The sequence below is a fragment of the Oncorhynchus keta genome, chromosome 13 (assembly GCF_023373465.1).
Source record: "Oncorhynchus keta strain PuntledgeMale-10-30-2019 chromosome 13, Oket_V2, whole genome shotgun sequence".
Taxonomy (NCBI): Eukaryota; Metazoa; Chordata; class Actinopteri; order Salmoniformes; family Salmonidae; genus Oncorhynchus; species Oncorhynchus keta.
Window position 1 is genome coordinate 29,104,974 of NC_068433.1, and position 72,089 is coordinate 29,177,062.

Genomic DNA, 72,089 nt, shown 5'->3' on the forward strand with positions numbered 1-72,089 from the left:
GACCTTCTCCAGATCCTTCAGGTTTCGGAGCTGTCGCTGGGCAATACGGACTTTCAGCTCCCTCCAAAGATTTTGGGTTCAGGTCTGGAGACTGGTTAGAAGGAGGTTGTTGGCCAAGATCTCGTGATACATGGCCCCATCCATCCTCCCCTCAATACGGTGCAGTCATCCTGTCCCCTTTGCAGAAAAGCATCCCCAAAGAATGATGTTTCCAACTCCATGCTTCACAGTTGGGATGGTGTTATTGGGGTTGAACTCATCCTTCTTCTTCCTCCAAACATAGCGAGTGGAGTTTAGACCAAAAAGCTCTATCTTTGTCTCATCAGACCACATGACCTTCTCCCATTCCTCCTCTGGATCATCCAGATGGTCATTGGCAAACTTCAGACGGGCCTGGACATGCGCTGGCTTGAGCAGGGGGACCTTGCATGCGCTGCAGAATTTTAATCCATGACTGCGCAGTGTTACTAATGGTTACTAATGGTTTTCTTTGAGACTGTGGTCCCAGCTCTCGTCAGGTCATTGACCAGGTCCTGCCGTGTAGTTCTGGGCTGATCCCTCACCTTCCTCATGATCATTGATGCCCCATGAGGTAAGATCTTGCATGGAGCCCCAGACCGGGTGGTTGACCGTCATCTTGAACTTCTTCCATTTTCTAATAATTGCGCCAACAGTTGTTGCCTTCTCACCAAGCTGCTTGCCTATTGTCCTGTAGCCCATCTCAGCCTTGTGCAGGTCTACAATTTTATCCCTGATGTCCTTACACCCTCTCTGGTCTTGGCCATTGTGGAGAGGTTGGAGTCTGTTTGATTGAGTGTGTGGACAGGTGTCTTTTATACAGGTAATGAGTTCAAACAGGTGCAGTTAATACAGGTAATGAGTGGAGAACAGGAGGACTTCTTAAAGGAAAACTAACAGGTCTGTTAGAGCCGGAATTCTTACTGGTTGGTAGGTGATCAAATACTTATGTCATGCAATAAAATGCTAATTAATTACTTAAAAATCATACAATGTGAAGTGTACCTAACAAGTTCAAACAGGTGCCATTAATACAGTTAACGAGTGGAGGACAGAGGAGCCTCTTAAAGAAGTTACAGGTCTGTGAGAGCCAGAAATATTGCTTGTTTGTAGGTGACCAAATACTTATTTTCCACCATAATTTGCAAATAAATAAATAAAAAATCCTACAATGTGATTTTCTGGATTTTATTTCTAATTTTGTCTGTCACAGTTGAAGTGTACCTATTATGAAAATTACAGGCCGCTCTCATCTTTTTAAGTGGGAGAACTTGCACAATTGGTGGCTGACTAAATACTTTTTCCCCCGACTGTATATACAGTACTAGAAATTATCAAACAGTCTTAAACTTTCCCTTGGTGATAGAAATACCCTTGAAATCTTTTGAAGTACTGTATGTAATCTGCTCCTAGTTGTAAATTGTTTGCTGTTTTAACCATTAGAGAGAGAGAAATTACTATTTTGACCTGTTAGGCCAGAGGGTAGAGACACAATCAAATCAAACTGTATTTGTCACATGCGCCGAATACAACAATTGTAGACCTTACCGTGAAATGCTTACTTACAAGCCCTTAACCAACAGTGCAGTTCAAGAAAGAGTTAAGAAAATATTTACCAAATAAACTAAAGTAAAAAAATATTCAAAGTAACACAATAAAATAACAATAATGAGGCTATATACAGGGGGTACCGGTACCGAATCTATGTGCGGGGTACAGGTTAGTTGAGGTAATTTGTACATGTAGGATGGGGTGAAGTGACTATGCATAGATAATAAACAGCGAGTAGCAGCGGTGTACAAAACAAATGGAGGATGGGGGGAGTGTCAATGTATATAGTCTGGTGACCATTATATTAATTGTTCAGCAGTCTTATGGCTTAGGGGTAGAAGCTGTAAAGGAACCTTTTGGTCCTAGACTTGGTGCTCCGGGTACCGCTTGCCATGCAGTAGCAGAGAAAACAGTCTATGACTTGGGTCACTGGAGTCTCTAACAATTCCTCTGACACCGCCTAGGATATACTTCATGGATGGCAGGAAGCTTGGCCCCAGTGATGTACTGGGTCGTATGCACTACCCTCTGTAGTGCCTTAAGGTCAGAAGCTGAGCAGTTGACTGTCTTTGTGTGTTTGGACCATAATAGTTTGTTGGTGATTTGGACACCAAGGAACTTGAAACTCTCGACCCGCTCCACTACAGCCCCATCAATGTTAATGGGGGCCTGCTCTGCCCGCCTTTCACTGTAGTCCACGATCAGCTCCTTTGTCTTGCTCACATTGAGGGAGAGGTTGTTCTTCTGGCACCACACTGCCAGGTCTCTGACCTCCTCCCTATAGGCTGTCTCATCGTTGTCATTGATCAGGCCTATCACCGTTATGTCGTCAGCAAACTTAATGATGGTGTTGAAGTCGTGTTTGGTCACGCAGTCGTGGGTGAACAGGGAGTACAGGAGGGGAGTAAGTAGACACCCCTGAGGGGCCCAGTGTTGACAATCAGCGTGGCAGACATGTTGTTGCGAACCCTTACCACCTGGGGGCGGCCCGTCAGGAAGTCCAGGATCGAGTTGCCGAGGGAGGTGTTTAGTCCCAGGATCCTTAGCTTAGTGATGAGCTTCGTGGGCACTACAGTGTTGAACGCTGAGCTGTTGTCAATGAACAGCATTCTCACATAGGTGTTGCTTTTGTCCAGGTAGGAAAGGGCAGCGTGGACTGCGATTGATCTGTGGATCCGTTGGGGTAGTATGCGAATTGGAGTGGGTCTAGTGTATCCGGGAGGATGCTGTTGATGTGAGCCATGACCAGCCTTTCAAAGCACTTCATGGCTACCAACGTGAGTTCCACGGGGCGGTAATCATTTAGGTAGGTTACCTTCGCTTTCTTGGGCACAGGGACTACAGTGGCCTGCTTGAAACATGTTGGTATTATAGACTCTGTCAGAGGTTGAAAATGTCAGTGAAGACACTTGCCAGTTGGTCCGCGCATGCCTAGTGTACACGTCCTGGTAATCCGTCTATCCCCGCTGCTTTGTGAATGTTGACCTGTTTAAAAAGGTCTTGCTCACATCGGCTACCAAGATCAATATCACACAGTCGTCCAGAACAGTTGGTACTCTCATGCATGCTTCAGTGTCGCTTGCCTCAAAGCGAGCATAAAAGGCATTTAGCTTATCTGGTTCGTGTCACTGTGCAGCTCGCGTCTGGGTTTCCCTTTGTAGTCCATAATAGTTTCCAAGCCCTGCCACATCCAACGAGCGTCCAAGCCTGTGTAGTAGGATTCAATCTTACTCATTGTATTGACGCTTTGCTTGTTTGATGTTTCGTCTGAGGGCATAGCGGGATTTCTTATAAGCGTCTGGATTATTGTCCTGCTTCTTGAAAGCGGCAGCTCTAGCCCTTAGCTCGATGCTGCCTGTAATCCCTGGCTTCTGGTTGGGATATGTACAGTGCCTTGCGAAAGTATTCGGCCCCCTTGAACTTTGCGACCTTTTTGCCACATTTCAGGCTTCAAACATAAAGATATAAAACTGTATTTTTTTGTGAAGAATCAACAACAAGAATCATGAAGTGGAACGACATTTATTGGATATTTCAAACTTTTTTAACAAATCAAAAACTGAAAAATTGGGTGTGCAAAATTATTCAGCCCCCTTAAGTTAATACTTTGTAGCGCCACCTTTTGCTGCGATTACAGCTGTAAGTCGCTTGGGGTATGTCTCTATCAGTTTTGCACATCGAGAGACTGAAATTTTTACCCATTCCTCCTTGCAAAACAGCTCGAGCTCAGTGAGGTTGGACGGAGAGCATTTGTGAACAGCAGTTTTTCAGTTCTTTCTGGACTTTGACAGATTCTTCCATTGTAGATTTTGGTTTTGGATCATTGTCTTGTTGGTCTGGACTTTTGCAGACTCCATCAGGTTTTCTTCCAGAATGGTCCTGTATTTGGCTCCATCCATCTTCCCATCAATTTTAATAATCTTCCCTGTCCCTGCTGAAGAAAAGCAGGCCCAAACCATGATGCTGCCACCACCATGTTTGACAGTGGGGATGGTGAGTTCAGGGTGATGAGCTGTGTTGCTTTTACGCCAAACATAACGTCTTGCATTGTTGCCAAAAAGTTCAATTTTGGTTTCATCTGACCAGAGCACCTTCTTCCACATGTTTGGTGTGTCTCCCAGGTGGCTTGTGTCAAACTTTAAACGACACTTTTTATGGATATCTTTAAGAAATGGCTTTCTTCTTGCCACCCTTCCATAAAGGCCAGATTTGTGCAATATACGACTGATTGTTGTCCTATGGACAGAGTCTCCCACCTCAGCTGTAGATCTCTGCAGTTCATCCAGAGTTATCATGGGCCCCTTGGCTGTATCTCTGATCAGTCTTCTCCTTGTATGAGCTGAAAGTTTAGAGGGACGGCCAGGTCTTATTAGATTTGCAGTGGTCTGATACTCCTTCCATTTCAATATTATCGCTTGCACAGTGCTCCTTGGGATGTTTGAAGCTTGGGAAATCTTTTTATATCCAAATCTGGCTTTAAACTTCTTCACAACAGTATCTCGGACCTGCCTGGTATGTTCCTTGTTCTTCATGATGCTCTCTGCGCTTTTAACGGACCTCTGAGACTATCACAGTGCAGGTGCATTTATATGGAGACTTGATTACACACAGGTGGATTGTATTTATCATCATTAGTCATTTAGGTCAACATTGGATCATTCAGAGATCCTCACTGAACTTCTGGAGAGAGTTTGCTGCACTGAAAGTAAAGGGGCTGAATAATTTTGCGCGCCCAATTTTTCAGTTTTTGATTTGTTTAAAAAAGTTTGAAATATCCAATAAATGTCGTTCCACTTCATGATTGTGTCCCACTTGTTGTTGATTCTTCACAAAAAATACAGTTTTATAAATTTATGTTTGAAGCCTGAAATGTGGCAAAAGGTCGCAAAGTTCAAGGGGGCCGAATACTTTCGCAAGGCACTGTATGTACGGTCACTGTAGGGGAGACGTCGATGATGCACTTATTGATAAAGTCGATGACTGGGGTGGTATACTCCTCAATACCATTGAATGAATCCAAGAACATATTCCAGTCTGTGCTAGCAAAACAGTCCTGTAGCATAGCATCTGCGTCATCTGACCACTTCTGAATTGAGGGAGTCACGGGCACTTCCTGCTTTAGTTTTTGCTTGTAAGCAGGAATCAGGAGGATATAATTATGTTCAGATTTGCCAAATGGAGGGCGAGGGAGAGCTTTGTATGCATCTCTGTGTGTGGAGTAAATGTGGTCTTGAGTTTGTTTCTCCACTGGTTTCACATGTGACATGCTGGTAGAAAGGAGGTAAAACAGATTTAAGTTCACGTGCATTAAAGTCCCCGGCCACAAGGAGCACCGCTTTTGGATGAGCATTTTCTTGTTTGCTTATGGCCTTATAGAGTTGTTTGAGTGTGGTCTTCGTGCCAGCATCAGTTTGTGGTGGTAATTAGACGGCTCCGAATAATATAGATGCTACATGTATTCTATTCACCACCGATAGACAGACAGCGCTCCACTCTCAACGTCCCTCCCTGTTTTTTTTTGTCTCAAATAGCACACACTTCTAAATACTTAGGATATGACAATGAGAGAGACGGGGAAGAATGCAGCCAAACTCCCCCTCCTCTGAGGGATGAGTGCACGTGGGTGTGTTTGTGTGTAAGGGTGTGTGTTTGTGTATATGTGTGTTTATTTATTTTGTGTGTGTTTCTGGTTGTACATTTGAAGTTCTGAGAGTGAGAGCTCACAGTAGGTTTCATAATGTTGATGGTGATTCTAAACCTCATGGGTCTTGGTGTTATTGGAAGATTACACTGTCAAAACCTAATATAACTGTGATAGTCTCCGAGATGAATAACCAAATCAACAGTAATGATTAGGTTTGATCCACTATTTCAGTCATAAGAGGTAGATGTGAGATTAATCATTTCATCCATTTACTTTTCCACAAGAACAAATGCAGTGCCTTAGACTGCTGCGCCACTCAGGAGCCCTAAAGACAACTAAGACAACACTAGTGTACTTAAAACTTCTTATGGAGGAGTGTTCCTGTGGCGGAACCAAATCAGCGGAAATTTTAGAGCGCCACCTATAGTTTTTGATAAAACTCAAACTTTCATTAAAACACACATGCAAGGTACTGAATTAAAGCTACACTCGTTGTGAATCTAGCCACCAAGTCAGATTTGTAAAATGCTTTTCGGCGAAAGCATGAGAAGCTATTATCTGATAGCATGCACCCCCCTAAATACCGCAACGTCACCGAAACAACAGATTTTGCGGTAGCCGGCGCTACCCAAAAAGCAGAAATAAAATATAAAACATTCATTACCTTTGACGAGCTTCTTTGTTGGCACTCCTATATATCCCATAAACATCACAATTGGGTCTTTTTCCCGATTAAATCCGTCATTGTATAGCCAAAATGTAATTTGCTGGAAGCCGGTCTAATCCAGGAAAATGCCCCTTTCCAAGACGCAACGTCACTTTTTAAAATGACAAAAGTTGCCTATAAACTTTTACAAATCACTTCAAACTACTTTTCTAAACGAACTTTATGTATTAATAAACGTTAATAATCTATAAAATTGATCACAGGGCGATCTGTATTCGATAGCAGCAAGTCTTGAAATCATCGTCCATGTTTTCAATTTCACAACATCCTGTGGTGAGCCTAAAACAGGAAGGGCCTACACGTCATCCAACCAAGGATAAAGCAGACTTGAAATGCCAGTACTGGCGTCATCGTGTGGAAGCTGTAGGCGTTTACATGGGATCCTCATTTATTTTCTTTCGCCTTAGACAATACATTGAATGGCGGATGAATATTTTGTTTTTGTTTTTGTTGATCAGTTTTACCAGGGATCTTTACTCCTAAACACGTTCTGTTATAGCCACAGACACGAATTAACCAGTTTTAGAGACTTCAGAGTGTTTTCTATACACACATACTTATCATATGCATATACTATATTCCTGGCATGAGTAGCAGGACTTTGAAATGTTGCACGATTTTTAACAAAAAGCTGCGAGAGGCTGCGAAAATTCGCATCATCCCTAACAAGTTCACAATGTACAGTAGGGGAGAGTAGGGTAAGCCAAAGGGATAAGATGAGCCACCCTTGTTTCTAGGAAACAATATGTATAATTTGACTAAATATTTAGGAAAGAAGAAACCACATGGGAAAATAGGTAGTTTTATTTTATTATTTAACTCGGCAAGTCAATTAACAAATAATTTTTTTACAATAAAGGCCTACCCTGGCAATCCCTCCCCGAACCCGGACGATGCTGGGCCAATTGTCCACAGCCATATGGGACTCCCGATCACAGCCAGTTGTTATACAGCCATTGAACCATGGCCTGTAGTGACACCTCTGGCACTGAGATGCAGTGCCTTAGACCTCTGTGCCACTCAGGAGCAAAGTTAGGGTGTCAGGGTAGCAGGTAACCTAGCAGTTAGAGTGTTGGTCCAGTAACTGAAAGGTTGCTGGTTTGAATACCTGAGCTGACAAAGTAAAATATGTTGATGTATCCTTGAGCAAGGCACTTAACCCTAATTTGCTCCAGGGCTGTACTATTATGGCTGACACTGTAAAAAAAACATTTCACTGCATCTTTCTGACAATATATATATTTTTTTAAGTACAATGTGTTTGTTAGCCTGTATTAAAATATGCTTACATTTATTCAAGAACAAAAAAGTGATTGTGATTGTGTTGAATTGTGTTTGGGAAATAAAGATAGACATGGTTTTAAAAAGCTTGTGGTCCTTTTTCATTCAACACAGATATTTTTTTGGCAGCTTAACTTGTCCCGCAACTCAATTTACTCCATGCCCAGGGTACTGCAAGTTGTGCCAAGAGACCACTTTTTTTTGGACAAGCTGTGTTTTCAAAACTGTAAAGTTTACATGAATTCTGAGTATTTCCAGGGATACTCAACATCCTGAAATATATGTAGATATATTTGTTAGAAATAATAGTATATTTCCCTTTAAGGAGTGATGCTGAATGTAAGATATTACTCAACTTACCCCACATGTACATGCATGTCTCTTTCCAAGCTACTCTTGGTAATTTCATTCAAGCAAAGCATTATGTTCTATAAGCTTGAATAATGAACGTTATAGTAATTGTCTGTTGCATGCAACGTTATTGAATTATTCTCTTCTAGCCAAAGAACACTGTAAAATAACACATTTTCTTCACATATCCACGGCCCGACAATTACAGAGAAAATCAATATGATGGCAATGTCTATATTTGTTACTTGATGTGGAACATTCCCTGTCAAAGTTTCGGAAGCCTCAAATTAACTTTAATTCAACTTTGTAGTTGAATAGTTATTTACATTTACATTTAAGTCATTTAGCAGACGCTCTTATCCAGAGCGACTTACAAATTGGTGCATTCACCTTATGACATCCAGTGGAACAGCCACTTTACAATAGTGCATCTAAATCTTTTGACAGATGAAGGGACATATACAGTCTTAGAAAAATGTGTTCCAAAAGGGTTTCTGGTTTTTGGTTCCATGTAGAACCCTCTATTGAAAGGAACCCAAGAGGTTTGGAACCAAAAAGGATCTTCAAAGGGTTATCCAATAGCAATAGGCAAAGAACCATTTTAGGTTCGAGATACCTTTTTTTCTAAAACTGTAGATAGTTCAAATAGAATGCAGTAAAGAGAGAGAGAGTTAAAATAGAATGCAGAGAGAGAGAGATAGTTAAAATAGAATGCAGAGAGAGAGAGATAGTTAAAATAGAATGCAGAGAGAGAGAGAGAGAGAGAGAGAGAGAGAGAGAGAGAGAGAGAGAGAGAGATCACGGAGGCTTAATAAGGAGTGAAGTGGATTGTTTCAGATCGCTTTCTGGTTGGGTGACTTTTTAAAAACCTGCACAGTGTCTGGGAAAAGAGAAGAGGGAGGAGAAGGATTGTGCGTGCTTGTGTGTGCATGTAAATATAGCTGGGAATGTTTCATTTGCTATGTCAGATAACACACACACACATGTTTGTTCCCATTCAAACGAGAAAAAGTCTTACAGTCACATACAGATATAGAGGGAATGTGAATCCTTTAAACTAGCCTACATCAAGTACTTTAAGAAAGAAAGAAAGGAAGAAAGGAAGAAAGGAAGGAAGGAAGAAAGGAAGGAAGGAACAGGTCAACATAGAGAAGCTATAGAAGCTTCTCCCAGGTTAAAGTAGGTTCTGATACACAGCCTGTTTTAATGACAGTTAAACGAAGATAGAAGACGGGTGAGAAGAGAGGCACAGAGTGTGAGGAAGAGAGAGAGAGAGAAGGGGATAAAGAGAGAGAGAGAGAGAGAGAGAGAGAGAGAGAGAGAGAGAGAGAGAAGAGAGAGAGAGAGAGAGAGAGAAAAGGAGAGCGAGAGGAGAGAAGAGAAGAGAAAGAGAGAACTGACAGAGTGAATCTATTAGGAGTGGATGTTCTGACACATCATTTGTGGAAAAACTGCCAAGACACTTCCAGCGAAGAGTGATGATAGTCTGCTTTTGACTAGATTTATAAAAGACTAATTGCACACCCAAACTGTGGGCATGCTGAGATTAAAAGTGATGCCCATCTTCATTATCGCTCCATCCAAAGCTTCAGATGAATGGAAAATGGTTGTGATTATACATGACAGGCTTTGACAAGCCGTTGCATATGGAGAAACTAAAACAAAATCTGTCCTCCCAGTCTTATGTGAAAGAATACATGCCTGATCGAGTGGTTTAGGTTGTTTGAAGGTAGAAGTTCATACGTTTCGAAGATGCTCTTCAGAAAGCCTGCCATGCCATTGGTCGATCTATATCTGAGAGGCTTTGGAACTGATTGGAGGAAACAGAGCAGATTTAGCCAATCATAAAGAGGGGTGACCTGGAGCCAGGGTTTTGTTTCTTGATTGGCAATTGGGATTTGTGTCTTTCTCTGGTCCACCTGTTAAGATTTGTGGCCCGTTCCTCCACACTGGGCTTATCTGTGCACACACACACACACACACACACACACACACACACACACACACACACACACACACACACACACACACACACACACACACACACACACACACACACACACACACACACACACACACACACACACACACACACACACACACACACACACACACACACACACACTTGAATAGAGACTTCAAGGGCTTGCTCAAGGAATGCCAAATCTGGCATCTGTATCATTACAGGGCAGAGGGAGCAATGTCAAGTCTTTGAAGGACATAAGAATAGCATTGTTGTCTCCCTCTAGCTGTACAAACTTGTATGACTAATATTTGCATAGAAATCATTTGATGTAACTTCGACCCTGGACTTCCCTTAGACACTGAGTATACTGTTGTATCTTATTCTTTTATAAAGCAGTAGCCTACATTTTGAACTTAAACTGAGTGTACAAAACATTAATAACACCTTCCTAATATTGAGTTGCACCCCCTGTTGCCCTCAGAGCAGCCTCAATTCATTGAGGGATGGACTGTGCAAGGTTTCAAAAGCAGTCCACAGGGATGCTAGCCAATGTTGACTCCTATGCTTCCTACAGTTGTGTCAAGTTGGATGGATGCCCTTTGGGTGGTAGACCATTCTTGATACACACGGGAAACTGTTGAGCGTGAAAAACATAGTAGAGCTGCATTTCTTGACGCAAACTGGTGTGCCTGGCACCTACTACCATATCCCGTTCAAAGGCACTTAAATATTGTGTCTTGCCCATTCACCCTCTGAATGGCACACATACACAATACAGGTCTCATTTGTCTCAAGGCTTACAAATCCTTCTTTAATCTGTCTCCTCCCTTTCATCTATACTGACTGAAGTGGATTTAAGAAGTGGCAATAAGGGATCACCTGGATTCACCTGGTCAGTCTATTTCAAGGAAAGAGCAGATGTCCTTAATGTATTGTACACTGTGTAGTTTCTTTTGTTTTTCTCTTAATAACATGTTTTCCTATTTCTCCTCTCTCTCATCCTGTTCCTCCCAGGTGTCAGATCGTTGTGACTATGTGTTTGTTAATGGGAAGGAGACGAGGGGGAGGATGAGGATGGTGCTCAACTTCACCTACAGCTACCTGAGTGCCCAACTGGAGATGAGTGTGTGGATGCCCCGCCTCCCCCTGCTTATCGACATAGCCAACCCCGAACTCAGCCAGATCAAGGGCTGGAGAGTCCCTGTGGCCACCGACAACAAGAGGTCAGTAGTTTTACCAGATAGTGAGATGTGTTACCTGGTTCAACCTGCTTGGGAAATTGACTCAAACAGTAATTGCGATGCAAAGTAAAACACTAACTTTCAAGAATCATCTTCAAGCATCTTGTTAATTTTGATGGTTGTATCACCACCTTCCACATATTTACCACTTATTTTTGAAGTTGTAACGGCGTTCTTCGTTTGTCGAAAGAGAGTCGGACCGAAATGCAGCGTGGTGGTTACTCATGTCTTTAATGAAACAAATTGACGATACATGAAATAACTTATAAATACAAAAAAAACAAACGGAACGTGAAAACCTAATACAGCCTATCTGGTGAACACTACACAGAGACAGGAACAATCACCCACGAAATACACAGTGAAACCCCGGCTACCTAAATATGGTTCCCAATCAGAGACAACGAGAATCACCTGACTCTGATTGAGAACCGCCTCAGGCAGCCAACCTGAGCTACACCCCTACTCAGCCGCAATCCCAATGCCTACAAAACCCCAATACGAAACACAACATATATACCCATGTCACACCCTGGCCTGACCAAATATATAACGAAACACAAAACACTATGACCAAGGCGTGACAGAAGTAGTATCTTCATCTGGCAGTTTAGAATAACTGTGAGGATGCTAATGTCTTAATCATTACACCTACACCTTACCTCTTCCCATCACTCCCCTGTCTATGGCCACTGCTGTGATCAGGATACCCAGGTGACGTCGGTTGTCTCTGAGGGAAAAATGTGACTTTCAATTACTGCCATGACTCTGTCTCTCATTTCTGTCGCTGACTCACTTTCTGTCAGCCAGACGCGAGACTAACATATCTGTTATCACCTCCACAACATTCTGGAAATGTCCTGACACAGCCAGTCTTGTTTCTGTTTGTTGTGAAAGTGAGATTTATTGGTTGCAAAGGCATGTCTGAACAATGAAGAAAGAGAGAGAAGAATAGAGTTTGAGTCTGTCTTTTATTTTCTCTCATTGTTATAGTACGGGCAATTAAATTTGGGCAATTAAGCTTGAGTTCTTTAGCGTGAGGCATATGTTCTGTAGATTGTTCAGTTACCTTGCGCAATGCATGCTCGAATCCACTTCAACATACATCATTATCCCCAATGCACTGTGCAACCCTTTAACCCTGGGGCCACCAGGTGGCGTTCTAACACATATGCCCCTGCTTTCATGGCCCTCTCTGAGCCCATGATCACTCTCGTCCAGTGGGTAGGAGAGGTGAAAAGGCCAGTCGAGTCGTGGGTCTGAAAGCGAGCTCATTATACGCCCAGACCTTATCTGACCTGACGGTCATCAGTGAGAACACGGCTTGCATGCTTTTGTCTGCGCCCTGCCGCAAATGTCACCTCGATTAGGCTGACGTGTGTGTCATCCCTCCGGTGAAGAGGTGGAGGGGGGAGGAATGGGGGTCCCAGTCAGCTCCAGCATGTTAACCTGTCAGCCTGTTTTTCTGCCTGGATGGCCACGCATCATTAAACCTAATGGAAGTTGTCAGTGTCGCACTTCGCCCAACCACCTGGCCTGGCCCAGAGAACAGAGAGGGGATGGGGAGGGGGTTGTTTTTAAAGAAAATGAATTCAGTGGAGAAAGAACGAGAGAGAGAGAGGGTGTGAACTGAGTGGAGAGAGAGAAAGAGAGGGATTTGAATGAGAAAACATGTAAGGTAGAGGGAACGAGAGAATGGAGATTGGAGTGGTATCAGTGTAATGGCTGTGGCCTCCATGTTTACGGCTTTTCACAGTGCTACACTGTTTACAGGAGTTTAGAGTCTCTGGCCCACTTTCTGTCTATCATTGGGCTGAAGACAGGTGCCTCTCCCTGGTCTGTACTTGACCTAATCAGCCCTACTGCTGCTGTATGGGGTTCATCACAGAAGATGAAAAAGACTCAACCTGGTCTCAGAGAATTTCATATTATTCTGTATGTAACTCCGGGACACTCCATTTAGTATGAAACCGTATGTTACCTTTGGTATGGTTACTTAAAACCTTACCCCCTTTTTTCCCCCAATTTTGCCTAAAATTACATACCCAAATCTAACTGCCTGTAGCTCAAGCCCTGAAGCAAGGATATGCATATTCTTGGTACCATTTAAAAGGAAACACTTTGAAGTGTATGGAAATGTGAAAGGAATGTAGTAGAATATAACACAATCAATCTGTTAAAATATAATACAAAGAGAAAACCAACAGTTCTTTAGTATTTTTTTGTACCATCATCTTTGAAATGCATGAGAAAAGCCATAATGTATTATTCCAGCCCAAGTGCAATTTAGATTTTGGCCACTAGATGGCACCAGTGTATGTACCCAAATCTAACTGCGTGTAGCTCAGGCCCTGAAGCAAGGATATGCATTTTCTTTTGTACCATTTGAAAGGAAACACTTTGAAGTTTGTGGAAATGTGAATTGAATGTTGGAGAATATAACACAACAGAAGACCACAATCTGGTAGAAGAAAATACAAAGAAAAAACCAACCAGTGTTTTTTTTACCACCATATTTGAAATGCAAGAGAAAGGTCAATACTTTGGGATCGGTGTCCCTTCCACGGGACGGTTGAGCTAAGGTAAGCTAATGCGATTAACACGAGGTTGTAAGTAACAAGAACATTTCCCAGGACATAGATATATCTGATATTGGCAGAAAGCTTAAATTATTGTCAATCTAACTGCACTGTCCAATTTACAGTAGCTATTACAGAGAAAGAATAACATCCTATTGTTGAGGAGAGAGGACAATTTTGAACATGAAAACGTATTAATGCAAAAACGAAAGGAGGGTGGTTTGTCGGGGTGGATGGATAGATGGGTGGGTGCATAACAGAAACGGCTAGCAACCGAAAGGCTGCAAGTTTGAATCTCATCACGGACAACTCTAGCATTTTAGCTAATTTGCAATTTTTTAACTACTTACTACTTTTTAGCTACTTTGCACCATAACCCTTTAACCTAACTCCTAAACTTAATCCCAACCTTAACACTAGCCCCTAACATTAGCCACCTAGCCACCTAGCTAGAATTCGTAACCAGCTAAATTTAACTAAATGTAATCGAAGATTTAATCTATGTAATCCCCAAAAGTAGTTATTCATCATGAGAGGGCCATAAACATTATTAACTAGTAATGCTGCATACTCAAAGAAAGGTTCAAATCTCACCTTTCTGGTAAAAATAGTTATAAATTGCTGGGGTGTAGTCATTTTTGAGGATTCAATATAAAATATAAAATATTAATATATATTACATTTTTATATGATATATTTCCTATTCAACAAAACTGTATGAATTTGGCTTGAAATGACTTATATGCTTTCTAAATATAGCATAATAAAATTATAAAATGGCTAACTATAAGATTTTACCTTCCTTTTATCTGTAAAATACATATTTGTATGTTTAGTGCTAGAGACCTTTTACATATGTTCCAATATGTGAATGTCCCAAAGAGCTCTAGCTTGGCTTCCTGAACTCATTAGGAACTCACCTTTCATCTCATATCCATCTTGTCTATCTATGACAAACATAACGTTTTTTGGGGGTTAAAATGTATGAATTATTTTAGATTAATGTCTATAAATTGTTAGCCACCTAGCCACCTAGCTAAAATTCGTAACATATCATATGTTTTGCAAATATGTAACATATTGTACATTTGCAAATTCGGAACACATAATACAAATTCTAATTCGTAAAATATCATACAAATTCATACATACCATAGGAAATGTAACATGTCATACTAAATGGAGTGTTCAGATTTACATACAGAATAATACAAAATACTCTGAGACCAAGTTGGAAGACTCGGTCCCTATAGGCCAGCCTTTCAATCTCTCTTTCAATTCAAACAATGGAAAATATAGAGATAGAGACAGAGAAGTCAGAGTAATGGAGGAATAGAGTAGATCATTTTTTATAAAAACTAAAAACACGTTGCAAGTAAACATATTTTTAGTAGCATTGTATTTATTTGATATTTTGCTCCGGAGTAAACAAATACCCACATTCAAATGTGTCTGTGGTAACTGCAGTAAACTGTGTAAACTTTAATGCTCCTTTTATTCTGCTTCTTAACATGCGCTTTTCTTTTTCTTTTCTCCAGGTATGAGAGGGTGAGTGAGGATGATGGTGATGAAGTGGACAGTGAGAGGACAGAGAGTGGCTGTGTCCCTCAGTACCAGAGCACCACGGTGCGGGTCCTCACACACTTTATGGCCCTAGGAGCTGATGGGCTGGGCCAACAGGACTTCCTGCTGGGCAGTGATTGGCAGGTGGACGTGACTGACCTGGTCCAGGATTCGCTGAGGGTGGAGGACCAACGTGTTGCCCGCCTACTGAAGGGACAGGTCCTGATGGGCCTCAGCACCGGCACAGCCAAACTACAGGTGAGAGAGAGAGAGCGAGAGAGAGAGAGAGAGAGGGAGATAGGGAGGGTGTGATCGAAAGGGGGAGAGAGAGATAGTGGGGGAAAGAGTGATAACGAGAGTATTCGTTTGTGAGAGAGAGCAAGGGAGAGAAAGAAACAACATGATTAAGAGAGAGTGAGAGAAAGAAAGAAAGAGAGCACCTGCTTGGACAAAATAATAGAGGATGGGGAGTGGAGGAGGAACGATTGGAAAATACAAAGTAAACCGAGGCTCATTGCAAGGGAGACTTTAAAAAGGCAACAGAATCGATCTCGGCACAACATAAACACTTAGCCAATGAGGGCCTGACAAAGCAACGTGAGACTGCGGCACGGCCAATAAAGGCTGCTGAGTCGCTGAGGGCATGTAGGCTCACACACCACACTCACATGCCCCATCCCATTTAGATCATTACTGTGTCCACTTACGGTGTAAAACACAATCGATCAAGCTTTTCCCCAACAGCACAACAGCTTTGCCAAGGCCTGAGCCATGGACCTGCATCTCTTCTCCTTATTGATGAGTTTCAGTTGTGTGTGTCGGTGTACAATGCCCTATTACCTTTATGTTATCCCAGGTGGTCAGTTGAGAACCTTTTCTCATTTCCAATGGCGACCTTGGCCCAGAGGCAGAAACAGAAGTGAAATTGATAGAAATCATATCAATGGTTGACCCTCTATTTGTTTGCGTCCTTTTGGATGGTTTGAGAACGTCTATGACTCAATAAGAGTGGAGAGGCACATTATGAATGTTAACGGCAACCTTGATAACCCTGTAATTATTCACTCTGCTACAAAGCCATCATGTCACTGTCCCTCCCCTACTGTGCTATTATAGAGGGCTTATTTTTTATTTTTTATTTTATTTAACCTTTATTTAACCAGGTAGGCCAGTTGAGAACAAGTTCTCATTTACAACTGCGACCTGGCTAAGATAAAGCAAAGCACTGCGACAAAAACAACAACACAGAGTTACACATAAACAAACGCACAGTCAATAACACAAAAGAAAATAAAAATAGAAAAATCTATGTACAGTGTGTGCAAATGTAGAAGAGTAGGGAGGTAGGCAATAAATAGGCCCTAGAGGCGAAAACTAATTCAAATTTAGCTGTAACGGCTCTTATCGTTGGAAGGAAGAGTGGACCAAAGCGCAGTGTTCATGATATTTATTTTCAAGAAACACTCAAACAAAAATAACCAATCAAAAAAAATGAAAGCGAACAGTTCCGTCAGGCACAGACACTAAACAGAAAATAACACCCCACAAAACTCAAACGGAAAATCACAATTTATATATGATCCCCAATCAGAGACAACAATAGACCTCTGATTGGGAACCACACTCGGCAAAACAACAAAGAAATAGAAAACATAGATTTTCCCACCCGAGTCACACCCTGACCTAACCAAACATAGAGAATAAATAAGGATCTCTAAGGTCAGGGCGTGACATTAGCATTAATATTGGAGTGAAAGATGTGCAGATGATGATGCGCAAGTAGAGATACTGGGATGAAAAAGAGCAAGAGGGTAAGTAATAATATGGGGATGAGAAAGTCGGGTGTGCTATTTACAGATTGGCTGTGTACAGGTACAGTGATCAGTAAGCTACTCTGACAGCTGATGCTTAAAGTTAGAGAGGGCGGTATAAGACTCCAGCTTCAGAGATTTTTGGTCGGCGTAGGGGTAGCCAGGTGGAAAGCATGGCCAGCCGTGTTAAATGCTTAATAAATGATCAATTATAATAGATTTATCGGGGGTGACAGTGTTTCCTATACTCAGTGCATTGGGCAACTGGGAGGAGGTGCTCTTATTCTCCATGAACTTTACAGTGTCACAAAACTTTTTGGAATTAGTGCTACAGGAAGCAAATTTCTGTTTGAAAATGATAGCCTTAGCTTTCCTAATTGACTGAGTATATTGGTTCCTGACTTCCCTGAAAAGTTGCATATCGAGGGGGCTATTCGATGCTAATGCAGAATGCCACAGGATGTTTTTGTGCTGGTCAAGGGCAGTCAAGTCTGGGGTGAACCAAGGGCTATATTTGTTCTTAGTTCTACATTTTTTTGAACGGGGCATGCTTATTTAAGATGGAAAGGAAAGCACTTTTGAAGAGCAACCAGGCATCCTCTACTGACGGGATGAGGTCAATATCCTTCCAGGATACCAGGGCCAGGTCAATTAGAAAGGCCTGCTCGCTGAAGTGTTTTAGGGAGCGTTTGACAGTGATGTGGGGTGGTCATTTGACTGTGGACCAATTATGCATGCAGGCAATGAGGTGATCGCTGAGATCCTGGTTGAAGACAGCAGAGGTGTATTTGGAGGGCAAGTTGGTCAGGATGATATCTAAGAGGGTGCTCATGGTTACGGATTTAGGGTTGTACCTGGTAGGTTCCTTGATCATTTGTGTGATATTGAGGGCATCTAGCTTAGATTTTAGGACGGCCGGGGTGTTAAGCATGTCCCAGTTTATGTCACCTAACAGTACGAACTCTGAAGATAGATGGGGGGACGATAAATTCACATATGGTGTCCAGGGCACAGCTGGGGGATGAGGGGGGTCTATAACAAGAAGCAACAGTGAGAGACTTGTTTCTGGAATGGTGGATTTTTAAAAGTAGAAGCACAAATTATTTGGCTGGTTCTAGCTTGTCGGAAAATTTATATTTAGGGATGGAAATTTCAGGATTTTTGGTGGCCTTCCTAAGCCAGGATTCAGACACGGCTAGGACAATGCGGAGTGTGCTGAAGCAGTGAAAAAAAAACTTAGGGAGGAGGCTCCTAATGTTAACATGCATCAAACCAATGCTTTTACGGTTACATTTGTCAACAAATGAAAGCGCCTGGGGAATTGGAGTGATGCTGTGGGCTGCAGGGCCTGGGTTAACCTCTACATCACCAGAGGAACAGAGGGAGGATTAGGATAAGAACACGGCTAAAGGTTAACTCTTGGAACTACTGTTACATTAAATTCCTATATGTTTTAATACCCAATTAAAATTAAACACTCTGTCAATTCCTAAGAATTTGTAAGACTCTTATTTGCATAAAAAGGACAGAGACCAGTCTCAAAATCAATCAGCAGTGTTTATTCTCGAGAGTACTGAACATGATACAGTTTACCACAGGTTATAAACTGAAAATGACGTCATTAGTTTTCGTACCATCCCGTCTCATCTCCACTCCAGTACAATGGCTGTATAGTTCTCAAACCTTCCCACATCGTCTCTCCCTACTTAGATAATTTATGACCGAGCCAAGGTCTGCCTGTGTAGATAAGCATTCTAGCCAGTCTGACTTTAAGTTCATTAATTTCTACCAAGGAACAGACAGTCATTGTTCTTATTCTTGATTATATTTACACACATTATATTCAGTACTAGGATTAAAAGAAAATGCATACATCTATACAGTAACATAATAGTATTCTGATTAGTCAGTCCTGATTGAAATGTATACATAATTAGTCATTATTGATAAAAAATCCCTGAACAACTACCCATCCCGGATCCGGGAGAATTGTCATCAACTGACATTAAGTAGCATAACACAACGGACAAAAAATCTTACTAGAAAATATTCATATTCATGAAATCACAAGTGAAATATATTCAAACACAGCTTAGCCTTTTGTTAATCACCCTGTCATTTTGAAAATATGCTTTACAGCCAAAGCAAGACAAGCATTTGTGTAAGTTTATCGATAGCCTAGCATAGCATTGTGCCTCGCTAGCAGCAGGCAATCTGGTCACGAAAATCAGAAAAGCAATCAAATTAAATAGTTTACCTTTAATGAGATTCTGATGTTGTCACTCACAAAACTCCCAGTTCGATAGCAAATGTTCCTTTTTTCCCCAAAAATTATTTTTGTAGCCAAAAATTCACGTTTGGCTGAGAAAATGACCGGAAATTGCTGTCACGACAACGCCGAAAAATATTCAAAATTAGCTCCATAATATTGACAGAAACATGGCAAACGTTGTTTATAATCAAACCTCAAGGTGTTTTTCAAATATCTATTTGATAATATATCCGTCGAGGCAATTGGTTTCTCATAAGAAGCGATTGGAAAAATGGCTACCTCAGTATTTTACGCAAGATTTTCTGCGGGAGACACCATGTGACCACTTGCTAAATATGGTCCCTTACGGCTATTCTTCAACGGAAATGCGTAAAAAGACGTCACAATGTTGTAGACACCTTGGGGAATACGTGGAAACGTAAGCTCATGCGTAGCTCATTCACAGACATATAAGGAGTCATTGGCATGAGGCGGTTTCAAAAAATGCTGCACTTCCTGGTTGGATTTTTATCTGGGTTTCGCCTGTAACATCAGTTCTGTAGCACTCACAGACAATATCTTTGCAGATTTGGAAACGACAGAGAGTTTTGTATCCAAAGCTATCAATTATATGCATAGTCGAGCATCTATTTGTGACAAAATATCTTGTTTAAAACGTTTTTCATCCCAAAATTTAAATAGCGCCCTCTAACACGCCCCCTAACACTTGTACATAACGATATGTACAAGGGACAATCAAAACAGACATCCCATTGCTACGCCAACACACACACACACACACACACACACACACACACACACACACACACACACACACACACACACACACACACACACACACACACACACACACACACACACACACACACACACACACACAGTAAACAAATCTATAGTTCTGATGCTGATCGCTCACATGCAAAGAAACACACAAACGAAAAAAACAGAACACACTATGCTCTCCTCTCTCTTCATTTCTTTTTTCCACTCCTTCCTGAAGCGCACACACACACACTGGCACTCAGAGAACCCCACATGCAGCAACCTCAAATGAGTATTGACAGTGTTGTTAGAGAGCCTTTGAAGTTTTATTTGATAGCAAAATTGCCTCTCGCTTCACTGGAGTGATTTTAGATCCAGCTACAAACAAGAGCTTCCTCAATCGTCTGGAATTAAAATCTGATAAAAAGAGCAATCACTGCGATTGTCAAGGAGGGTCTTGTAATCAAACTATCAAAAAGAAGTCTGCTGAAAAGGGAGTAGATGGTCCTGGGTCTCCAAGGTTACCAATAATAAAACCCATTTCATGTGTCAGATGCATCTCTCCCTGCCCTGTTGTTTTAGCTGCTGCTAAATTGATTAATCACTTTACCTCATAAAACCGGTTATTAGCTTTTAAAGGCACAATCACTGCTTTTCCCAAGCTTCAAATACAGCTTCGAATGGTTCATTGTTTTGACAATAATAATAATAATAATAATAATATATGCCATTTAGCAGACGCTTTTATCCAAAGCGACTTACAGTCATGTGTGCATACATTCTACGTATGGGTGGTCCCGGGAATCGAACCCGTGGTAGGTGTGCTGCTGGGTTTTAGGATAAAGCTTTGGCTTAATCTGACCAGTGACGCAATGTACCCACTTAGATAATAAAATAGTCCTAAATAGACCTAATGCATCAAGTTAAAAACAAGGTATCTCTACATATATGCTCATGGTAACACATGTGGGGAAGTCATATCACTTCAAACCACAGACTGCAAATGTGACACCTCTTCTCTTTCCGACGAATCCAAAATGTTGTTTTTGACATTTGACAGAAGTACAGACTCAAAATGGTCTGTCATACACTGCATTCGGAATAACAATGGCAAAGTAATGCTGCTTTGAACGTTTATAAACTTGTAACCCCACTTAAAAAGAGAAATGGTCCTTGAAAAGTGTTGGTTCAGTTTTTATACCTCTTTGTTCACACCCATTCAGCATCGTTCCCACCCTCTTAATAAGCCTTAGACCCACCCATCTCTTTAAGGATTCACTTGTGAGGCCATGTCCTCAACAGAGTGAGTAAGGTAGTGTAGTAAACAACCAAAGATTTCAAGACTAAAAGTGGTAAAAGTAGTAGCCTTTTTTGATAATGTCGCCATTTATACTTTTTTGTTCATTTTTTTCACATAGTTTGTAACTCATTCTGTACATAAAGTTGCTGCTACAATCTCTTATGACCGAAAAGAGCTTCTGGACATCAAAACAGCAATTACTCACCTCGAACTGGACAAAGATTTTTTTTCTTTAATGAGTTCAACACGAAGGATATACATTCTTTATCAAGACAAACCCCAAATCCTTGTCATTCGCGAAAAGAAAATACAGAGAAAAGGGGGGAGGAGGGCAGAGTGCCTTGTAAGAATTCACCAACGAGTAGGTACACCACCACTACCCGCAGTATTATTGGCCAAACTGGACAATCTACAATTCAGACTATCCTACCAACGGGATATTAAAAACTGTAATATCTTATGTTTCACCGGGACGTGGCTATACGACGATACAGATAATATAGAGCTGGCTGGCTTCTCTGTGCATCGGCAGGACAGAGCAGCTACGTCTGGTAAGACGAGGGGCGGGGATTTGTGTATATTTGTCAATAATTGCTGGTGCGTGATGTCTAATATTAAAGAGATCTCGAGGTATTGCTCACCTGAGGTAGAGTACATCATGATAAGCTGTAGACCACACTATCTGCCAAGAGAGTTCTCATCTACAGTACCAGTCAAAAGCTTTGACACACCTACTCGTTCAAGGTTTTTTTGTTTGTTGCTATTTTCTACCATGTAGAATAATAGTGGAGACATCAAAATATTGGAGACATCAAAACTATAAACATTCCAGGTGAAGCTGGTTGAGAGAATGCCAAGAGAATGCCAAGAGTTTGCAAAACTGTCATCAAAGGAAAGGGTGTCTACTTTGAAGAATCTCAAATACAAAATATATTTTGATTTGTTTAACACTTTCTTGGTTACTACTGAAGTGTGTTATATGTGTTATTTAATAGTTTTCATAGTTTTGTTATCTCCACTATTATTCTCCAGTGTAGAAAATAGTAAAAATATAAGACTGCACTCAACTAAGACTGCACTCAATGACCTGTATAAGGCCACCTTTACTCCACACACAGTGACGCAAAGCTCTCCGTCGCCCTCCATTTGGCTTACAAGCAGGAAGTACCAGTGACTCGCTTTTGCAGGTTTTACTACTTACAAAGCATGTAGAGGTCTGTAATTTTAATCATAGGGCGGCAGGGTAGCCTAGTGGTTAGAGTGTTGGAATAGTAACCTGAAGGTTGCGACTTCAAACCCCTGAGCTGACAAGGTACAAATCTGTCGTTCTGCCCCTGAACAGGCAGTTAAACCACTGTTCCTAGGCTGTCATTGAAAATAAGAATTTGTTCTTAACTGACTTGCCTGGTTAAATAAAGGTAAAATAAATAGGTACACTTCAACTGTGAGAGATGGAATCTCTCCAGAAAATCACATTGTATGATTTTTAAGTAATTAATTTGCATTTTATTGCATGACATAAGTATTTGATCACCTACCAACCAGTAAGAATTCTGGCTCTCACAGACCTGTTAGTTTTTCTTTAAGAATCCCGCCTGTTCTCCACTCATTACCTGTATTAACTGCACCTGTTTGAACTCGTTACCTGTATAAAAGACACCTGTCCACACATTTACATTACATTTAAGTCATTTAGCAGACGCTCTTATCCAGAGCGACTTACAAATTGGTGCATTCACCTTATGACATCCAGTAGAACAGTCACTTTACAATAGTGCATCTAAATCTTAAAGGGGGGTGAGAAGGATTACTTATCCTATCCTAGGTATTCCTTAAAGAGGTGGGGTTTCAGGTGTCTCCGGAAGGTGGTGATTGACTTCGCTGTCCTGGCGTCGTGAGGGAGTTTGTTCCACCATTGGGGGGCCAGAGCAGCGAACAGTTTTGACTGGGCTGAGCGGGAACTGTACTTCCTCAGTGGTAGGGAGGCGAGCAGGCCAGAGGTGGATGAACGCAGTGCCCTTGTTTGGGTGTAGGGCCTGATCAGAGCCTGGAGGTACTGAGGTGCCGTTCCCCTCACAGCTCCGTAGGCAAGCACCATGGTCTTGTAGCGGATGCGAGCTTCAACTGGAAGCCAGTGGAGAGAGCGGAGGAGCGGGGTGACACACACTCAATCAAACAGACTCCAACCTCTCCACAATGGCCAAGACTAGAGAGCTGTGTGTAAGGACATCAGGGATAATATTGTAGACCTGCACAGCTTGGTGAGAAGGCAACAAATGTTGGCGCAATTATAAAAAAATGGAAGAAGTTCAAGATGACGGTCAATCACCCTCGGTCTGGGGCTCCATGCAAGATCTCACCTTGTGGGGCATCAATGATCATGAGGAAGGTGAGGGATCAGCCCAGAACTACACGGCAGGACCTGGTCAATGACCTGAAGAGAGCTGGGACCACAGTCTCAAAGAAAACCATTAGTAACACACTACGCTGTCATGGATTAAAATCCTGCAGCGCACGCAAGGTCCCCCTGCTCAAGCCAGCGCATGTCCAGGCCCGTCTGAAGTTTGCCAATGACCATCTGGATGATCCAGAGGAGGAATGGGAGTAGGTCATGTGGTCTGATGAGACAAAAATAGAGCTTTTTGGTCTAAACTCCACTCCCCGTGTTTGGAGAAAGAAGAATGATGAGTACAACCCCAAGAACACCATCCCAACCGTGAAGCATGGAGGTGGAAACATCATTCTTTGGGGATGCTTTTCTGCAAAGGGGACAGGATGACTGCACCGTATTGAGGGGAGGACAGACCTGAACCCAATAGAAAATCTTTGGAGGGAGCTGAAAGTCCGTATTGCCCAGCGACAGCTCCGAAACCTGAAGGATCTGGAGAAGGTCTGTATGGAGGAGTGGGCCAAAATCCCTGCTGCAGTGTGTGCAAACCTGGTCAAGAACTACAGGAAAACTTTTGATCTCTGTAATTGCAAACAAAGGTTTCTGTACCAAATATTAAGTTCTGCTTTTCTGATGTATCAAATACTTATGTCATGCAATAAAATGCAAATTAATTACTTAAAAATCATACAATGTGATTTTCTGGATTTTTGTTTTAGATTCCGTCTCTCACAGGTTAAGTGTACCTATGATAAAAATGACAGACCTCTACATGCTTTGTAAGTAGGAAAACCTGTGTATCAAATACTTGTTCTCCCTACTGTATATGAAATCCCTCTATGCCCTCAGACGACCCACCAAACAGGGAAAGATTGAATCCTATATTAACTCAGCAAAAAAAGCAATGTCCCTTTTTCAGGACCCTGTCTTTCAAAGATAATTCCTAAAAATCCAATAACTTCACAGATCTTCATTGTAAAGTTCCTCATGCCTGTTCAATGAACCATAAACAATTAATTAATGAACATGCACTTGTGGAACGGTGGTTAAGACACTAACAGCTTACAGACATTAGGCAATTAAGGTCACAGTTATGAAAACTTAGGACACTAAAGAGGCCATTCTACTGACTCTGAGAAACACCTGGGTCTCTGCTCATCTGCGTGAATGTGCCTTAGGCATGCTGCAATGAGGCATGGAGACTGCAGATGTGGCCAGGGCAATAAATGGCAATGTCCGTACTGTGAGACGCCTAATACAGCGCTACATGGAGACAGGACGGACAGCTGATCATCCGGGACAGGTATAGGATGGCAACAACAACTGCCCGAGTTACACAAGGAATGCACAATCCCTCCATCAGCGCTCAGACTGTTCACAATAGACTGAAAGAGGCTGGACTGCGGGCTTGTAGGCCTGTTGTAAGGAAGGTCCTCACCAGACATCACCTGCAACAACGTCGCCTATGGGCACAAACCCACTGTCGCTGGACCAGACAGTACAGGCATAGAGTCCATAGTTTTGTCTCACCAGGGGTGATGGTCGGATTCGTGTTTATCATTGAAGGAATGTTACCCTCTCTTTCTCGCTGGACCCTCTCTTTCTAAAATGATCTGCCGAAATTGTTGCAACCCTTATTACAAGCCTGTTTAACCTCTCTTTCGTATTGTCTGAGATTCCCAAAGATTGGAACGCTGCCACGGTCATCCCCCTCTTCAAAGGGGGTGACACTCTAGACCCAAACTGCTACAGACCTATATCTATCCTACCCTGTCTTTCTAAGGTCTTCGAAAGCCAAGTTAACAAACAGATTACTGACCATTTCGAATCCCACCATACCTTCTCCGCTATGCAATCTGTTTTCAGAGCTGGTACACCTCAGCCACGCTCAAGGTTCTAAACGACATCATAACCGCCATCGATAAGAGACATTACTTTTGACTCTGTCAATCACAACACTCTTATTGGCAGACTCGACAGCCTTGGTTTCTCAAATGATTGCCTCGCCTGGTTTACCAACTACTTCTCTGATAGAGTTCAGTGTGTCAAATCGAAGGGCCTCTGACAGTCTTTATGGGTGTGCCACAGGGTTCAATTCTTGGGCCGACTCTCTTTTCTGTATACATCAATTATGTTGCTCTTGCTGCTGGTGATTCTCTGATCCACCTATACGCAGACGACACCATTCTGTATACTTCTGACCCCTCCTTAGACACTGTGTTAACTAACCTCCAGACGAGCTTCAATGCCATACAACTCTCCTTCCGTGGTCTCCAACTGCTCTTAAACACAAGTAAAACTAAATGCATGCTATTCAATCGATCACTGCCCGCACCTGCTCGCCGGTCCAGCATCACTACTCTGGACGGCTCTGACAACTACAAATACCTGGGTGTCTGGTTAGACTGTAAACTCTCCTTCCAGATTCACATTAAGCATCTCCAATCCAAAATTAAATTTAGAATCGGATTCCTATATCGCAACAAAGCATCCTTCACTCATGCTGCCAAACATACCCTTGTAAAACTGACCATCCTACCGATCCTCGACTTTGGTGATGTCATCTATAATATAGCCTCCAACACTCTACTCAACAAACTGGATGCAGTCTATCACAGTGCCATCCGTTTTGTCACCAAAGCCCCATACACTACCCACCATTGTGACCTGTATGCTCTTGTTGGTTGGCCCTCGCTTCATACCCGTTGCCAAACCCACTGGCTACAGGTTATCTACAAGTCTCTGCTAGGTAAAGCCCCACCTTATCTCAGATCACTGGTCACCATAGCAGCACCCACCCGTAGCATGCGCTCCAGCAGGTATATCTCACTGGTCACCCCCAAAGCCAATTCGTCCTTTGGTCGTCTTTCCTTCCAGTTCTATGCTGCTCCCTCACTAGCTTTAAGCACCAACTGTCAGAGCAGCTTACAGATCACTGCACCTGTACATAGCCCATCTGTAAACAGCCCATCTATCTACCTAACTCATCCCCATACGGGTATTTATTTATTTTGCTCCTTTGCACCCCAGTATCTCTACCTGCACATTCATCTTCTGCCAATCTACCATTCCAGTGTTTAATTGCTATATTGTAATTACTTCGCCACCATGGCCTATTTATTTCTTTAACTTAACTCATTTGCACTCACTGTATATAGATTTTGTTTTATTTTGTTGTACTGTATTATTGACTGTATGTTTTGTTTATTCCATGTGTAACTCTGTGTTGTTGTATGTGTCGAATTGCTCCGCTTTATCTTGGCCAGGTCATAGTTGCAAATGAGAACTTGTTCTCAACTAGGCTACCTGGTTAAATAAAGGTGAAATAAAATAAATAGATAAAAACACAGAGGCCTGTACTCTGGAGCGGGATCGATTTGGAGGTGGAGGGTCGGTCATGGTCTGGGTCTATGTGTCACAGCATCATCTGACTAAGCTTGTTGTGATTGCAGGCAATCTCAATGCTGTGTATTAAATACAGCTGGTGGCCACACCAGATACTGACTGTTACTTTTGATTTTGACCCCTCGTTTGTTCAGGGACACATTATTCAATTTCCGTTAGTCACATGTCTGTGGAACTTGTTCAGTTTATGTCTCAGTTGTTGAATCTTGTTATGTTCATACAAATATTTACACATGTTAAGTCTGCTGAAAACAAATGCAGTTGACAGTGTGAGGACGTTTCTTTTTTTTGCTGAGTTTACTAGGCGGTGTCAGAGGAAGGAACAAAAATTGTCAAAGACTCTTGCCCCCAAGCCATAGACTGTTCTCTCTGCTACCGCATGGTAAGTCTAGTACCAAAAGGCTCCGTAACAGCTTCTACCCCCAAGCCATAAGACTGCTGAACAATTAATCAAATGTCCACCCAGATTATTTACATTGACCCACCCCCTTTGTTTTTACACTGCATCTACTCTCTGTTAACGATCTATGCATACTGTAGTCACTTTACAAATGACCTCGCCTAACCTGTACCCTCGCACATTGACTAGGTACCTTCCCCTGTGTATAGCTTCGTTATTGTTATGTAATTTTCTTCTGTTAATTTTTGATTTTATTAAAAATATTTTACTTTAGTTTTTTTGTAAACATTTTCTTAAAACTGGTTGAGGGCTTGTAAGTAAACATTTCTGTCACATTTTGACCTTTGGGTGGGTTGTCTATGTTCCTTTTTCTATGTTTTGGGAGTTCTGTGTTTGGCCTGGTATGGTTCTCAATCAGAGGCAGCTGTGTATCGTTGTCCCTGATTGAGAACCATATTTAGGAAGCCTGGTTTCACTTTTGAGTTGTGGGTGATTCTTTTCCGTGTGAGTTACCACACGGGACCGTTTTGGTTGTGTCACGTTGTTATTTTTGTAGTGTTCAGTTTGTCTTATTAAAATGGGAACTTACCACGCTGCAAATTGGTCCGATCTCTCTTACTCTTCAGAAGAGGAAGACGACGAACGTTACAATTTTACAGTAAGGTCTACACCTGTAGTATTCAGCGCGTGTGACAAATAACATTTAATTTGATTTGACTACAATAAGGAAAAACTCCAGGTAAAATTACACTTTATAAAAATGCAAGATCAATAAAAGTAGTTCCAATCACGTTGGTGGTAAATTAAACAGTCAAAATGTGTTGTTTATGCTTTACATACCAAGTGTTGTCATCGATTCCTTGTGGAGACGCCCCACCTCTGTTTTTGTCACATGGCAGCAGCCTTCCATCAAAGTTGTTCTGTCCTGGTAATACTATTGCATTATCCTTTGCATAGTTGTTGATGTTCACAACTTGCTGCAAGTCCTCATGCTTCAGTTGTAACCAGTGCTTGCTTGGGCTAGCTCTCTTGTTGATGGAAGACATTAGACCACTCTCCTTGTATGACGGGTGGAGGAGAGTCAGGCGTGTTCAGCAGTGGCAAATCATGCAGGCTCTAGTTTTGTCTTATCTTGATTATTGTCCAGTCGTGTGGTACAAGGACCTATTTAAGCTGCAGCTGGCCCAGAACAGAGCAGCACGTCTTGCTCTTCATTGTGTTCAGAGGGCTAATATACATACTATGCCAGTCTCTCTTGGCTAAGAGTTAAGGAGAGATTGACTGCATCACTTTTTCTTCTTATAAGAAACATTAATGTGTTGAAAATTCCAAATAGTTTGCATAGTCAACTTAAACACAGCTCTGACACACACACACACTTACCCCACTAGACATGCCACCAGGGGTCTTTTCACAGTCCCCATATTCAAGAAAGCATACAGAGTTATATAGAGCTACCATTGCATATAACTCTGTTCCATCTCTTATTGCTCAAATGAACAGCAAACATAGTTTAAATCAACAGATAAAGCAACACCTCACGACACAACGCTTCTCCCCTATCTGACCTACATAGTGTGTGTGTGTGTATGTATTGATATGTAGGCTATGTGTGCCTTTTTTTAATTGATGTAGTTCTGTCCTTGAGCTGTTCTTGTCTATTAATGTGCTGTATTATGTTATGTTTCATGTTTTGTGTGGACCCCAGAAAGAGTAGATGCTGCTTTCCTAATAAAATATAAAAATACTAAAATGGTGAAAGACCAATTCCAGAGAAAAATATTTGATCATTATTAGATGAGGCTTACCCAGGAACACACTTGTCTAAATTGATAGGTCATGTGAAAGAGGCTATAACCTCTCCCCAATAACATATATCTAAGTGGATGGGTCTCTATTGCCTAGAATCTGTTCGCATAGATGTCCATAATCACCCCCAGACACAGCTGGCTAAGTTAATGGGTCATGTAATCATCTGGCAAAGTGGAGTCTTTTGTTTAGACATGTAGCTGGCTAGCCAGCTAAGCAATGAACAATAATCCCAACCCATGCAGAAGCAATACAAGCAGATTGTCATAGCTAGCCACCATGCATGAAATGGTGTAGTATGCATCTGCTGGTAGCTAAAGCTAACCAACCGGATTCAATGTTAGCTAGATAGCTAACAGTAGGCTACACCTAGAAATGCAAATGGTTTTCTGAGATATTAATAATATTACTACACAGATCATACATGTAGTTAGAGAGCCAGCCAGCAAATGACAGCCAGCTAAGTGTTTTATGTCACATGCACAAGTACAGTGAAATGCCTTTCGTGTAAACTCAAAACCCAACAATGCAATAATCAATAACAATGTAATACGAGAAAAAAATATGAAATTTGAAGAATACAATAAGTAAGTAAGCAGTATTATATACAGGGTCAGTTCCAATATTATATTTACAATGTGAAGGGACACTACAGTGAGGAAGGTAGATATGTATTGGGGTAAGGTGACTAGGCAGCGGGATATAAGATAAACAGAGTAGAATCAGCTTGTATGTGAGGGAGTGTGTGTGTGTGGAGTCAGTATAAACGTACGTGCATATTATGTGTGAGTGAGTAGGTGATGGATTAAGTGTGTAGGGTCCTGCGAATGTGCATAGAGACAGTGACATTTTTTAAATAAAAGGTCAATAAAGTTCAAAGGTTAACTCAGTCCGCGTAGTCATTTTGACAGCTACTTATGAGTTGTATTGCTTGGGGATAGAAGCTGTTCAAGAGCCTGTTGGTGCCAGACTTGATGCACCGGTACTGCTTGCCGTGCTGAAGCAGAGAGAATAGTCTATGGCTTGAGTGGTTGTAGTCTTTAAAACTTTTTAAGGCGAGGGACACTATTTTCACGTCCGAATGAAGTGTGCCCAAAGTAAACTGCCTGCTACTCAGGCCCGGAAGCTAGAATATGCATAGTATTAGTAGATTTGGATAGAAAATACTGAACTGTTTGAATGATGTCTGTGAGTATAACAACACTTATTTGTCAGGCAAAACCCAGAGGACAAACCATCCAGGATTTTTTTTTTGAGGTCACTCTCTTTTCAATGGGTTTTCAATGGGAATCTAGAATTCTAAGGCAGTTGCTTGCAGTTCCTATTGCTTCCATTGGATGTCAAACGTCTTTAGAAATTGGTTGATGTTTTTCCTTTGAGAAATGAAGAAGTAAGCCCTGTTCAGAACGAGGGTCGAGTGAAGTGTACTGTTGTGGTTGAGGCGCGTGACCTGAAAGCTCGATCCAATTTGTTTTCCTCCGGTATTGAACACAGTTTATTCCTTCTTAAATTGTATAGATTATTTACGTTTAAAAATACTTAAAGTTGGATTAGGAAAGTTGTTTGAAATGTTTGGATCAAGTTAACAGGTATATTTGTATAACGTTTTGATGATTCGACTGTCCATGCCAAACTTTTTCAACCTCCTGAGGGGAAAGGCGCTGTCGCGTCTTCTTCATGACAGTGTGCGTGTGTTTGGAACATTTGAAGTATTTAGTGATTTGGACTAACTTGAAGCTTGACCTGCTCCACTGCAGCCCTGTCGATGTGGATGGGGGCGTGCTTGCGATCAGCTCCTTGGTCTTACTGATGTTGAAGGAGAGGTTGTTGTTCTGGCAACACACTGCCAGGTCACTGACCTCCTCACTGTAGGCTGACTCATCATCATCGGTGATCAGGCCTCCTATGACCATCATGTGGTTGTCAAACTTGATGATGGTGTTGGAGTATTGCGTGGCCACGCAGTCGTGGGTGAACAGGGAGTACAGGAGTGGACTAAGCACACACCCCTGTGGGGCCCATGTGTTGCCTACCCTCACCACCTGGGGTTGGCCCGTCAGGAAGTCCAGGATCCAATTGCAGAGGGAGGTGCACAGACCTAGAGTCCTAAACTTGTTGACGAGCTGTAGTCAATGAACAGCATTCTCACATAGGTATTCCTTTTATCTAGGTGGGTGAGGGCAGTGTGGAGAGCAATTGAGATTACGTCATCTATGGATCTGTTGGGGTGGTGCTGAGAGTGGGTCTAGGGTGCTGGGAGGATGGAGTGCATAAACAGCCTCTCAAAGCGCTTCATGATTACAGAAGTGAATGCAACAGGGCGGTAGTCATTGTGGCATGAAGCCTTAGAGTAGCTAGCTAACAGTAGGCTTCAACTTGCAATGAAAATGACTTTGTCAAAATTAGAAACACATAATATCTGAAATGTAGCTTGATTCTTAGCCGTTTACATGGATGATTGCTTCATGGCCATTGTTGGCCTTAGTTTGAAGATGTAATCCGGAGACGGGTATTTTATACAACAGCCTTCTGTGTTCTCTTTTTGACTCTCTCTACATTTGCAATCAAACATCCACATTTTCTCCATCTCCATTTCCCAGCGTGCATTCTACTGATTTCACTTCGTCCATGACAACAACACTGTTGTTGATTTCCTCATCGTCTGATTCGTTTTCAAAGTCAAAGCGAGTCAACATGGCACGATCTTTCTCCAGAAAGTACTTGTTTTCTCTTTTCAACTTTTTCCCACTGATCTTTGTCGATAATGCCTGCTAAATTCAATGCAGCAATGTTGTTGAGAGCAGTAGCAACACTTTTGCAGTTCTCCTTGGCTATATCTTTTTTTTGTAAATGTGGTCGCAAGGATTATCTGAGCAGCTCATGTTTTCGCCTGCGACATAGACCAATCAGAACTCATGTCTCGTCATGTCCAGCCCATCCATTATCTCAGCCAATCATGGCTAGTGGGAAGGTTCCTCCCTTTGTCTGTGGCTAAACCAACTAGGCTTGTAATGTAACAATTTTATTCATATTTAAGGATGACAGACAAGTTTGTTATTAACGGACACGAAAGTTCACATGTTCAAGAAGGCATTTCTGAAAAAAAAAACTAATTTTGATGAAAATATATATTTTTTGTTCAAATTCCTCTCCTGTAGTGACGTCTGTCATACCACCAGCTTTCTTAAACGGATCGCAAATGACCCCTGGGCCTTATATGTTTGACCTTCGTCCCAGCCCTACAGGTGCCATAGTACACATATCTACACAGCTGGGCCGGTGTGTTCCCAGTGTGTTTAGCTATGTCGTTAGCATGCAGCCAGTAGCATGCAGCTTTAATAGTACGGTGCTGTGGAGGAGGAGTGTGTTGGCCATGGTCCTTTTCAGATGAGGCAGTGATCAGTGCTGACAGTTCATTATGGCTGTGTGGAGGGAGTGGAAGCGTGAGTCTGTGTGTGGGCGGGTGGTGGAGCAGAGGAGGATGGTGGAGAGGAGACTCAGACCTAATGGGAGTGGATGGAAGTACTTCCCTTCTCATCACACATCACTCACATTTACATGCTTACATCTCCAGCAGGCCCCGGAGCCGGGGAACTGCCAGTCAGACAGATGAGGCGGAGTGTGTGTGTCTGAGTGTGTCTGAGTGTGAAGCTGGTGATCGCAGACGCCATTGAGTGTACAGTACATGCATCATCTTGATTAATATACGCACTGTACATTATGAAAAAGCTTGGGTCATGGTGTTCCTCCATCATTATGTTATTTCTTCAGTGTTAATATAAGCTTGTCATGTTGACGTCTTCGCTCCTCCCTCTGTCCATTATTGATGGTGTTGGTTTCATTGTGAGTGCTTGTACAGGTGATGTGAAATGATATATTTGAAGTTGAACCAATACAAGTGTGTCTGTGTTTGTCTGTTTGTATACTAATGTGTGTGTATAATGTTGTAGGTGATGTCCCCTCTGTCTGACTCGATCCTGGCTGAGCGGATGGTCAGGGTTCTGGAAGACAAAGTGAGTGTGACAGAGCTGGGAGTGCAGCTGGTCTCTGGCCTCTCTCTGTCCCTCCAGCTCAGCCCAGGGAGCAACAGAGCCATCGTCGCCACGGCTACAACACAGGAAGTCATGCAGAAACTTAAACAGGTAACCACACACACATGACTCAGCAACCTACTGCACCAAACATACAGTATCATACAGTGGGGCAAAAACGTATTTAGTCAGCCACCAATTGTGCAAGTTCTCCCACTTAAAAAGATGAGAGAGGTCTGTAATTTTCATCCTAGGTACACTTCAACTATGACAGACAAAATTAGAAAAAAAATCCAGAAAATCACATTGTAGGATTTTCTATTCATTTATTTGCAAATTATGGTGGAAAAAAAGTATTTGGTCACCTCCAAACAAGCAATATTTCTGGCTCTCACAGACCTGTAACTTCTTCTTTAAGAGGCTCCTCTGTCCTCTACTCGTTACCTGTATTAATGGCACCTGTTTGAACTTGTTATCAGTATAAAAGACACCTATCCACAACCTCAAACAGTCACACTCCAAACTCCACTATGGCCAAGACCAAAGAGCTGTCAAAGGACACCAGAAACAAAATTGTAGACCTGCACCAGGCTGGGAAGACTGAATCTGCAATAGGTACGCAGCTTGGTTTGAAGAAATCAACTGTGGGAGCAATTATTAGGAAATGGAAGACATACAAGACCACTGTTAATCTCCCTTGATCTGGGGCTCCACGCAAGATCTCACCCCGTGGGGTCAAAATGATCACAAGAACGGTGAGCAAAAATCCCAGAACCACACGGGGGGACCTAGTGAATGACCTGCAGAGTGCTGGGACCAAAGTAACAAAGCCTACCATCAGTAACACACTATGCCGCCAGGGACTCAAATCCTGCAGTGCCAGACGTGTCCCCCTGCTTAAGCCAGTACATGTCCAGGCACGTCTGAAGTTTGCGAGAGAGCATTTGGATGATCCAGAAAAATATTGGGAGAATGTCATATGGTCAGATGAAACCAAAATCTAACTTTTTGGTAAAAACTCAAATCGTCGTGTTTGGAGGACAAAGAATGCTGAGTTGCATCCAAAGAACACCATACCTACTGTGAAGCATGGGGGTGGAAACATCATGCTTTGGTGCTGTTTATCTGCAAAGGGACCAGGACGACCGATCCGTGTAAAGGAAAGAATGAATGGGGCCATGTATCGTGAGATTTTGAGTGAAAACCTCCTTCCATCAGCAAGGGCATTGAAGATGAAATGTGGCTGGGTCTTTCAGCATGACAATGATCCCAAAGAAGCATTTCAAGGTCCTGGAGTGTCCTAGCCAGTCTCCAGATCTCAACCCCATAGAAAATCTTTTGAGGGAGTTGAAAGCCCGTGTTGCCCAGCAACAGCCCCAAAACATCACTGGAGATCTGCATGGAGGAATGGGCCACAATACCAGCAACAGTGTGTGAAAACCTTGTGAAGACTTACAGAAAACGTTTGACCTCTGTCATTGCCAACAAAGTGTATATAACAAAGTATTGAGATACTTTTGTTATTGACCAAATACTTATTTTCCACCATAATTTGCAAATAAATTCATACAAAATCCTACAATGTGATTTTCTGTTTTTTTTTTCTCATTTTGTCTGTCATAGTTGAAGTGTACCTATGATAAATTACAGGCCTCTCTCATATTTTTAAGTGGGAGAACTTGCACAATTGGTGGCTGACTAAATACTTTTTTGCCTTTTTTGACTGTATGTTGACCAATATATATAAATTGTATATGGGAATTTTCTAAATGTTTATATGAGATATGTGATAAAGGTAAACTGTAACTTTCTCACCTGGAATTGGTGGAGTCACATTGGCTGCCATTTTATCCTTTATAGTGAATATGATCAGATTCTGACATCAAATTATTGATCTTATCTCAATGAAGATGTTTGCTTCTGAAACTTACACATTTTCAGAGGAACAGCTGCAGAGACCTCCTGCTCAGCTGAAATTCTCCTGTGCTTTTAAATCTGGCTAATTAAAACATCTCTGTACATCTGTCAGGGTTCTTTCTCTCCCATTACTTCTACACTCACTCTTTCTTTCTTTTTCTCTCTTGATAAAGATGAAAAGATGTGATTCCTGTAGATACCGGTTGCTTGTGTCTAGTAACAGTAACAGTTTACATTGACAGGGAGCATTCTTTCCTTTTAAGCTGCAGTATGTCCCAATGGGAGTTAGTGTTCTAGAGTAGAGATGTGGGAAGAGATTGGCTTTGTTGAAGCGCTACTCAGACAGTGTTGTTTAGTTGACCCTTTTGATGGAAAAACAAGACTGGTAACGCACTGATGTCTGTGTGTGTGCATGTGTGTGTGTGTTTGTGTGTATGTATGGTTCCTCAGGAATCTCTTATCAGTGCCTGGCTTCAGTTCAGTGATGGCTCCATGACATCTCTGGACCACTATGACCCCGCCCACTTTGTGCTCACAGCCACCTCATTGGATGAGCAGGTGGTGTCAGTACAGCGCAGCACCGAGTGGAAGTGGCCGGTTATCGTGGCAAAGGGTGAAGGTCAAGGGTTACTGGTGCGCGTAGAGATGACATCTTCAGAGTTCTGCCGGAAGACGAAGCGACGCATCATCCTGGCTGCCGGGGTAGGAAACATCAGTGTTAGGTTTGGCAGCTCTGAGGAGCTGTACAGCCGCCCCGGAGGCAGAACCCGACCAGACGCACCCTACTACGGAGGCTCCATCTCTGACATTGAGGCTGGAATCATGAATCGGGACGCTACCACGGTTAAGGCCCCCATCCCGGTGAGGCCCAACGGGGACAGGCTATTGGCCGACGGAGGAGTCCCTGGAGAGTTCTCTGAGTTCCCTGCCCAGGCGGAGCTGCCCCGGGGCCGCAGCACAGAGGAGGACCTGTTGTCATCCCGCCGTGGCCTCACAGACCTGGAGATCGGTATGTATGCCCTGCTGGGGGTCTTCTGCCTGGCCATCCTAGTCTTCCTCATCAACTGCATCTCCTACGCCCTCAAGTACCGCAGCAAGGAGCTGCCCCTGGAGGCCCCTGAGGCAATGCCTCATGCCCACGACTGGGTGTGGCTTGGCCAGGATGAGGGCCTGTGCCTGCAGCAGCAGCAGGACGAGCTGGGCTCAACCCTGGAGGAGGGCAGCCAGCTGCTGAATGGAGGGGCCCTGAAGAGCAGTGCCCAGGGAAGCTGTCCGGGAGGTAGGAACGAGTCACTCAACTCACCCACCACCAAGAGGAAGAGGGTCAAATTCACCACCTTCTCCAACGTCAAGCCCAATAATGGATGCCCAGTTCTGAGCCCACTCGGACTGACCAACGACATTAAGTGGGTGTGTCCAGACATCGAGCTCGGGGACTCGCAAGAGCTCCGGAATTACATGGAGAGGTTGAACGAGAACGCTACAAAGAACGTTGTATAGAGACGCTTGTATTTTTAGTGGATGAATGAGTAACTCTAACACACCCGAATGCCTTCAGAGTAAGGAGGGAGTGAGGGATGCGTTTTATTGAAATTGGTTGGTACTGTACCTCGCTATGACAACAAGATGGCGCGTTCCAGCCATTGTTGTTTCCATTGTTACTATCGGAATGGTCAAGGATCAGAAATGAGGGGAAACTCAAATTGCCATTACACCACATTGGATGTGGGAATTTTTTAAAACTTGAATGACACTTTAATTAGTAGATATATCTTCTCCCTGTCTTTAATTTTAGATAAGCTTATTTAATTTTGTTTTCACGCACAGCTCTCTTTGTTGACTTTTTACATCATAATTTCCTTATTCTGCTGTGTATTATGTTGTTAAGCAATTACAGTCTATGAGAGAAGTGTTCAAAGCTATTAAAATTGTAAATAAGTTGAGCATAGACTGGTTTGGAGTATGAGAGACAATATTTTGTAACATCTTTCTTTAGTCTGTCCTCCTTTTTGCATTTAATTTTGTTCTCCAGAGATCAACATGCATGTTACTAAAGACAAAGCCTGTCTTAGTTCCTGTTGATCTGTCAGAAATAAATGTGTACATACTGTAGAGTCCTCCCTATAAGACACATGCTTCTCTCACACACATCCCTGTCAAAGACATGACATTCATTGAATAGCTGAGCTCTAGGTTGTGTTTTCTTATTATTTTGTCATTTCTTTCTTATCTTTCATTTTCTCTCTATTATTAGAAGTCAACAGGAGTGTCTCCTACTTGCTGTTTGTGACTTTCTTTTGTTATTTTGTTGTCAAGGTAGTTGATATGATTCCTTTGACTGTTTCCAATTTCTAGGTTAAACCTGTAGCCTATATGGAGATTTTTACTCCTCGTGTAATTAGTTCAATTCTGACCTTACCTGTAATTATTGGTGAGCGTAACTGTTGGTGAGCTACATCGTGTTAAATCCCCATTTTGTATCTATTTATTCCACTTTCAGATGGACCATAATCACCACAGATTATTTCACTTAGGCTGAGTCATCGAACCCAAACACACAATATAATACAGGTCTATTACCAGAACCAATGGTTGGTGCAGATCAGTATAGCATACTAGTATAAGGATGCTCGTACATTAAACTAAACTCTAATGACATGAGCTGCTGAGTTCCAGGTGGAATAGTGATCCGCTCTATGGCAAAAATCCTGACGAGTCCATCCCCATCCCTCCTTCCTCCCCGTCAATCAGATCCATAGATGTCCATCCCTTACTGTTTTCAAAATGGCCTCTGGATTTGATTAAAACTAAAAGGTGAAACCTCTCTCTCCTGTTTCTGTTTGATTCATTTGTCTAGACGTTTAATTCATCCCTCTATCTATCTGTCCAGACTCAGTTACCCATCCAACCTATCCATTTCTACAAACCGACTGCTGCTCTAATGAGATTGGCAATTTGGGTGTTTGTGCATTTGTGCATCTGCCAGGCAGATAGTAAGCTGGGGAAATAAGTTATTGTGATGTCTGCATCCCTAAAGTACTACTTCAGACATGGCTGAACCGAGAGTTGTCTTACAACACCAGAACTATTTCCATATTTTGATCACATATTAGCCTATGGGGACCAGAGTTTTTCCTGGTCAGGTCATGTGGTTAGGAAAAACTCATTGGCCCTAATGATGAGTATCACAAGTATTTCCACCATTTACTCTAATGCTACTCATAGTGTATGTCACAGTTCCCTCTCCAACTCTAATCCATTAAAAAGCATTTTGTACCTTTCCTAGACAATTTGTATCTGTCCCATAGAACACAGGTATGGCTCCTCTTTGTGAATGGGAAAGCTAATTAAGGATTACTAGGATGTGGTTTACTACATGTTAATGTCAAACTTGACAGTATATACAGTACATGCCTTCAAGCTAAATTATTGTACCCATTTAACAACCCAGATGTCAATGCTATTCTAATGAAGTACAAGCCCTAGAACCTGTGAAGAAGAGAGCGGGAGGGATGCAATCAGTCCCCATCCAAATTGTGGAACTTTTTATGCATTTGTGTGTTTTTAGATAACACACTGTACCAATACAATACCCTAAATTATCTTCTGTTGGAAGGGTTGGTTTTCATTTGTGTGTTTTTAGATAACACACTGTACCAATACAATACCCTAAATGATCTTCTGTTGGAAGGGTTGGTTTTCATTTGTGTGTTTTTAGATAACACACTGTACCAATACAATACCCTAAATGATCTTCTGTTGGAAGGGTTGGTTTTCATTTGTGTGTTTTTAGATAACACACTGTACCAATACAATACCCTAAATGATCTTCTGTTGGAAGGGTTGGTTTTCATTTGTGTGTTTTTAGATAACACACTGTACCAATACAATACCCTAAATGATCTTCTGTTGGAAGGGTTGGTTTTCATTTGTGTGTTTTTAGATAACACACTGTACCAATACAATACCCTAAATGATCTTCTGTTGGAAGGGTTGGTTTTCATTTGTGTGTTTTTAGATAACACACTGTACCAATACAATACCCTAAATGATCTTTTGTTGCAAGGGTTGGTTTTCATTTGAAGCGCAGTAGAGAGTTTTTGGAACCTTGTGCTTTTTATTGAAATTAATTGTTTTGATGAGTAAAACATGAGCTGGTAAATCAATTTGAAAGCCTGAATGAATAAGTGGCAGAGTTCATGTGTTTGTGAACTGAGTATGAGAGAGTATGAGTGAGTGAGGCCTTCTTTACTGTTGTTTGTCCTGTTGTCTCTTTCAGCTGCTCACTGTTCTTTCTCTATTGATCCTGGCCTTAAACAGATTAAACTCGCCCCACTTTCCCACCATATACTTGCTGTGCCTGTGTGTGTGTGTGCGCATGTACAGTGTGTGCGGAACTGGATGGCCACCGTTTTGCAAGCTCTGACTCAATTGAGCTATTTTGTGATTATTTTGAGATTAAGGGGAAGGGATAACAGGTCACCTCTTCCCTCCATTCTACTGGCCAATGTACAGTCACTTGATAATAAGATGGATGTAACGGATGTCGTATGAAGAAGGTGTGGACCAAAGCGCAGCGTGGTAAGTGTTCATGTTTTTTTTTTTTACTGAACACAAAACAAAATAACAAGAGAATGAATGAAAACGAAACAGTCCTGTCAGGTGCAGAAACACAAAACAACTACCCACAACCCATAATGGAAAGAGAGGCTGCCTAAGTATGTTTCTCAATCAGAGACAACGACAGACAGCTGTCCCTGATTGAGAACCATACCCGGGCCAAAAACAAAGAAATACAAAAATATAGAAAAAAGAACATAGAACGCCCACCCTAGTCACACCCTGGCCTAACCAAAATAGAGAATAAAAAGCCTCTCTATGGCCAGGGCGTGACAGTACCCCCCCCCAAAGGTGTGGACCCCGGCCGCAAAACCTGACTCTAAAGGGGAGGGTCCAGGTGGGCCTTCTTACGGCTCGGGTGCGGGGCGTGGACCCCGCTCCACCTCAGTCTTGGCCCACTTAGGGGACCCTCGCAGCGGGCCCCGGACCAAAGAACCTCGTAGAGGGCGCCACTGGACTGAGGGGCAGCTATTCTGGCGGCTCCGGAGTGAAGGGCGACTCTGGCGGCTCCTGACTGACGGGAGACTCTGGCGGCTCCGGACAGGAGGGAGACTCTAGCGGCTCCGGACAGGAGGGAAACTCTGGCGGCTCCGGACAGGAGGGAGACTCTGTCGGCTCCGGACAGGAGGGAGACTGAGAGACAGCCTGGTTCGTGGGGAGACCTACAGGAGGCCTGGTGCGTGGAGGAGGCACCGGATGGACCGGGCTGTGGGGGAGCACTGGAGCTCTGGTGTGCAGCCTTGGCACCACTCCTCCAGGCTGGATGACCACTTTAGCCCAGACCCTCCAGAGTGCAGGCACAGGTTGAACCGGGCTGTGGGGGAGCACTGGAGATCTGGTGCATACCACTCGCACCTCTCCCTTAGGCTCAATGCCCACATTCACCCGGCACGGAACTGCACCCTCCCAGCGCCCCGGAGACACAGCACGCAGCGCCGGCGCAGGATACCCTGGGCCGAAACGGTGTACCGGAGACCAAACATGCTGAGCCGGCACAAATACGCCCTGCCTGGATGCCCACTCTCGCACGGCACTTGTGGGGGGCTGGCCTAGAGCACACCAGGCTATGAGCGCGTCCTGGCGACACCGTGCGCTTGACCGAATAACACAGCGCCTGACCAGTACTACGCTTCTTCCGGTAAGCACGGGGAGTTGTTGCTTCCGGTAAGCACGGGGAGTTGCCTCAGGTCTGTTTGGTGTCCAAATCACAAAAGACTTAAAATGGACCAAACACACGCACAGTTGTGAAGAACTGCCTCTTCCCCCTCAGGTTCTACAGCTGTACCATTGAGAGCATTTTGGCTGGTTGCGTCACTGGTTGGTGTGGCAATAGCACCACCCTCCATCACATAGTGCTACAGAGGGTTGTACGGACAGCCCAGGACATCACTGGGGCTGAGCTCCCTGCCATCCAGGACCTCTTTATCAGGCGGTGTGAAAAGAAGCCCGGAAAAGATTCTAACCACCCAAGCGATAGAACATTTTCTCTGTTGCCGCACGGCAAGAAGTACCTGAGCATCAAGTCTGACACCAACAGGCTCTTGAACAGCTTCCATACCCAAGCAATGCGACTGATAAATAGCTAACGAAATAGCTACACAGACTATCTGAGTTAACCTTGTATCTTTAATTACCTTGTATTTGATTGGTGCATACTCACAGGACCCTACACACTCACACACACTGTCACTCTAACACACACAAATACTCACTTGATCTTTTGCTCACTCACACATAATATGCACATACTGTACATTTATACTGACTCTACAAACCCGCCAACCCACTCACACCCATGCTGCTACAACTCTGTTTATCTTATATCCTGTTGACTAGTCACCTTACCCCTATACATATCTACCTCCATCACTCCAGTATCCCTGCACACTGACCAAAAAAAATCCTGTATATAGTATGCTTACTTACTTACTTAATTGTGTATTTCATATTTCTCGTTTGTATTTTTCTAGTAATACATTATTATTGATTATAGCATTGTTGGGTTTTGAGTTTGCAAGAAAGTCATTGCCGTGTGCCGAATAGAACCAACGCAGTTTAAAAACATTTAAGATAAGAATAAAAATGTTAAAGTAACAAGTAATTAAAGAGCAGCAGTAAAATAACAATAGTGAGACTATATACAGTGGGGCAAAAAAGTATTTAGTCAGCCACCAATTGTGCAAGTTCCCCCACTTAAAAAGATGAGAGAGGCCTGCAATTGTGATGAGAGAGGCCTGTAAAGCTGTGAGGCAGAACAGTCCATCAAACAGATGTTTTTTTTTTCTATTTAACTAGGCAAGTCAGTTAAGAACAAATACTTATTTTCAATGACGGCCTAGGAACAGTGGGTTAACTGCCTATTAAGGGGCAGAACGACAGATTTGTACCATGTCAGCTCGGGGGTTTGAACTTGCAACCTTCTGTTGCCATGTGCCGTTAACTTGGTGGATAGCTGACCAACTGTCATCTCTCAGTGCGATCCCCAAGCCTGTGAAGAGGTCGAGGCCCAGGAGGTTGGCACCCCTCTTTGCAACGTGAAATGTGAAGGATGGCAGATGCTTGGCACCGTAGTGCACTGGGACCTGGAGGGTGCCTGCAATGTCTACCTTGGTCTACCATACCCACAGAGGACAGTGGAGGGCTGCTGGAGTGGTAGGTGACTGAGAAACTTGTAGTACGTGTAGCTGCACAGTGCATGTATTGAATGACATATGGTTAGTGGAGACGGTTCGGATTTCAGTGTGCTCATGTTGAGAGCGAGATGAAAATAAGGGCCTATTCTGGGTGGAGCGAGTAGCTGTGGCAGAATGACACACTTTAGCCAAGTGATTGTTTTTGAACAGTTCTTGCATATTTTCCCACGGGCTGGGCAGTTTGAAGCCCATGAATTGTAAGAGCTAGCCCCACAGCTACTTTTGTTTGTTTGTCTGTGTGCCTGCAACACGGGCATGCTGGTGTCTGTGACTGTGTCCATGCTGCTATCGACGTGGGAGGGCGAGCGCAGCGCATGATCGTTGTAGTGAGCCTGCTTGGGCTGAAGCTGCTGTGTGAGAACGGCTGGGGGCTGAGTGTATGCTGCAGAGCTGTCTGTTTGCCCAGTAGAGCATTCCAAAGCCGTATCAACCTGGAGTGCTATTTTAATAGCTCCATCAAGTTGTAAATGATCCGATTCTAAAAGTAGTTTCTCTCTTGTGTTTTCACATAACATCCCCTCTATCTGAAAATCCACTGTCCCTCTGTACCGAGGGAGTGACGGAGAAGTGCTGTCCTCCGCTTGTCTGAGATTGTAGAAAAGTCCATAGCTTCGAGATAAGTGTTAAAACTTTCAAACCAGTTTATCCACGGGACTGGAGGTTCACCAGGTACGGCAAGGAATGGTGCTGGTGGTGGTAAGCTGAATTCAGCCATCTTCATCGCCAATGTTATATCTAGCTTAGCTGTAAAAGAACGCAGATCTGCACAGATTCACATTGTACATTACTCTGTCATTTAATGACATGTGCCACTCATTCTGACAACCCATTCATCCGTAAAGCAGCACACTGTCGTAAACCATAACAACGTGCAATACGACAAACAGCACGACATACCATACATAACTGGTAAGTGGATAATTTGTCCAGATCTGCATTAGGTTAACTAGCAATCATGCGACACATAAAATAATTCAAATCTGCATCAATTTTCTATAGAACTCCACAAGAACATAGAGGAATATCTGATAGGCAGCGGAGAGGCTATAGGTGCATCATTGAGCATGAAAGTCAAGACATGTCATGTGAAAACAAATGTAATTTACTGTATAATAGATGTCTCTCTTCATTCTAAAAATAGTTCAATCACGTTGAATGAAATCATGAAATTCTAAATAATAATTTGTGAATCGCAAACAGTAAAAGGATTTTTTTTTTGCTATAGCCTTTCGAATTGTGTCGCTGCAAAAAAAATGTGTGTATATATATTGTTCTGAACCAAAATATAAATGCCACATGCAACCATTTCAATTATTTTACTGAGTTACAGTTCTTATATGGAAATCAGTCAATTAAAAAAACTAATTAGGCCCTAATCCAGTGTCGCAGCTTTCACTGGGGACGGGGAGGGACACGTCCCCCCAGCATTCTGAAAGAACATTTTTGGCCGCCCCAGTTTTATTGTTGGAATGTGATACAAAATGAGGCAACGGGGTGCTTTAGGACCATGCGGACATCTCCGAGCGGCCAGGCTGTTTGGAGTGTTTATCCCCCAAAAATGCAATATTATGTCCCCTCCACTTCTAAAACCAAAGTTGCGCCCCTGCCCTAATCTATGGAAGTCAAATGACTGGGCAGGGGCGCAGTCATGGGTAGGTCTGGAAGGGCATATGCCCACCCAGTGGGGAGCCAGGCCCAGCCAATCAGAATATGTTTTCCCCCACAAAAGGGCTTTATTACAAACAGAATTACGTTTTGTTCTATTACTGATGCGCTATCTGTTGCTGATCATCCTTCTCCTAAATCATCCTACATAGGGGGTGGCAGGGTAGCCTAGTGGTTAGAGTGTTGGACTAGTAACCGGAAGGTTGCAAGTTCAAATCCCCAAGCTGACAAGGTACAAATCTGCCGTTCTACCTCTGAACAGGCAGTTAACCCACTGTTCCTAGGCCGTCATTGAAAATAAGAATTTTTTCTTAACTGACTTGCCCTGTTAAATAAATGTAGAACATTTTTTTAAAGGCCTATGCTCCCAGCAGTCCAAGTTATTCAGGAAAGCTTAGCGCTGTTCTGCCTCCAATCCGAGCAGTTATTCCTCGACCTAAACCCTAACACTTCAATATAGCCTAAATGTTCAAATGTATTACCTTTCATCTGTGGCATTAACAGAACCAGTCACAATGTTTTAATCTGAATAGGCTACTTCAAAAGTCTCCTGTAGTCTAAGTCTGCATGTTCATCCACTCCAGTCTAATATAATTCCAGCATATAAACTGCACAACGGCCATTCGATCTGTTACAAAACACCAAAACGTTCAATGACATTTCGAGATTGTCAAAACAAGTGTAAGATGTGCTCCGAAGCAGAAGGCAGACGTTTTATGTGCCCCCAACCGATTGTGTTTTTTTGTTCGTTTATCTGCTACGTTTGTAACTAATTTTTGTACTACTTTGTACATAATTTTGTCGCTACCGTCTCCGAAAATAACTTCTAGACGTCAAGACTGCTATTACTCATCACGAACTATCAGAATCCTTTTTCTTCTTTCAAGACTCTGACGAGAGTCATGGAACAGGTCTCAACCCCAATGATCTGCGTGAAGAGGAGGCAGAGAAAGAGAGGCCAGAGGGCGGACTGCCTTCTGAGGAGTCGGAGGCGATCGAATAAACCCCCACTCCCCTCAATTCTGCTAGCAAACATGCAATCTTTGGACAATAAAATTAACAAGTTATTGGGGAGATTAAACTACCAACTAGACAGTATAAACTGTAACATCTTATGCTTCACAGAGTCGTGGCTGAACGACGACAATATCATCATACATCAAAATATACATCAATATCAACATACATCAAAGCTGGCTGCTTATACGATGTTCCCGGTAGGATAGAACAGCAGCGTCTGGTAAGACAAGGGGCGGCGGTCTATGTATTTTTGTAAACAACAGCTGGTGCACTATACCTAAGGAAGTCTCGAGCTATTGCTCGCCTGAGGTAGAGTGTCTCATGATAAGCTATATTACCTATCGAGAGAGTTCTTCTATATTCCTTGTAGCTGACTACATACCACCACAGTCAGAGGCTGGCACTAAGATAGCATTGAATGAGCTGTATTCCGCCATAAGCAAACAAGAAAACGCTCACCCAGAGGCGGCGCTCCTAGTAGCCAGGTGCCCAAGAACACTAAGGTAACCTGCCTAAATGAACACCGATCCGTAGCACTCACCTCTGAAGCCATGAAGTGCTTTGAAAGGCTGGTCATAGCTCACATCAACACCATCATCCCAGAAACCCTAGACCCACTCCAATTTGCATACCGCCACAACAGATCCACAGATGATGCAGTCTCTATCGCACTCCACACTGCCCTTTCCCACCTTGACAAAAGAAAACCTGTTAGAATGCTATTCATTGACTACAGCTTAGCGTTCAACACCATAGTGCCCTCAAAGCTCATCACTAAGCTAAAGACCCTGGGACTAAACACCTCCTGCAACTGGATCCTGTACATCCAGACGGGCCACCCCCAGGTGGTAATGGGTAGGTAACAACACATCTGCCACACTGATCCTCAACACAGGGGCCCCTCAGGGGTGCGTGCCTAGCCCCCTCCTGTAATCCTTGTTCAATCATGACTGCATGGCCAGGCACGACTCCAACACCATCATTACATTTCCCAAAGACTCAACAGTGTTAGGCCTGATCACCGACAACAACAAGACAGCCTATAGGGATGAGATCAGGACAACAACCTCTCCCTCAACATGATCAAGACAAAGGATATGATTGTAGACTACAGGAAAATGAAGACCGAGCACGCCCCCATTCTCATTGAAGGGGCTGCAGTGGAGCAGGTTGAGAGCTTCAAGTTCCTTGGTGTCCAAATTACCATCAAATTAACATGGTCCAAGCACACCATGACAGTCGTGAAGCGGGCACGACAAAACCTATTCCCCCTCAGGAGACTGAAAAGCCATAAGACTCCTGAACATGGCTATCCAGACTACATGCATTGTAGTACTACTTAAGTCATTTTTGGTGTATCTGTACTTTACTTTGCTATTTATATTTTTGACAACTTTTACTTCACTACATTCCTAAACAAAATAATATACTTTTTACTCCATACATTTCCCTGACACTCAAGGGTACTTGTTAAATTTTGACTGCTTAGCAGGACAGGAAAATGGTCCAATTCATACACTTATCAAGAGACCACATGGTCATCCCTACTGCCTCTGATCTGGCAGACTCACAAAACACAAATGCATCATTTGTAAATTATGTGTACTCTTGGCTATCCTTACATTTTAAAAACCAAAAAATGGTCGCATCTGGTTTGCTTTATATAAGGAATTTGAAATATTTATAATTTTACTTTAGATGCTTCAAATATATTTTAGCAATTACATTTACTTTTGATACTTAAGTATATTTATAATCAAATACTTTTAGACTTTAAAACTCAAGTAAAAGTATTTTACTGGGTGACTTTTTACTAGTATTTTACTGGGTGATTTTCACTTTTACTTGAGTAACTTTCTATTAAGTAACTATAAATATAGCATCAAAATGTGGAAAGTCAGATTTCCCTGTAGCTGATCAATGTCTGCAGCCGGCTCAGATCCCAGTGTAATGAGACAGGCAGGGAGAGTGAGCTCGTCCATGGTGGTCGCCGACCCCTCTGATCCCAGTGTAATGAGACAGGCAGGGAGAGTGAGCTCGTCCATGGTGGTCGCCAAACCTTCAACCTCTTGGCCCGTAGCCCTGCGTGGCGTCTACTGTTCCCCAAAACCAAGCTGAAGTGGTCATAGCCATATCCACATTTGTAAACACAGGGTTGCTACAGTTAATGTTATTTGTGGTGGTGACCATTATTTCTGAGTTCATTTTATGAGGGGGAGGGTGCGCACATTTTCTTTACAGTACAAGGGGAGGGTCATGTGATGTGGGTGCAGTTGCCCCAATACATTTCAAACGGTCCCTTAGATGACACTGGTCCATTGTAATGTGTTCCTTTCACCATTCAAAGCTAGTATGTTGGAGAAATACATCAGAGAACATAACGTATGGACCAGAAAAGAGATTGAGGTGAGTTCTGTACTGTACACAGAAAATAAATGTACGTACAAATCAGACAGTGATCAAATGGATATGGCAGCTGTATGGGAGGCGTGGGATTGCTTACGGCATATTGTAAAATTGAAAGAAAAAGTTGAGATTTAAGAGAAGTGAAGTGGGTGGAGTGCATCTACATTGGCATGAAACGTGTTTTATTACACTGATAAATTCATATTTGTGTGTGTGTTTCTGTTTCTGTGTGCGCATGTGTGTGAATGTACAGTGCCAATAGAAAGCATACTCTCTTGTAATTTTGCTACGTTACAAAGTGGAATTGAGATAGATTTAATAGCAATTTTAGATGTTTTCATTCATCTCAAAAAGTATTTGTTTGCAGACTGCTGACAAAAGAATGATTGAACACCACTTTGTAACACAATAACGTGAAGAAATCCAAGGGGGGTGAAAACGTTCTATAGGCACTGTATGTGCTTGTGTGTTTGTGTGTGTGAGCGCTAGAGAGAGAGAGAGAGAGAAAGAAATATCACCTGGTGTCAGACAACTTTTTTAAATGTCAAACATCTGTGGAGCAAGCAGGGCCTTGGAGAAGCTTTTATCTCTTGTTCAAAGATGCGACAGAACAGTCCCTCTTTACCCTGGTACAGTCAGTGAGAGTGTTGACAGAGAAGTTGAAAGAGACCCAGAGAGAGAGAGAGGTGAGTATGCAACAGAAGTCAGGCCGAAAGGGAGACAACAACAACAACAAAAAGCCATCTTTAGATGTTAGATCTGACTTGACAAGACCCTCATCATCACCCTGGATTTTTTGGAAAAAAGGGTGACTCCGCAAAAAGATGAAATTATCCAAATCTCCATTCTTATTCTTCCCAAGCTACTCCTAAACCACACAGTTACAATATTTACCTGGTCTGTTGCTGACGTCAATACAGACTGCCGAATATGTCTGATGCTCTGGAGATATTTTGATGGACATTCAAAAGAGCTTCTACTTCAGATCATTTTTGATTACTTTCCCTTAGGGCCTGCATGTTCCCCGTCGCTCGGTGACATCGTGACACTCTTTCTTGTGGCAACACAAATTGTTAGTAGAGCATCTCTTAATTTGAGGCTGCACCAGCAAAACAGGTCTCTCAATATTTAATGTGCTGTAAAAAAGGGATCAGATGATCTGTGTCAGAGGAGAGGAGGCCCTTGCCAAGCCTGATGTCACTTCATCTCAGGTTTGCGATTTATAAAATTACAGCCTGTAGCTGAGGGCTGACAGGAGAGATTACCAGCCCGCTCTGAAGGAGAGGTGCATCTCAGAGCCCCCCTGGAGCTCCAATCAATTCAGCTCTTGCCTCGGCTTCATTTTTTTGTCCATTAAAATAACATCAAATTGATGACAAAGTAAAGCCAGCACGGAGAGCACTGTACAAGCAACCCTTACAAAAGGGTACTGGTGATATGCAATGGAGGGTTTTGCATGGCAACATTGCAGTTAATGGTGTTATTTGTGTTAATACCTTGGTATAAAATAAAGGTTTTATAAAAACTCTCTAACCCGGGTGGTGTCAGCCTGTCTTCCTTCGCTCTTTACGTGTGCTCACTTTCACATTCAAACATTTATTTGCTGCCCTGACGTCGGCTGTCAAACCCCCTGTCTGTCAGTGGACAGATTGAGTTCCTAATGGAACCCTATAGGGCTCTGGTCAAATATAGTGCACTATATAGGGAATAGGGTGCCATTAGGGACACAGACCCTGTGCTGGCATTTAGCATCCTGTTGGCTTGGAGAGTGTGGCCATTGTCCAGGAGGTAGAGTGATTCTCTGGAGCTCGTAATGAGTCAGCACTCGATGGAGCCAATAATTGGTGGGTGATGTGTAAATGGCTTGCTAATTTAATTAACCCTGACCACTGTATGTGAGGGCTCAATCTGCTTTTTGGGGAAGCAGAGAGCCAGCCCGATTCTCTGTGTTTCCCTTTCCACTCAAACCCAGATTCACATTCATCTGGGTGGATGCTGGATCCAGACCACTAGTAAGAGTCACCGTTGGGACAAGGCGTTTGTGGAACAGCTGGTTGTTCAAAAGCATAAAATGTGAATATATTTCATGGTGCCATTTGCGGAGGTGCCTGGGGGACAGCAGCAGTGGAGCAATGTTCTTTTCCTAATGTGGCTAATGAGAGCTGTGGTGACTCAGGAGCCTATAACACATCACAGCCAATTAAGAGCTTCGATTCCTCACTAACAGCGTCCGGTTGTAGCCCCATTTCTAATTAGAAAATGTAGCCCCTTTCAGTTAACTCCATTTACAGGTGGGTGGGCCACAATGTTCATTTTATGAAGCTAGATAAGGTCAAATAATATCTGTAGTCCAGACCAATCGTACCATAGAGAAATACTAGGCATATTTTCACAGAGGAAGGATGGGATTCCTGCTTGCTCAGCATGCAGTGAAAGTACCAGCCTCAACCTCACCACAACAAACTGTTGTTTTTAAATCAGAGGATTTAGACATCTCACTATATTTCTCTCTCTCTCTCTCTCTCTCTCTCTCTCTCTCTCTCTCTCTCTCTGTCTCTCAATATTTCTCTCTTTCTCTCTCTGTCTCTCAATATCTTTTTCTCTCCTACTATATTTCTCTCATTCCATTCCTCTATTCCTCCCTCACATCCTGTATCCAAATAAATCTTCTTGAAACCATCTGTCTCACAATGCAACAAATGCCTGTCTGTCAGCCTGAGAGTGAGAGTGGAGAGAGGGCAGAGTGAAAGCACATGGGGATAGAATAGGGCCATTATGGAGGCCAACTCTCCCCAGGTACAACATGGGGCCACATGAGTCAGGTTTATTCAACAAGGGGGTGCAATAGGTCTGAGATATTTGTGGGTTTTATTTATTCGCACAAAATAAAAAACATAACATTAAAGATACAAAAACCTGGTAAAACGGTGTGCAACCACACCACAAATGTAAGTAAAACAAACAAAAAATGTGTTCAATCAGTTAAACAAAGCATATTAACCATAATTGTACATTATTGTCACGCCTTGGTCTTAGTATTTTGTGTTTTCTTTAATTATTTGTTCAGGCCAGGGTGTGACATGGGTTTATTGTGTTGTCGTATTGGGGTTTTTGTAGGCATTGGGATTGTGGTTGATTAGGGTTGTGTCTAGTATAGGCTTGGCTGCCTGAGGCGGTTCTCAATCAGAGTCAGGTGATTCTTGTTGTCTCTGATTGGGAACCATATTTAGGTAGCCTGGGTTTCACTGTGTATTTCGTGGGTGATTGTTCCTGTCTCTGTGTTAGTTTTCACCAGACAGGCTGTATTAGGTTTTCACGTTCTGTTTGTTGTTTTTGTATTTGTATAGTTATTTTCATGTATCGTCATTTGTTTCATTAAAGAACATGAGTAACAACCACGCTGCATTTCGGTCCGACTCTCTTTCGACGAACGAACGCCGTTACAATTATATACTCAGTTTACAAGAAAAAAAACATGTTTGATTATGTGTGTGCATGTGTGAGTGTGAGAATAAGAGTTATGCTACATGTGTAAGAGTCCTGTGTGTAGCTGGTGTAGAGAGTCAGGCGCAGGACAGCAGATATGAGTAATTAACGTACTTTACTCAAAAAGACAAATATTCAAAGTAACATCACGAGCTCACAAAAACGGATCGAATTACAATAAACAATCACTCACAAACACAACATGGGGAACAGAGGGTTACATAATAAACAATCACTCACAAACACAACATGGGGAACAGAGGGTTACATAATAAACAATCACTCACAAACACAACATGGGGAACAGAGGGTTACATAATAAACAATCACTCACAAACACAACATGGGGAACAGAGGGTTACATAATAAACAAGTCATTGGTTGAGTGACGCCAGGTGTGTAAGACAAAGACAGAACAAATGGAAAATGAAAAGTGGATCGGTGGTGGCTAGAAAGCCGTTGACGTCGATCACCGAACGCCACCCGAACAAGGAGAGGGACCGAATTCGGTGGTGACAACATGGATGGGATTATAGGGTAGTTTGGTTCATCAGGCTGACCCGCAGTCTTCCCTTTAAGTTATTGAGGGATGATGATGTTTTTGCAATGTGAAGATAAGAATTCCAGAGTATAGTACCTCTCTATCTGATAGAGAATTGACTATGTGAGGTGCAGCAGTTGGAAGGGTGAAGGTTATCACAATCAGAATTAACCTGGAAGAATCCATTGAGGGGCTTAGGTAAACTGTCTGGGATGTATGCGTATTTGTAGATGAGAGTTTATAATTGGCATACATTAATGTCGTAAGTAGAGAAGATACTGAGTTTCTTAAACAAAGTTGCAGATGGAGCCAGGTAATTAGAGGAGATGGCTAGTCTTGCAAATGCATTTTGTAGGATGAGTAATTTGTTTAGGTAGGAGACATATGTTCTGGCCCAGACAATATTACAGTAAATGAGATATGGGTAAATTAAGCTATAGTATAGGAAGCAAGCCTGATGAACCAAACCAATAATCTGTCTGATGAAACCAACCGATTTCATCACTTTGCTACAGACAAATTGAATAAGATCTTTGCAGGATAACATTTTTTTAAAATTACATTTAAAGATAAACAAATGATCTGGAACCATTCCGAAAATGTGGGAAGTATAGTAGAAGACACAGTAGCAAGGTCATTGATATTGATTAGGAATAATAAAGGTACAATTATCGAACCCTGTGGTACACCACCACAGCGTAACCGGAAGGTTGCAAGTTAAAATCCCCGAGCTGACAAGGTACAAATCTGTCGTTCTGCCCCTGAACAGGCAGTTAACCCACTGTTCCTAGGCCGTCATTGGAAATAAGAATTTGTTCTTAACTGACTTGCCTAGTAAAATAAAGGTAAAATAAAAATAAAAATGAACAAAAATGGACACTCCTCCCACTCTTGATGTCCTACAGTGGTAAACAGCGATATAAGGAAACATGTCATGAAGCGTGGTTGTCTCTTCAGTCAATCATGTTTCTGAAAGGGCAACAATGGAAAACAAACGCAGGAAGAATAGAAAACGTCCCTTTTTCAGGACCCTCTTTCAAAGATAATTCGTAAAAATCCAATTAACTTCACAGATCTTCATTGTAAAGGGAAAAAACACTGTTTCCCATGCTTATTCAATGAACCACAAACAATTAATGAATATGCACCTGTGGAACGGTTGTTAAGACACTAACAGCTTACAGACGGTAGGCAATTAAGGTCACAGTTATGAAAACTTAGGACACTGAAGAGACCTTTCTATTGACTCTGAAAAACACCAAAAGAAAGATGCCCAGGGTCCCTGCTCATCTGTGTGAACGTGCCTTAGGCATGCTGCAAGGAGGCATGAGGACTGCAGATGTGGCCAGGGCAATAAATTGCAAAGTCCGTATTGTGAGACGCCTAAGACAGCGCTACAGGGAGACAGTATGGACAGCTGATCGCCCTTGCAGTGGCAGACCACGTGTAACAACACCTGTACAGGATCGGTACATCCGAACATCACACCTGTGGGACAGGTACAGGATGGCAACAACAACTGCCCGAGTTACACAGGAACGCACAATCCCTCCATCAGTGCTCAGACTGTCCTGTAATAGGCTGAGAGAGGCTGGAGAGAGGGCTTGTAGGACTGTTGTAAGGTTGGTCCTCACAAGACATCACCGGCAACAACGTCGCCTATGGGCACAAACCCACTGTCGCTGGACCAGACAGGACTGGCAAAAAGTGCTCTTCATACTTAGGGATAGGCCATTTCCGATTTACGATAGCTATTACAGTGAAAACATGCTATGCCAATGTTTGAGGATGGCGCCCGACATTAAAATATTTTTCCACCGGCACAGGTTTAAAACATTCACAAATAACGATTAAATATTCACTTACTTTTTGAAAACCTAATTTGTCATCCAAAGGCGCCCAGCTATAGCATGCAGTGTCGTTTTGTTAGATATAATCCTTCTTTATATCCAAAAAAAGTATGTTTATTTGGCACCATCGATTTGACTAATCCACTCGTTCAACATGCAGAGAGAGGAATCTGAAAATCTACCCCTAAACTTTGTTACAACAAGTGAAAATATGTTTCTATTTACTCCTCAGATACCCTAAAATGTAATCAAACTATAATATTTCTTACGGAAAGAAGTATGTTCAATAGGAAGCAGATGCGTCCTGTCTTCATGGAGCGCTCTAACACGAATTTCCAAGACTGTGTCCCTGTACAACAACTGATATTTCTTATTCGTTTTTGAAGTTACAAGCCTGAAACTGTCACGTTCTGACCTTTATTTCCTGTGTTTTGTATTTAGTTAGTATGGTCAGGGCGTGAGTTGGGTGGGCAGTCTATGTTTGTTTTTCTATGATTTGGGTATTTCTATGTTTCGGCCTAGTATGGTTCTCAATCAGAGGCAGGTGTCATTAGTTGTCTCTGATTGAGAATCATACTTAGGTAGCCTGGGTTTCACTGTGTGTTTGTGGGTGATTGTTCCTGTCTCTGTACCAGATAGGACTGTTTTGAGTTTTCACATTTCTTGTTTTTTGTAGTCCGTTGTTCATGTGTACCTTAACGTATTAAAAAGAACCATGGACAATTACCACGCCGAGTATTGGTCCTCTGATCCGTTTCGCCTCTCCTCTTCGGAAGAAGAGGAAATTCATTACAGAAACCTTGAATATTGTTATTTATTTTACCTTTATTTAACTAGGCAAGTCAGTTAAGAACAAATTCTTATTTTCAATGACGGCCTAGGAACAGTGGGTTAATATAGACTGTTGACACCCTGTGGAAGCCATAGGCATTGCATCCAGGGAGAATTTTCAATATGACCTTTAACTTGCCTTTCTAAGAGGATGGTCTCTCTCAAAAAATGAATTCCGGTTGGTTTGTCTTTTGATTTTCTCCTACCATATCTATGGTGTTATATTCTCCTACATTTGAACATTTCTACAAACTTCAAAGTGTTTTCTATCCAATGGTACCAATTTGGAGGTGGAGGGTCCGTCATGGTCTGGGGCGGTGTGTCACAGCATCATCGGACTGAGCTTGTTGTCATTGCAGGCAATCTCAATGCTGTGCGTTACAAGGAAGACATCCTCCTCCCTCATGTGGTACCCTTCCTGCTGTCATGCTTGTTGAAAGGATCGGACCATAGCGCAGCGTGATAAGTGTTCATGATAAATGTATTACTCAAAACACTCGAACAAAATAACAAAGAGTGAAAACCGAAACAGTCCTGTCAGGTTCAGACACTGAACAGAAAATAACTACCCACAAAACCCAAAAGAAAAAGGACAACTTATATATGATCCCCAATCAGAGATAACTATAGACAGCTGCCTCTGATTGGGAACCACACCAACATAGAAATAAAGAAACTAGAATGTCCACCCTAGTCACACCCTGGCCTAATGAAAATAGAGAATAACAACCTCTCTATGGCCAGGGCGTGACAGTACCCCCCCCTCCCCCCAAAGGTGCGGACTCCGGCCTCAAAACCTGACTCTAAAGGGGAGGGTCCGGGTGGACATCCCTTCACGGTGGCGACTCTGTTACGGGACGTAAGATCCCCCTCCGCTCGCAGATCTCTCCGCTTTGGTGGCGGCCCTGGTGCATGGACCGTCACTGGAGGAATCGGGCAGCAGATCATCGCCGGAGGAACCAGACCACCGATCATCGCCGGACTGGGGACCATCGCTGGATGTTCCGGACTGTGGCCCGTCGTTGGAGGTTCCGGACTGTGAAACTTCGCCGGAAGCTCTGGACTGGGAACTGTCACCGGAAGCTCTGGACTGTGGTGGCGCACTTGAGGCTTGATATGTGGGACCTGTACAGGTGGCACCGGGCTGAAGACACGCACCTCACCTCAGGGAGAGTGCGAGGAGGAGGCACAGGATGTACTGGACTGTGGAGGTGCACTGGAGGCCTGATTCGTGGGACCGGTTCAGGTGGCACCGGGCTGATGACACGCACCTCAGGGCGAGTGCGGGGAGGAGGCACAGGAAGTACTGGACTGTTGAGGCGCACTGGAGGCCTGATTCGTGGGACCGGTTCAGGTGGCACCGGGCTGATGACACGCACCTCAGGGCGAGTGCGGGGAGGAGGCACAGGATGTCTGGACTGTTGAGGCGCACTGTAGGTCTGGAGCGTAGAGCTGGCACAACCCGTCCTGGCTGGGTGTTTATTTTTTTTTGTTTATTTTCACCCTGCAAATGCGGGTTGCTGGCACAGGACATACTGGGCTGTGCAGACGCACCGGAGACACAGTGCGCAGAGCCAGCGCAGGATATCCTGGTCCAAGAAGGTGTACTGGAGACCATCCTGGCTGGATGCCCATTCTAGCTCTGCCAATGCAGGGAGCTGGAATAAAGCGCACCGGGCTATGTATGCGCACGGGAGACACCGTGCGCATCACTGCATAACACGGTGCTTGACCAGTCACACGCTCCCCACGGTAAGCAGAGGAATTGGCTCAGGTCTGAACCCTGACTCTGCCACTCTCCTCGTGTGCAACCCCCAAAATCTTTTTGGAGCTGCCTCTCGGGTTTCCGTGCTAGCCATGTCCCCTCGTATCGTCGCTGTTCCTTTTTTGGTGGGTAGTTCTGTCACGATCGTCATATGAAGGAGTGGACCAAGCGCAGGGAAAATCGAAACATTCCTGTCAGGTGCAGACACTAAACAGAAAACAACTACCCAAAAAACCCAAACAAAGGACGACTTTTATATGATCCCCAATCAGAGACAATGATAGACAACTGCCTCTGATTGGGAACCACACCAACATAGAAATAAAGAAACTAGAAAGAAACTAGAATGCCCACCCTAGTCACACCCTGGCCTAACCAAAATAGAGAATAACAACCTCTCTATGGCCAGGGCGTGACACCTGCAGGCTCATCCTGACATGACCCTCCAGCATGACAATGCCACCAGCCATACTGCTCATTTTGTGTGTGATTTCCTGCAAGACAGGAATGTCAGTGTTCTGCCATGGCCAGCGAAGAGCCTGGATCTCAATCCCATTGAGCACGTCTGGGACCTTTTGGATCGGAGGTTGAGGGCTTGGGCCATTCCCCTCCATAAATGTCCAGGAACATGCAGGTGCCTTGGTGGAAGAGTAGGGTGACATCTCACAGCAAGAACGGGCAAATCTGGTGCAGTCCATGATGAGGAGATGCACTGCAGTACTTAATGCAGCTGGTGGCCACACCAGATACTAACTGTTACTTTTAATTTTGAACCCCCTTTGATCAGGGACACATTATTCAATTTCTGTTAGTCACATGACTGTGGAACTTGTTCAGTTTATGTCTCAGTTGTTAAATCTTGTTATGTTCATACAAATATTTACACATGTTAAGTTTGCTAAAAATAAACGCAGTTGAAAGTGAGACGACATTTCTTTTTTTGCTGAGTTTACATGACTGAGAGAAGACAGATAATGAACAGGGTGGTCATTATTTTTAAGAAGACTGCGAATGTTCAAATGAAAGGTAAAAAATAAGCTTGTCTTGGAATTAAATAAACTGTTATACAGGTTGTTCAATTGCTTAACATTATAGTAATTACAGGTGATAAATAAGTCTATGGTAAATTTCAGGAAAATGGATCAACATAATCACTGCTGGCTACCATAGATCCTTCTCCCAGATATTGCATTGGCTCAGACTGGACAGAGCCTTGTATCATAATGCAGGAGAGCATATGGGGGAGAGGTGGAGAAAGGAGGAGAGGGAAGGAGAGAGAGATAAGCAAGGAACAGTGGGAGGGTAGGGTGGGTCAACAGCAGTGGTGATACAGAAATAAACAGTGTGCAATTACCAATCTACTCAGAGACAAGGTGAAAAATGGCAGATGTGCCCTTAACTGGAACCAACCAGTGCGACGTGAGAGGATTGCCAACAGAGACGAAGCAACTACACGGTGAACATCCCCTTTGTTTTCCTCTTCTCCCCAGTTGAGCCCAGCCAGACTGCTGATTTGAATAGCAATTTTGAAAGGATGCTACCTCACCACAGATATGAATCAAGTCTGTTTAATTGGATGTGTGTGTGTGTGTGTGTGTGTGTGTGTGTGTGTGTGTGTGTGTGTGTGTGTGTGTGTGTGTGTGTGTGTGTGTGTGTGTGTGTGTGTGTGTGTGTGTGTGTGTGTGTGTGTGTGTGTGTGTGTGTGTGTGTGTGTGTGTGTGTGTTGGAGGTTTGTGTGTGAAGATAACTGGTTGAATAAGATTACATGAACAGAACATTACGTAATCATGTTCAACACTATTCCTGGACACAAAGAAAAACCTATATTTTCTTACTATCCACCAACACCCTGAATCAAAGCTTCTATCCATCTTTCAAATTTCCCTTGGCTACAGCCATTTTTCACTGCTGGAAATTAATCTCATGTTTTAGTACTGTAGCTTCTGCGTGTTCTCTTATTTCTCATTCCAGTCTCTCTCTCACCATTCCTCCTTTTCTAAGCAAAGTGTGTGTGATGGAGGCCAGTTGGGTACAGCAAACAGATACCCAGACTCGGTCTTAATCAGACACAAACACCGGCAGGGCGGTGACCCCACCTACAACAGCGTCCTGCCGTGCATTTGGGAACAAAGTGTACCTTTGGTCTTGGTCTTACCTTTGGTCTTGGTGTGATTGGGCCTCAAGCTCTTCTCTGTCCTGGCACCCCAATGGTGGAACAAGCTTCCCCCTAATGTCAGGACAGTGGAGTCTGAATACATCTGAAACCCTACCTCTTTAAAGACTGTCTTAAATAAATCCAACAACTTTTGTATTTTCTTCATCACACTGACTTTTCTGATAACTTCTTTGTTAACGGAAAATAGACTTGCTACGATTGTGATATGTTGTGGTTTCACCTAGTTATTTTAAGATGAATGCGGAAATCCCTCTGGATCAGAACGTCTGCGAGATTACGAAAATGTCAATGTAAAATGTAACTGCATGGCCACTCGTAACAATGACGCTGAGTTGAGATATCAGCAAATTGAAATGAACTGAACAACATCTGTTGAAGCCTCCAGTATATGGCTCAGCTGGAGAAGAGGTATTGAACTAGATTAAACTTGTGTTTTACCTGTCATGTACTTCTAGAAGTAGTGGGTGGTGGAGTCAGGCGCAGAGAGCAGGTTAGTTGACATGTGGAATGTTTATTCCCAAAACCACAGTGTCGGTCAACGCCACACACACGGGCGCAATAAGACCCAGTCCAAAACAACAGGACGAAACGGTTCGAGAACAAAATACTTCCACAGAACTCACACACATCAAATAACAGAAAACAAGCCCGCACAAACGCCGGCGGGCCTATCGGGTTTAAATAGCCCAAAACCAAAACCTAAACAAGAAACAGATGCACCTAATCAGACAAAACTAAATGAAACAAAAAAGTGGATCGGTGGCAGCAACGACGACCTCCGAGCGCCGCCCGAACAGGAAAAGGAACCATCTTCGGCGGGATTCGTGACATCACCTCTAAAACCCCAATAACAACCCAATAAGAAAACATGATAGGCCATGACCCTTTAAACCTACATAAAACAGGTCCAAAACGATGATGGATTGTCCACAGCTTCACTGAAATGCAACTGCATAACAAACTAAATGCAAGTGTGAATGTGTTGAGGCTGACTACTATAGTAACTAAATGACATTCAATGTTGTGAAATGTCACGTTCTGACCTTAGTTCTTTTGTTATATCTTTGTTTTAGTATGGTCAGGGCGTGAGTTGGGTGGGTTGTCTATGTTCCTTTTTCTATGTGGTGTTTTTGTGTTTGGCCTGGCATGGTTCTCAATCAGAGGCAGGTGTCGTTAGTTGCCTCTGATTGAGAATCCTACTTAGGTAGCCTTTTCCCACCTGTGTGGTGTGGGTGATTATCTTCTGTGTCTGTGTGTTCCACACGCAACTGTTTCGGTTTTTGTTATTGCACGTTGTTATTTTGTATTTTTCTGTGTTCTATTAAAAGAATCATGAACACTTACCACGCTGCGCGTTGGTCTTCCGATCCTTCCTACTACTCCTCGTCAGAGGAGGAAGAAGACCGTTACATGAAAGCCCTTCACTAACTGCAATAGAGCATCTTGAGCACTGACACGTTTATTGACATCCTCCGAGGACTCACTAACATCTCACTAATAAACAGGGGCGAGAAGAGTACCTTTGAGGAGTCATGTTGACATATATGTGTTTGACAATGTGAAAAACAAGCTAATTAAGAGCTATTAACAGACAAGCTGGCGTCGATTAAAGCAACTGTTCCCTCAGCAGTGCTGCCAGTCAGTGTGTTCAGTAGAAGTTGATGTGCCAAGGTGGGTGTTAATGATGTGGAGGCCGAGACGCAGTGAGAGGCTCTGTGTTAATGAGCTAAGGCTCATTACAGACTGCTCTGGTCTGGTCTGTCCTGGTCTGGCACACAGGAGACCTCTCAGGAGAATCAACATGATATAGGTCAAGAAACCATATGGTGTTTTGAATGTTATTATGCAGAATGTACATATTAGGTTGGGAAAATGTGGATCTCTTGAAAGGGGATATGCATCAAAATAACTTTGTGACATGAAAAAAGATTAGCAGGTTTTACACACCTTGTCCAGACCTTTAGCTACTGACATTTCAGCTCTGTGTCACCTGAGATTTTAACCTCCAACATTCAGTCATTTATTTATTTCCCTTATACTGCCACTGAAGTTCCTCTCAAAGGGCTCACTCCGTTTGTTTGTTTGAACATCCTGAACTCTGATCTGAAGAGAGCGTGTGGGTATTAGAGAGCACTAAACGTCTGTGTGAGATCATGACTGCTGTTGTCAAGAGTCCAACACTACCCACCTACTGTACAGAAGCCTTAGAAACCTTGTCCGCTTAACTAGCTAGAATTATCACATGGATGTGGTGAGTGAAAACCATGGATCCCAGAGAGATGCGGTGTGACTGTACAAGTGAGAATAAAAAAGGTCTGTTTGTATCTCTTTGAAGCATGAGAAACATGAGAAACATCAGACCCATTATCTGGCTAGCATGTCTATGACTCCTGTTCTGACAGTTAGCACAAAGACAGGCTCTCCCTCTGCCACTTGTCAATTTACTTTCATTTTCCCACTGGATTAAAGGACAGGATCGGTAAGCCTGTTAACTAGCAATGTGTACCACAGAGTCTATCATCATAGTCATACCTTTTGATTGAGTATGAGGCAAATGTATTTTATTCTGATTCTATTGTATTATTTAAACTATATACTCCTACCTCCATAGAGATCCAAACAAATAATTATTTATTTTTTCACTCAACAAGACAGGATAAAATGCTGCCTAGAGACAAAATCAGAGGTCAGTATGTATTTTTAATAGAATATAAGGGAAATAAACCAATTGAATCAAGACTTCAGCAGAAATATGCAGTACATGTTCTCTGTGACACTATGACACTGTCTCTGTGTATTGGCTTGATGGACAAATACTCACTCAGTGTTTCCTGTCTGTCAGGCTGGTTGACTTGGTGGCTGAGTGACAATATCAGCCTGGTTGCGTTGTAATGTCTTGTTGTTTTCATTTTGTTTTTACGCGAATTGACTGTGGTGAATTGAGACCAGAGAGGCATGAGTCACCTGAGTGAGCTGTGCTGCTGGTCGTGTGTGTATGTGTGTATACAATAGGACAGATGCTAAAGCTTAAGCATGTCATGATCAATAAAGGTTTCAAGTGTGGCCAGCTGTATTGTAAACATTTATTGAGAGGCGGCATACCATCCCAAAAACGCTTACATTAAAGTTTGTTTAAGTTTTTTCTGGTTTTCTCTTCGCTTAATGACTATCTAGAGCAATGTGCTGCTCGTGTGTGAGAACTTTTGAAGTTGTCGTTGCTGTGGCTGAGCACTTCCTCTATAGGTGAAGGTCTAGCCCTGCACAGCTCAATCAGATTTCTATTGTGGATACAGACTGTGAATCGTGCCTGTAATTAACCTTGCCTGCGACCTGAAGACATCCGCAGGCGTTACTTCCCTGAGCTAATGCCTAGTCTTGGGACATTCATTTCCACAAGCTGCTTCAGGTGACAAAGTCAGGTGTTGAAGGTACTTCACAAGAAAAGCTAAACGCATTGCAAAAAAGTATATTTTTTGTCTCATATCACCATAGCACCTGCTGCCAATGTCGTTTAGCAAGCTCTAGGCAATAACATTTGCTGGTTACTCTTTTTCTGGCAACCCTTCCAAAGAGCCTATTGGCATGGAGGTGGCGTCTAATTGTAGATTAACAGACTTGGTGACCCGAAGATATGACCAAGTTCTGTAATCCTCTGTGGCCCTTGGACTTTTCATTGCCTCCAGAACCATCTTCCTAGCTGTGTGTGGGGACAAGATACACATGCGTCCTCTACCAGGCATGTTTACCACTGTTCCAGTCATTAAACTTCTTATTTTTTTGCCCTAAAAATGGTAAGTGGTATATTTCATTTTTTAGCTATTGTTATGTGCCAATTGCCTGATTTACGAAGGTCAACAACTATTTTGTTTGTGAGTTCTTTGCCTTTCCTCATGGTGATGGATGGCAAAGGGATTTTAGATATGTCTTATACCCCATTGGCACAGAAAGCTGTGGAAGGCCACAATAAAGTTTCTTAAACTGAGATCAACTTCAAAACGTTGATGCAGATTGAATTTTATATGAGAATGTTTAGGGGTTCAAAAAATGTAGAAATCTATATTTATGAAAAAAATGTTTTAACTTGTTCAACAAAATCTACTTATCTGAGCAATTGTGTTGTTATAAAATAACAAATTTCCAATTTTTTATTCCATACAATATAACTCAGTTTTTGGATTATTTATTTTATATTGTTTTTTTGCTCATGTTTATCATGGGTGCCAATAATTTTGGAGATGACTGTATCTGTCATTCTGTCATTCTAAACTACAGACTACTCAGGTATTATATTTCTAGGTGCTGTCTATCCTGAGAAGAAAACATTTGAAAATGATATTTTAAAGGAGTGTTTTCAGTCTCAGATGATACTGAATGTGTTGACAACATTACTTAAAAGGGCTACAAACATCCCCTTACAGCGGGCGTTCTCATTTCATGTGACATCATCTTGTGACAACACCTTGCCTCATTTGTGGAGTTGCTGTTGTCGTTGGAGCGCTGCAAACCTGAACGCTGCACAACCTGAATGATGAAAAGAACTGAGGTAAACACATTAGAGTTGTATAGTAGCTAAACCGAAAAACACATTTTCATGTTATTGTGTAATAGTGAGGACTTGTTGAGTGGTGTATAATGGACCCCTGGCTGAGAGACAGAGAGACAGAGAGACAGTGAGTGAGTGGTAAGAGAAGTGCACTGTCGGTTCAGGACCGTGTACAGAGCATCAATTGTTTATTACCATATAGGTACATATGAGTGAGCGAGAACTGTCCCATCCAAAGAGACCATGACTTATTTCACCTCTTACTGACTGCACTATTTTATTCACAGAAGTCTGAAAGTCACACTTAATGCCTCTTGACCAAAAAAGGACAAAAATACAGTGTCAATACATTTCAGAAATCTGAAGGGAACAAGAGAACAACAGGGACTGGGATATGGGAGGGAGGCGAGGGAGGAGAGTGAGATAGAGAAAGAGTGTTTGGGGCTTCAGCCAGGAGGACAGCAGCCTATGCTGCGATGGAAGGCGAGAGAGAGGTAGCGAGAGAATGAAGAAACATAACTGTTGTCAGAAATCAAAAGGATAGATAACACAATATCTGCTTGCTACATGTGAGACAGGAGTAGTTCTCCAAACAGGTGGGGATGGCTAATACTGACGATTTGACCAAATCTGTTCCTCTGCTGAAGAAAGAGAAAACATTCCAGCTTCTCTACCAGAGTCCTCTTTATTTGTTTCCCTTATTCCTGCTCTCGTTGATAGGCCAGTTTACTTTAGCTGCATTTATCCTTATCCTACACACACACACAAGCACACGCACACTCCTGTGCTCTTTAGATCTGAAATGAAGTGAAAAAGAACTGCAGACCCAGAGTACTGCCTCCAGCTATCTCTGGGATGAATGTGACTATCCCTTTAGAAACAAATACCTTATATGCTGCCACAGAACTTTATTTTTATTTTCAGTCTGGTACCAAGATAAACGACATCGTCTGAATTCAACACATGTTCCGCCTTTTGCGAAAAGACTATGGTAAAGTACAGTGCAGGATAATTTAGACCAAACAAGACTGGTTCCAGTATAAAACAGTGTCGTGTCTTTGGCATCATTAAAAGTGAAGACTGTTATTTTATCAAATCCCTGTCATTATTATTACGTGATTAAACTAATTATGGTAATGTAATTAACTAGGAAGTCGGGGCACAAAGGAAAATCTTCAGATTACAAATGTATAGTTTTCCGAATATAAGACTTCAGATATTTTAATATCTGATCAATTCATCTTCTATTAATGAATGATTCTTTACCGCACGTCAGTCTCATTCCAAACATCGCAATTTGTTAGTTATCTGCACAAACCCAGCCTTTACTATGAATCATCCATACACCAATTGGCTTAATCATTTATTTACTAACTAACTAAATAATCACAGAAATGCAGAAACAAACAAACACTAGATATTTTACTAACAAATGACCGGGAAGATTCCCTAGTGGGCTAAATCGATATGAAGGCTTGGTGGACAAAGGGAAGTGGGTGTGGACTGAGAGAGAAAGACAAAAGGGAGCACTATACATGGTTGATAATTATATTAATTGAAATGCTAATCCTTTGCACATGAACGCTCACTCATTCAACGTTCACATCATTGCAATCAATACATATGTACGCCCATGTGTCGCTGTGATCTCTGTGGGAATCATCAATCCGTCTGATGGAGAGTTCATCCGAGTCTCTCTCTCTCTCTTTCTGTTTCCCTGAAGATCAAATGTTTTTGTGGTTAGAATGGATAATTCAGAGTACCATTCAGAAATGTTCTCATAGAATAGATGTTTTGGCGTTTGTTGGTATTCGCATCCCAGGTTTACATCATTTCTAGCTGCAGACTAGTAATTAGTATCTAAGATTTGCTCTTATTCTGTATGTAACAGTATAACTTTAGACCGTCCCCTCGCCCATAACCGGGCGCGAACCAGGGACCCTCTGCACACATCAACAACAGTCACCCACGAAGCATCGTTACCCATCGCTCCACAAAAGCCGCGGCCCTTCAAGGTCTCAGAGCAAGTGACGTCACCGATTGAAACGCTATTTAGCGCCCACCACCGCAAACTAAGCTAGCCGTTTCACATCTGTTACATGTAGGGATCGATAGTCTCAGAGTTCAACCATTTCCAGCCGTGTAGCCAATGCTCCACGTGGTATGGTTAGGAATTCAATAACTATTTGCAATCACAGCTCACGCTGTGGGTTTGCTTAGTTTGGTACTCAAACCTGTGCCACCTCAGTATACACCGAGGTATGCGTGGTCTGAAGAGGATTTCTTCAGGAGGAGGTATTATTCGTAACAGCAGAAAAGGCGGTTCTATGATGCCTGATCATGTCTGTGCTCACGGGGCAGGCCAATGACTTAGTTAAACTTTAAAGGGAATACAATTCTCTCACGTTAAAGGTTTATCATCACATTCCATCATTTCACAAATAGTTTCATCTTTACTCATTCATTTTATACAATATTTAGATGCAAACCTCATAATGGAGGTACCTGTATAAACATAGTGAATGGTAATGTGGCTGTATTGTTTTTCATGAGGTCACAAATATGGAACAAAACGGACCGGGTCGTAGCTGGCTTCTCCACCGACCGTTTACACATTCTCCAAAATATGGATATTGTTCCCTTTCCAAATTCAGGAATGTATTGGAATTTGGCGGGAGTTCCTTTGTTCTACTGTGAAACTCACTCTCTCTATACTGCATGGCCAAGGGGGAACAGTCTTTGTCAGGAATTTACGACCTGAGATAACAGAACATGGGTGTAGGAGAGAAAGAGAGAGATGGATGCCACGATCTATACCCAGAAAGGGCCACGTCATAACAACATCTACATTAAGATAATCACTCCATGATTGTTCCACTTACAGGTTTATCAAAAGAGGATCTAGAATGTATCCCCTTTCCTATTATAATCATGGAGTGGAAAGCCTATAAATTTAGACTGCTGAAGACTTCTTCACAGTATGAAACATGTATCTGCCACCTGTTTCAATCTTCTGCTCTACAAACCATCAATACACACCGTGAGAGCTCTAACTCTCCCAAAAACATTTTCTGTGAATGAGTCACATTCCTCTCCCTTAGGCTAGGGTATTTATTGACCAACTCGAGTTTCGCAGAGAAAGGGAAAGAGAGAGAAAAACGAGAGGGAGGGAGAAAAATGATGTTGTTGTTTGTTCTGCTCCAGCTCCCCGCTGACCTGAGAGAGTCTGTCCCAGGGGGCCGTGGGACATTGACTGTGTGTGGTCCTCAGGTCCTCATCACAGGCTTCACTGGCTACCTCATTATACACAGGCTGCTGTGGGCTTAATCTCCTTGTTTAACTGTGTCCTCTCCTTTTCTCCCTCTTGCCCTCTCCCTCTTCCTCCCTCTGACTTTCACTCTCTCCCTGCCTCTCTCTCTCCCTCCCTTGCTCTCCCTCCCTCTCTTCCTACCCCTGTTCTCCAGATGTCAGTCGACTTTGCTGCTAAGCTCTTCTGGCCTGGTTTCCTTTTCTCTGCCACTGTTTAATTTCTGTTCATCCTCATCATTGTGCTCCATAGTAACCCTGCCCTGCTTTACAGACTGACATTAGCGTTGAGTAGCAGTGAGTGACATGGTAGACTGTCGATCGGAGAGATGTGTGCGATGTGTGACGGCAGTAACAAGCACCGGGAGATCTGTTGATGCCTGCCTTTGGTGAGTTAATGAACCACCATACAGAACTCCTGTTGCACACTGTGACAGTGTTAGACTGCTGGTGTTTTGATCTTGTCTCTTCTTCGTCTTAAAACAGTGCCTGGGGCTAGGGGCTTTCTATTAAACACCTTTCACATCTAAACTTCCTTTAACAGTCACTTCACTCTCACTGGGACAGGTACAGTAAAGGTAAACTTTGAGTACTGTAACAGAGGATCAGAGAATTCAATGAGGAAATACTGAAGCCTACATGAAACAACCGAAGCACAAGGCTAGAGGCACTGTATATCATTAGTAAAAAACACTACATAATTAGAATAACATTCCATCTATTACGTCAAACCTGAACACAGTAATGTTAGATAGCCATGAACCACTAAACCGAGATGGCACCCTCCAAACTTGTCGAGTACGAGTGCTCCTATTCGATTTCACTTGAACAGCATTTACCCCCATTTGAGCGTGCTGAATATAACCCAGGGTAGTGTTGTTAGCATAGCAACAAGTAAGTGACAAGCTCGTCTCTGGCCCACATTAAAGGGTATTTGCCATGGATAGGGTCCACTAATTCACACTAATCCCTCCACAACACAATGATCCAAATCCCTTAAATCTGTCAATAGGGAAGCTGAAGCTTCAGATTAAAGGGTCACTGTAATGATAGTGGAAGCACTACTGTGCACTGCTGTTCACTAATGACAAACAAGAACCGCAAAGGGCTTTAGAGAATGCACGTCAATGCAAAATATGTTTCATCTAGAAAAACGTCTTAACTACCAAGCCTTTATTATATTGTTGTACATTTGAAATATACCCTTTGTTTTCAATAAAATGTCACCTGTGAAGTATATTCTGTGATTTTTGCCTTTATATATTAATACCAGTTATTGTAGTTCTATTATTCCAGATATTTTGTGGTCAGAGACTCTACAGAAACCACTTTGATTCAGGGGATCTCTCAGAGGTGAAAGTGTATTTACCTCTCCAGCTCCTAAAAGAAAGATAAACCAACTGGAGGGGAGAGAGTTTACCCACATAGCAAACATGCTGGATGTGTAGTGGGAGATCATTTTGGGGGAAAGTTATTAAAAGTGCCTTTATCAACATTTCAAATCCAACCCCCACTACAGCAGGAGGGAATGACGCATGCTGTCAAATCCACTGCTGCCAGTTTCCGATGCTCAGCACATCAGATTATCTGGGCTAGTGTAAACCAGACACCTGGTTTTTATACATCTGCTGCTGAAATGTAATTTAGAGATGTGTCACCACGGTTACACATTAGAGAGGGAGAGACTTATCACTTGTGTACTCCGACAGCAAATAGAAAACAGCATTTCCTCAGGTGTGTGGTGGCACTATCGCAACAAATTAAGAGGGAGATCTCTCTCTCTCTCTCTCTCTCTCTCTCTCTCTCTCTCTCTCTCTCTCTCTCTCTCTCTCTCTCTCTCTCATTCACTCCTAGCAGTCAAAATGGACCTCATTCAGTGGGTGACTTCAGGTCACAGACAGCAGACAGGTAGGGACCTCTGAGGCCCCTTGAAACATACTGTACTGTATGGCACACCACATAGATGGACAAACCACTATTCAGGGACTCTCTCAATTTTCAATGGCCTTTACAGTAATAAAGAAAAAACTATTCAGACAATTTCAGCAATTATTATGTGTTTTGAATATAAATATAATCACATTGTTTTAAATAAACAATGAATAATGGTGGAAGACAATACTGATTCAATTCTGTTCCTGATGCATCCACTTTGTCCTTTAGTCATTTATTGGTTAAAGTGGAACTGACAGCATTTTAACAGACAAATAAAATCATGAAATCTGCCCAAATTCCAGGTCTCCGGTAGCCTCTGGAACTGCCGATCTGCGGCCAACAAGGCAGAGTTCATCTCAGCCTATGCCTCCCTCCAGTCCCTCGACTTCTTGGCACTGACGGAAACATGGATCACCACAGATAACACTGCCACTCCTACTGCTCTCTCTTCGTCCGCCCACGTGTTCTCGCACACCCCGAGAGCTTCTGGTCAGCGGGGTGGTGGCACCGGGATCCTCATCTCTCCCAAGTGGTCATTCTCTCTTTCTCCCCTTACCCATCTGTCTATCGCCTCCTTTGAATTCCATGCGGTCACAGTTACCAGCCCTTTCAAGCTTAACATCCTTATCATTTATCGCCCTCCAGGTTCCCTCGGAGAGTTCATCAATGAGCTTGATGCCTTGATAAGCTCCTTTCCTGAGGACGGCTCACCTCTCACAGTTCTGGGCGACTTTAACTTCCCTACGTCTACCTTTGACTCATTCCTCTCTGCCTCCTTCTTTCCACTCCTCTCCTCTTTGACCTCACCCTCTCACCTTCCCCCTACTCACAAGGCAGGCAATACGCTCGACCTCATCTTTACTAGATGCTGTTCTTCCACTAACCTCATTGCAACTCCCCTCCAAGTCTCCGACTACTACCTTGTATCCTTTTCCCTCTCGCTCTCATCCAACACTTCCCACACTGCCCCTACTCGGATGGTATCGCGCCGTCCCAACCTTCGCTCTCTCTCCCCCGCTACTCTCTCCTCTTCCATCCTATCATCTCTTCCCTCTGCTCAAACCTTCTCCAACCTATCTCCTGATTCTGCCTCCTCAACCCTCCTCTCCTCCCTTTCTGCATCCTTTGACTCTCTATGCCCCCTATCCTCCAGGCCGGCTCGGTCCTCCCCTCCCGCTCCGTGGCTCGATGACTCATTGCGAGCTCACAGAACAGGGCTCCGGGCAGCCGAGCGGAAATGGAGGAAAACTCGCCTCCCTGCGGACCTGGCATCCTTTCGCTCCCTCCTCTCTACATTTTCCTCTTCTGTCTCTGCTGCTAAAGCCACTTTCTACCACTCTAAATTCCAAGCTTCTGCCTCTAACCCTAGGAAGCTCTTTGCCACCTTCTCCTCCCTCCTGAATCCCCCTCCCCCTCCTCCCTCTCTGCAGATGACTTCGTCAACCATTTTGAAAAGAAGGTCGACGACATCCGATCCTCGTTTGCTAAGTCAAACGACACCGCTGGTTCTGCTCACACTCCCGACCCTGTGCTCTGACCTCTTTCTCCCCTCTCTCTCCAGATGAAATCTCGCGTCTTGTGACGGCCGGCCGCCCAACAACCTGCCCGCTTGACCCTATCCCCTCCTCTCTTCTCCAGACCATTTCCGGAGACCTTCTCCCTTACCTCACCTCGCTCATCAACTCATCCCTGACCGCTGGCTACGTCCCTTCCGTCTTCAAGAGAGCGAGAGTTGCACCCCTTCTGAAAAAACCTACACTCGATCCCTCCGATGTCAACAACTACAGACCAGTATCCCTTCTTTCTTTTCTCTCCAATACTCTTGAACGTGCCGTCCTTGGCCAGCTCTCCCGCTATCTCTCTCAGAAAGACCTTCTTGATCCAAATCAGTCAGGTTTCAAGACTAGTCATTCAACTAAGACTGCTCTTCTCTGTATCACGGAGGCGCTCCGCACCGCTAAAGCTAACTCTCTCTCCTCTGCTCTCATCCTTCTAGACCTATCGGCTGCCTTCGATACTGTGAACCATCAGATCCTCCTCTCCACCCTCTCCGAGTTGGGCATCTCCGGCGCGGCCCACATTTGGATTGCGTCCTACCTGACAGGTCGCTCCTACCAGGTGGCGTGGCGAGAATCTGTCTCCTCACCACGCGCTCTCACCACTGGTGTCCCCCAGGGCTCTGTTCTAGGCCCTCTCCTATTCTCGCTATACACCAAGTCACTTGGCTCTGTCATAACCTCACATGGTCTCTCCTATCATTGCTATGCAGACGACACACAATTCATCTTCTCCTTTCCCCCTTCTGATGACCAGGTGGCGAATCGCATCTCTGCATGTCTGGCAGACATATCAGTGTGGATGACGGATCACCACCTCAAGCTGAACCTCGGCAAGACGGAGCTGCTCTTCCTCCCGGGGAAGGACTGCCCGTTCCATGATCTCGCCATCACGGTTGACAACTCCATTGTGTCCTCCTCCCAGAGCGCTAAGAACCTTGGCGTGATCCTGGACAACACCCTGTCGTTCTCAACTAACATCAAGGCGGTGGCCCGTTCCTGTAGGTTCATGCTCTACAACATCCGCAGAGTAAGACCCTGCCTCACACAGGAAGCGGCGCAGGTCCTAATCCAGGCACTTGTCATCTCCCGTCTGGATTACTGCAACTCGCTGTTGGCTGGGCTCCCTGCCTGTGCCATTAAACCCCTACAACTCATCCAGAACGCCGCAGCCCGTCTGGTGTTCAACCTTCCCAAGTTCTCCCACGTCACCCCGCTCCTCCGCTCTCTCCACTGGCTTCCAGTTGAAGCTCGCATCCGCTACAAGACCATGGTGCTTGCCTACGGAGCTGTGAGGGGAACGGCACCTCAGTACCTCCAGGCTCTGATCAGGCCCTACACCCAAACAAGGGCACTGCGTTCATCCACCTCTGGCCTGCTCGCCTCCCTACCACTGAGGAAGTACAGTTCCCGCTCAGCCCAGTCAAAACTGTTCGCTGCTCTGGCCCCCCAATGGTGGAACAAACTCCCTCACGACGCCAGGACAGCGGAGTCAATCACCACCTTCCGGAGACACCTGAAACCCCACCTCTTTAAGGAATACCTAGGATAGGATAAGTAATCCTTCTCACCCCCCCCCCCTCTTAAGATTTAGATGAACTATTGTAAAGTGACTGTTCCACTGGATGTTATAAGGTGAATGCACCAATTTGTAAGTCGCTCTGGATAAGAGCGTCTGCTAAATGACTTAAATGTAAATGTAAATGCAAATATAAAATTCCCAGTTTAGGCTACAAAAGCAACTTTATAAGAGGATTTAAACAATAGGTAATATTTGACTCAACATTCCATGAAAAACAGTAAGGCATTGTCAGCAGAATAGATTGATGCAGTTCAATACAAGAGAAAGAACTAGGAGAGGTAATAGGAGAGGTCTTTGGACTTACCATTTTTGTATTATTTTCTTTGAAAGAACAACTAGTGGGTTTTGAGTGCTTCTCCCCTATTTGGGAAGTTGGTCTGCCTGCTCCTCAGTCTGAAAGAGATATTCTCAGAGCAGGTTATTGTCCCTTTCCTCTGTATATAAAAACTGTTTAAAACTGTATAACACAATAGTGTTTTTGGAAAACTGGTTCATATATCCTAAAGTCAATAGCGAATATGGCTATGTATATATATTTTGTTTCCTGTTAATGTATTGAAGACCTATTTCAGCAAGTTAACCACGTTTTTGCTGGCT

General features: G+C 43.1%; 1 protein-coding gene across 1 annotated transcript; it reads left to right on the plus strand.

Moving 5' to 3' along the window:
- The first annotated feature begins 6,279 nt into the window (after positions 1–6,279).
- On the plus strand, positions 6,280–37,638 carry LOC118388089 (transmembrane protein 132D-like). The gene is made up of 5 exons (XM_052460678.1): positions 6,280–6,327; positions 11,053–11,261; positions 15,397–15,679; positions 33,520–33,711; positions 35,968–37,638. Exons 1-5 carry the CDS (start codon positions 6,280–6,282, stop codon positions 37,015–37,017), a joined length of 1,782 nt encoding a protein of 593 aa, XP_052316638.1. The 3' UTR covers positions 37,018–37,638.
- Positions 37,639–72,089: the final 34,451 nt, after the last annotated feature.

Coding starts and splice junctions, on each gene's coding strand:
- LOC118388089 (XM_052460678.1), top strand. CDS start 6,280: ATGCACCCCCCTAAATACCGCAACGTCACCGAAACAACAGATTTTGCG. Junction 6,328..11,052: donor CCGAAACAACAGATTTTGCG/GTAGCCGGCGCT, acceptor TGTTCCTCCCAG/GTGTCAGATCGTTGTGACTA. Junction 15,680..33,519: donor CCGGCACAGCCAAACTACAG/GTGAGAGAGAGA, acceptor ATAATGTTGTAG/GTGATGTCCCCTCTGTCTGA.